The 70728-nt window shown below is 45.6% G+C and overlaps 7 protein-coding genes and 1 pseudogene across 7 annotated transcripts; 5 read left to right on the forward strand and 3 right to left on the reverse strand.

Moving 5' to 3' along the window:
* LOC8083817 lies at positions 1615-9264 on the forward strand. The gene is made up of 15 exons (XM_021447619.1): positions 1615-1911; positions 2573-2978; positions 3079-3256; positions 3918-4057; positions 4127-5366; positions 5445-5545; positions 5660-5804; positions 6366-6434; positions 6515-6560; positions 6644-7014; positions 7159-7238; positions 7341-7476; positions 7665-7824; positions 7962-8044; positions 8657-9264. Exons 1-15 carry the CDS (start codon positions 1791-1793, stop codon positions 8780-8782), a joined length of 3402 nt encoding a protein of 1133 aa, XP_021303294.1. The 5' UTR covers positions 1615-1790; the 3' UTR covers positions 8783-9264.
* On the forward strand, positions 15396-16901 carry LOC8064743. The gene has a single exon (XM_002440285.2). It carries the CDS (start codon positions 15555-15557, stop codon positions 16662-16664), a length of 1110 nt encoding a protein of 369 aa, XP_002440330.1. The 5' UTR covers positions 15396-15554; the 3' UTR covers positions 16665-16901.
* LOC8064744 lies at positions 20191-26846 on the forward strand (annotated as a pseudogene).
* On the forward strand, positions 31682-33650 carry LOC8064748 (WRKY transcription factor 22). The gene is made up of 3 exons (XM_002440290.2): positions 31682-32417; positions 32544-32666; positions 32797-33650. Exons 1-3 carry the CDS (start codon positions 31912-31914, stop codon positions 33260-33262), a joined length of 1095 nt encoding a protein of 364 aa, XP_002440335.2. The 5' UTR covers positions 31682-31911; the 3' UTR covers positions 33263-33650.
* On the reverse strand, positions 37632-38578 carry LOC8064749 (late embryogenesis abundant protein Lea14-A). The gene has a single exon (XM_002441543.2). The coding sequence runs from the start codon at positions 38377-38379 to the stop codon at positions 37882-37884; it is 498 nt and encodes a 165-aa protein (XP_002441588.1). The 5' UTR covers positions 38380-38578; the 3' UTR covers positions 37632-37881.
* Positions 39052-40532, forward strand: LOC8084041. Its single transcript, XM_002440291.2, has one exon. It carries the CDS (start codon positions 39505-39507, stop codon positions 40261-40263), a length of 759 nt encoding a protein of 252 aa, XP_002440336.2. The 5' UTR covers positions 39052-39504; the 3' UTR covers positions 40264-40532.
* On the reverse strand, positions 53999-55417 carry LOC8064751. The gene has a single exon (XM_002441544.2). The coding sequence runs from the start codon at positions 55294-55296 to the stop codon at positions 54481-54483; it is 816 nt and encodes a 271-aa protein (XP_002441589.1). The 5' UTR covers positions 55297-55417; the 3' UTR covers positions 53999-54480.
* Positions 62726-68376, reverse strand: LOC8079294. Its single transcript, XM_002441545.2, has 16 exons — positions 68025-68376; positions 67442-67563; positions 67199-67287; positions 67086-67121; positions 66691-66784; positions 66414-66456; positions 66229-66326; positions 65779-65837; positions 65206-65702; positions 65049-65121; positions 64892-64972; positions 64175-64740; positions 63877-64015; positions 63705-63773; positions 63333-63572; positions 62726-63249 (listed from the first exon to the last, which is right to left on the reverse strand). The coding sequence occupies exons 1-16, from the start codon at positions 68231-68233 to the stop codon at positions 63136-63138; spliced, it is 2529 nt and encodes an 842-aa protein (XP_002441590.1). The 5' UTR covers positions 68234-68376; the 3' UTR covers positions 62726-63135.

Raw genomic sequence — 70728 nt, forward strand, 5'->3', positions numbered from 1 at the left:
TGTGAAAATAACTATCAACATTATTCATTTGAGCCTTTTTCTTTGTCTTCTCACCAAATGCTTTAAGAACCAATGAATCTCAGATATTAGAGACTTGATTTGCTTTGGTTAGACTATAGTATTGAAATCGAAGTAGCTAAAAACCCTACTAAATAAGATGAAATTGGGGTTCATCATTGTAGAAAAAAAATTCCAAGTCAACACTATCCATTTGAGCTTCTTTTTCTCTCGCCTCACCAAATACATTAAAAACCAATGACTCTTATAGACTTGTTTGGTTCTAGCTCATAGAGGCCACAGTATCAAAGATGAATCGAAGTCTTTAAGAGCCTTACTAAACATAATGAATTTTGTGTTCACTGTTGTAGAAAAGAAATCCTCAAAGCCGAAGTCTTTAAAAGCCATACTAAATATAATGAAATTTGGATTCACAGTTGTAGGAAAAAAAACTCACATATCAACACTATTCACTTCAGCCTTCTTTTGCTCCTTTCGCCTCACCAAATACGTAAGAACCAATAAACCTAGATATTAGGGACTTGATTGGCTCTGATTCATAGAGGCTATAGTATCAAGCCGAAGTATTTAAAAATCCTACTAAACAAGTCTTATGGTGTATCTTTTGATTCTCACATCTTGTTCCAACGTATAAAATAGTTGGTCAAGCTTGGTCGTTTGGAGTAAGGGAGTGTTTGAATCTTTAAGCTAAAGTTTAGATCGGGTCAAATCGGATGTTCGAATGTTAGTTAGGATGATTAAACATGAGATAGTTATAAAACTTTGTATAAACCGTGACTAATTCATGAGACGAATCTATCAAGCCTAATTAATCCATAATTAGCATATACTCCCTCCGTATCGGATTTAGAAGTCATTTGGATCAAACATTGGAAATATAAATCATGAATAACTTTTAAATTGTTGAGTTTGCAAATGTGAAAATTATATGAATAGATTTGTCTTAAAAAATACTTTCGTAAAGGTATACCTATATCATTTTTCATAAATATTTTTATAAAAATAAAGTTGTGTTTTGAAGACCGTGTCACTGTCCTAACGGTTTCTAAATACGATACACATGAACTAATTAGTTTAATAGATTTATCTCGTGAATTTAACCATCATTTATGTAATTAGTTTATATTTAACATCTCTAATTAGTATTGAAATAGTGACTAAATTTTATTCCCGAGGATAAAATACCCTCTAAACTACACAGCACGGTAACGGTACGAATGAATCAGAACCAGCTCATTCAGAAAACGGGCGTGAGTCCTTTTCGAGAAAATTTCGAAGCGAATGGCAAGAAAAGCCAAGGCCTTGTTTACTTTCTAAAAAATTTTGCAAAATTTTACAGATTCCCCGTTACATCGAATCTTTAGATGTGTGCATAAAGTATTAAATATAGACGAAAATAAAAACTTATTACATAGTTTGGTCGAAATTGACGAGACGAATCTTTTGAGCCTAGTTAGTGCATGATTGGACAATATTTGTCAAATACAAACGAAAGTGCTACAGTACCTGTTTTGCAAAATTTTTTGGAACTAAACAAGGCCCAAGCAGAAATGCTAAAACAAAACGAGAAATTTTTTTTTTGGAAGAAAACGCTGTGGGTACCGGGAAACAACCCCCCGAAAGCGCCACCTCCTGACCGGCCGCGGCCGTACTCTCCCCGTCCACGAGACAGAATCCAGAACCAGGCCGGCGGCCCCCTCCCACCGCCGCCGCCTCCCCCGGCCCCCGCACCCCCAGACCGCTCCCCGGCGTGGAGGAGGGTGGCGCCGGCGATGGCGACGACGGCCGCGGGCGCGCCGAGGGCGCAGACGCTGCGGGACCTCGCGGAGGAGGGGAAGAAGCGGGCCGTCCTGCTCCTCGTCTTCGCCTTCGGGCTCGCCTTCCTCATGTCCCGTGAGTCCTACGGAATTTTCATGTCTCTGCCAGTTCCCACCTTCGCTGCCCTGCCCACAGTGGGATGGGCGCGTGCGCGTCGGCGATCCCGCCGATGCGTTTCTCGGTCTCTAGTGCCGTGATTAGGGTTTATGCTGGCTGCCCATTGCGTGGTTTCTAAATTGGAGTTCGTGGTTTCGGTAATTAACCCTCCCAGATAGGCGGCTGCTGATTTTTGAAGTCGTTTTACTTGTTCCTGCGGTGTTCTAGTTCGTTGCATTGTCCAGCCGCTGGCGCATTAAACTAACTTGCTCTTGAGTAGGTTGACTTTATTTCACATGATTGGTCACTTATGCTGATACATTCTAATTGTTTGCTCAGTGGTAGTTTGTTGTTGATCTCTTAGATACAGTGCAAGTTGTTTTCTCAATAGTATGGATTTCGTAGCTGAGATACATGTTACTAATATCTCATCCTAGACTGCATGGTAGAGTCTACTGCCAAGGGTATCAAGCACGATGCATGCTGGTTTAAATTGGATGCTCAAATAGGCAGACATTTGAAATGTGCTTCTCTGAAAGTTACAGCAGAGCTATGTTTTGAAACAAATTCGTATTGCACACATACAGAATATTTCCCCTTGATTGCATTTTCGCTGAATAGTCGATTTCCCCCATTGCAGTTACGAGCTCATCAGTATGGTTTAACCTGCCATGTGCCACAGCTCTCATTGTTTTGTTCCGCTACATATCACTTGATTATGACCTTCGTAGAAAGAGCACAACTAGCACAGATCATGCCAGTCATTCACTTGTCAAAACGAAAATTACTGAGGTAAAGAAGGTCCTTCATCAGACTGAAAAGGATGGAAAATTAGATTGGAGGAGCAAGGTTAACTCTCCTCCAGTTGAAGCAGCATTTGAACAGTTCACAAGGCACCTTATCACAGAATGGGTAACAGATCTTTGGTACTCACGTGTAACACCTGACAAGGAAGGTCCCGAGGAACTCATTACTATAGTTAATACTGTCCTCGGGGAGATTTCAGTTCGGGCAAGGAATGTTAACCTTATCAATCTGCTGATCAGGTAGAAAATCTTGTTTTTGTGCAATAAATAAAAACATAAATGATGTAATGTTTTCATAACATTAGACTTCTAACACTAAAGCATTCCCTGTTTTTTCCAGGGATTTGGTCGATCTTGTATGCAATAATTTGGAACTTTATCATTTCTGTCAAGCCAAGATTGGAAAAGAGAAGTTTGTGAACCTTCCTTCAGAGCGTCGTGATGCTGAACTGAAAATGATCCTTCTAGCTGAAAACAAGTTGCATCCAGCTTTATTTTCAGCCAGTGCTGAATACAAGGTGAGACTTAGTTGACGGTGAAATTTTTAGGTCTTCAACCATAAGGCATAAGCTCCATGCACTTCTTACTTCAAATATGACATGGAAATCTGTTCATGTGATAACTTGATTGCTGCTAGGTCAACATATATCTTATTATCTCTATGATAAACTTGTGTGCAAAAGATAATGCTGACCATATCACCCCTTCTTTAGCACCATCCAGTCTAGAATCCTAGATCTTTATGACTTCAATGCAGGCCATACATCTAGAACATAACACAATTTTCACAAGCGTTCAATACATAGAACGTTGTTAGTTAATTGGTTGCTATGTTCTTTCGTAAATGTTCCCCTTCATCATTCATAATACATATATTCTATTATAATGTACAAGAATAGATGGATTTCCATGACTAAGTGCATGCTCAATACTTTAATATATAGATATAAGCACTTCTGATAATTTTTTACATAATTGGATAACTAGATATCGTATTTCACATTGTTCAGTCACATTTTATTTATTAACTTCGATACTTAATTCATGTCTTGATTGCACTTACATAAGATTGTTGGTGAGTTGATCATCATAGGAATATATCTCTTGCTCTATTGGCTGTGTATCTATGTAATCATCGAAGGTCATCTGATGATTCTACTACGTGTTTCCTTTCTCCAGGTATTAAAAAGTCTTGCTGATGGATTGATCTCAATCACAGTGAAGCCTCAGGATCTACAGTGTACTTTCTTCCGGTGTACAGCACGAGAACTTCTTGCTTGTGCAGTTTTGAGACCTGTTGTGAACTTAGCAAATCCAAGGTAGTAACTCACTGGACCTGGTTCAAATAATTCTTTTTACTGTCACCATATTTAAATTTTAAATTTCAGGTTTATAAATGAAAGGATCGAATCCTTGGCTCTTTCGCATACTAATAAGCTGGAGAAAGAAGTTGCAGAATCCTTGGAGGATGCAACAACTGTTAAGCACAGGGAACCCCATATGCCCTCTATTGATGAATTTTCGGCACTAACAGATCACTCAAGTCCAGGTGTTGAACTCGTTCGATTTCATCAGGGTCAGTCCAAAACTGCATCAGATATACAGCCCAGTAACAGTACAAATCCATATAGTCTAAAGTTAGAACCCTCTCATGCTTCTTTGATCAGTAGTTCACATCCACTGGAGTCAACAAGTTTAGCTTCATCTTCCCACATTGCTTCGGATAATAGTTTTTCATTGCATACCAAAAGCAACAACAGAGCAACTGCAGATGGTCACAGTAGAGAGCGTGCACAGCCCTTGGGTATCAACTCTGAGCGAACACATCAAGCTTTAGCACTTGAGCACCTTGAGGATATGTGGACAAAGGGAAAGAATTACAAATCAGAAAATGCAAAACATATCAAAAAGGTGTCTGTTGGATCTGCTTCTCTAGGTTCGACTTCAGTTCAGCAATCAGTTCCTTGCAGCACTTCAATTTGTCAAAATCCTAGTAATTCTGAAAGACAAGTAGCGTCCTCTCAGTTGGAGGACCAGCATTTGGTAAGACACTCAACTGCACCTACATATCCAAATGGCATCCCGAAAAGCCTATCTACAGAAATGGCAGATCATGCCGGCCCAGAAGACTTTGGAGTAGAGAGTGAGAGTTCATATGCCACTGAGGACGATGAATTCAACAATGTGACTGGACTTGATTCTCCTGTTACCAGAGTTTGGGAAAGCAAAAGTAAAGGAAATGCCACCTTATCACATATACATCACCCACTTGAGTCTCCTGGTTTCCATAGAGCAAAGAAGAATAGAAGTCATGTGGGAAAACTGAAAATGTCAAGAACTTCTTCAGGAAGAAAAAGGTCAAGGTCAAATGCTCAGAAGCCTCCCATCTGGCAAGAAGTGGAGAGATCCTCTTTCTCTGTTGGTGATGGTATGGACATACTAAATACATCTGCAAATGATTCAAAGACGGATGAGCTAGACGAGGATCCTGAGGTGGAAAGTATGGCTAGGATGTTTAGTAGTTCAAATGCTTCATCTTTATCATTGCCATCAAGTGACTCTTCATATGCTTCAAATTATCGTGGTGCCAATGTGCTACAAGACTCTTATTTGAAGTTAAGATGCGAGGTAGCGTTTATTCATTTGATTTATTTTGACTATGATAATTACTGGTTGTACACATCCTTATCAGATTTCTATATTCAGGTGGTAGGAGCTAACATTGTCAAAAGTGGGTCTGGCATGTTTGCTGTGTATTCTATTTCCGTGACCGATGCCAATGGTAATAATTGGTCCATCAAGAGGAGGTGGGCATGCTGTGTTTTTTCTTGTTCAGTAGGCCACGATAGATATATTCAGATATGCTTTATTTTTTCCATTCCAAGTGTGTTTACTTGCTCTATGTGGTTGCTGTTGATTAGGTTTCGTCATTTTGAAGAGCTGCATCGGCGTCTAAAAGAGTATGCTCAGTACAATCTTCATTTACCTCCAAAGCATTTCCTCTCATCAGGTTTAGAGGTTCATGTTGTCCGAGAGAGATGCAAGCTGCTTGACATATATCTGAAGGTATTTGTTGTCCCTACTAGTTGAAGGAACAGTTAAGGTCCAATTTCTCTTCACATAATCACATTTCACTAAAATTTAAGTTTTAAGCGCTGATATTTCTAAACAAAAATTCGTTTCTTGGGCCTGCTTCATTTGAGTCATAGTTTACAACAGTTTCATCAGGGGCTAACAAACGTGCAGGCTGCAGATCAATCTTGCAAGAAACAGACATTTTCTTTGTTTTAGCTTATGACTATAAAGGGTGCTGTGCTCCATTGAATTGCTCAAGAAAGACACGAGCCATTATTTATGTATTCAGGGATTGGTGCGTTTATTACTTTATTTCATAACATTCGCATAATTGGCATCTTGATCTTCAGTGGATCATATACTATGTATTTGGTAAACATCAATGAAACTTACTTTCTGTTTTTATGTTGCAGTATGGTAGTCTAACCTTGAAGTATGCCTTTTCTGTTAGATCATGTTTGTTGTACTTCATGATCTGTGATACAGATGTTAGCAGTTTTGTTTAGAAAAATCTTACATGATCGTAACTTAAACCACTTGTTAATTCTACAGAACCTTCTGCAAATTCCTATTGTTTCAAGCTGCATAGAAGTCTGGGATTTTCTGAGTGTGGATTCACAGGTTAGTTTCCTTATTTAACTCTTATCATCTCAATATTTGCAAAACTGATATTTAATAAATTGGGAAATGTCTCTTTGCAGACATATATTTTCACAGACTCTCTCTCAGTTATCCAAACATTGTCAGGTGTGTTGGCCCGAATGACTAATTATTTGTAAAGTCCCTGTTTTTTTTGCACTATTTAACACTAAGTTCCTGTTATGTTGCAGTCAGGTTAGATGAAAGATCAAATGGGAAAAATGTAAAAGCATTGAACTCTTCTGGAGCTTTGAATGGGAATTTAATCTCTGGAGGTCAATCTTTGCATGGACATACAGGCAACACTGTACATAAGGATTCAGACATTGCTGGTGATGGTTTGAGATTTAGGAAAGGGAATGTGAACAAGAACTTAGGAAACAGTGTTAGCCACACAATAGATAGTGTTAGAGACACAACTGCCAATCATTATCAGGACAATTCTGGAAGTGATCCAGAGCAGAATGATCATTCTTTTTCAATAGATTCAGTAAACCCTAGGAAGCTGCGTTCAAGTGAAACCAATGACACATCTCAAATTTCAGAGTCTGATGGATTCTCGGTATGTCCTAATGATGTAGGTTACTAGGTTCTAATTATTTTCTATGAACTTGTTGCTACTACGACCCAGATTTCAATCCGTTAACAGTATTTTTTTAATTAGCCTGCCTGCCTGCCTGATAACTTTGAACATATGACATTGCAGTGGATGGCCCCAAATCTTAGTGTCCCCTTGTTTCATCTTGTTGATGTGGTTTTTCAGCTCCAAGATGGAGGCTGGATAAGGTGAAATAACCCTACACCCATCATTATTGTCTTCTAACATTTTGTATCTGTAGCCCTGATGGTTTGCAAGTCGATTTAACTCTGAATTTCTGATTTTTGTAGGCGTCAAGCATTTTGGGTAGCAAAGCAAATACTGCAATTGGGAATGGGAGACACATTTGATGACTGGCTTGTTGACAAAATCCAGTTACTTAGGAAAGGGAGGATAATTGCTTTCGCTGTTAAGCGTGTTGAACAAGTAAGTCTCAGATTGTATCTTCAGCTAAAAAGAGGAGGAGGGGGGGGGGGGGGGGGGGGTTACAACCAGCGGTTCACAGAGGGAGAAATATTATGTGTGCAGTTAGGCATCTCATTGGATACCTGCTATAAATGGATCTTTTGTGCATAATTGCCCCATAACTTAGTCTGTATTTTCTCTGCATACAGATTCTCTGGCCTGATGGAATTTTCATGACAAAACATCCAAATAGAAAAACGCCTCCACCTCCTCCTGGTGCTCAGAGCAATGGCATGGGAAACTATCTAAGTGATGAACAACGGATAGAAGCTGCTCATCGTGCAAATTTTGTTCGTGAATTAATAATAGGTGAACACACGAATTGTCTCTTTTATTTGTCTTCCATTATGTGCTGCGTTCCTTTTTATCAGATTTTTTGCTTGAATGATTTGTGATCAATGCAATCTTCAGTTTATTTCTTACCATCTTATTATCTTGCTGCACAGATAAAGCCCCATCTCCACTAGTGAGTCTGGTTGGTCGAAAGGATTATGAAAAATGTGCTCAGGATATCTATTTCTTTCTTCAGGTAAGTATTCTTGGAGGAGTGACATCATAGTGTCTGTTAATTTACTTTTTTTTACTGAGTTCCGTGGAGTGTGGGTTCCAATATGGTAGAAGCTGACCTGTATTGGTGGCCCCTTAAGGGTCTCTTGCAGTAGACACTGCAAATTTCATATTTTTCCATAATTATTGCCTGAGCACCAAAGCCACTCTTCCATTTGGTGGTCTCAAATTTTCTGTCATGCAAGAGCCCCGGTGACCAGCTCAACCAGCTATCCTATTATAGATTGAGAAGTTGATTCAGGCTCCATACCTGGAGCTCCTTCACGGTTCAAGCAATTAAATACCCGCATAAAGTTAGTAAAAAATATAGTTCTCCCATGCCTGCATCCTTGTATGCATCCAGTCAGACTTTTTAAAGTAGTTCTGAATTATTGCAAATTTGCTTTAGTGTCCTTAGCAAACTATTGTATGTTTTCCTAAGGACTACAGATGTACAGTTAGTGATCTGAATTATTTCTGTGGAATGTAGTAAGCAGCATGCATTCAAAAAACAGTAGGAAACTGCCTAAGCTAAAACAAGAGCAGCATCGGCTGTCTGATTCTTGGCTAACATTTATATTTGGTTTTTCTACAGTCCCCAGTTTGTTTGAAGCAGCTAGCGTTTGAACTTCTTGAGCTGCTTGTTCTTTCCGCATTTCCGGAGTTGGATGGCTCGGTGAGGAAGTGGCATGAAGATAAACAGAAATTCTGCGCCGAGTAATGTTTTCCTAGTGATGAATTTGTCACGGAGCAACAGTTTTTCAAACACGCATTGTCTTTCCAGAGTCGTGGCCTGATTCTCTGTAAATAAGGTGGTTTTAGAGCACTGCTTGTCGATATCTCAGTTTGTAGTGGGTGGCTTTGTGCAGTGTGAATACAGTTAGATAGCAACGAGTAAAGGTGCGAGAATGGTCCCTTTTTCCCCCTGGGCCATGGCAGGACGGTTTTTTGGTATACGTAATGCTGCCTGAAAGGAAAGAGGTTGGCGGCGCAATATTTTTTGGCTTTAGTGTAGGATGGACAGGTGGATTCTTTCTTAGTTTTTTATATACTTTTTTTTTCTCTTTTTGGTGGTACCCAACTTGTGTAAATCTGCATAGTGATAAATGAAGTTTGGAGGTGATCAATGAATGTGTCTGTTTGTGGTGGATTGTAACAACTTGTCTTGTATCGTGATGATTCATGAACGTAGATTTGGTTCCACCTTGCTCTACGTTTTTTTATGTTGCCCCTGCGAATAGTCTCGGCACTATTTTGTGATGATGATAAAAAAGAAGCGTGGTGTTTTGGAGCATTGCGCATCATTTTTAAGCGGTTATTATATCATCTTCAATAGATCACCGATACAACTCCCGCACAGAGTTGTAGGTGTAGTCTTTGGAGGAGATGTTTTTGTGTATCACCAATACGACGGTAGTAAGCGGTCTCCAATAAGAAACCCATATGCAACCCAAATCCAAAATAAGTTTCTAACACAATACCTATAGCCTCCAACAAAATACCTATATAGAAGACCGAAGACCTATTTTAGGTATGAGGACAGACATAACCCAAATTTGGGTATCCTCTCTCCTCGAGACCCATTTGCAGAGAGTGTTGTCTTTTAGGCACCCAAATTTGGGTATCCTCTCTCCTCGAGACCCATTTGCAGAGAGTGTTGTCTTTTAGGTCTTGTTGTTGGAGAATACTGAAAATATATATGGAACCTTTTACCTGTAGCGCTACCCAAAGGACAAATAGGTCTTGTATTTTGGGTGACTATTGTTGGAGATAGTCTAAGGAGAATGGGAGAGGTAGGAAGTTTAAAATATTCTCTATTTATGAGGGGCCGACACAACTTTGGAGCAACTATTAAAGCATAACCGCACCGGGCTTCGCGGATCACCCGCTGGCTACCGGCCGACGACGACGTGGAGCAGAGCACTGAGCACGGCCAGTGCGGCAGCCGGGAACGCGGCGCGAGCGTCTAGTCCAAGGACGGGACGGATGCCATGGTCCCCGCCGGCGAGCAGAGGTCGTGCTGCCTGCCGTCAGGATTGTTCTCTGAACCTCTCCCGTAAGCCGGTACCCTCCGGCCCGGCCTTGTTGGATGCTTTGGTCGGATTCCCATTCCCTCCTGCCTCTGCCCATCTCTCTGTCTGAACCGTCGGCAGAGTACTCTCCTGCCGCAGCCGTGCCTCGGAGCGTACAGTGTACGTGCGTGCACTGACAAAAAAAACGTAGCGTACTGCATGCGCAACGCCCGTGGATTGTCGGCATGCATGGTTTACGGCAGGGCTAACTTATACTTAGGTAAACTAACCACACTTACCTAATAACCAAACCTACGCATGCAAGCATAACGCTCTTGCAAACACTGAGGTTAAAGTTGTCTTTCATGTTAATGATCTTGCTCATATTCAATCGTAGTGACAGGAATAAAGCTTACAATTTCATTCTTGCCAAGTTTAGAGCTAAATTCATGACTATCAAAGCTAACAAGCTTAATCATGTTGGTCGTTTAGTTTATATTAATTCTGTACTTTGCTTGAAATTGTGACATTCAAATTCATAATGGTGAATCTAGCAGTATTTGGTCGACACCATGGTGTGCTTATGGGATTCCATTCATGATCACATCAATTTTCTAGTCATTGTTCACTACCCCATAATAAGATATCTGATCTTTGGATTCCTCACACCCAGACATGGAATAAAGATCTTATCTCGAAGGTTTTGATGAACAAACTACAAAATTGTATCACTGCTACATCGATGGGTTCCTTCAAATGCTAAAGACAAATTGAGATGGATGTCGGCTACGAAAGGGGTGTGTACAACCAAGGAAGCTTTTTTCTCTTAATAACAATGTGCATGTACAAGTTAACCAGCAAGGCACTAGAGGCATCTCACCTCAGGCTTTGAATATTTTAAGAAGAGCATGGAAACACAAAACTCTTCCTCCTTGCATCAAGACATTTGCCTGGAGACTCATTAGAAGGGCTATTGCTACTGGTGGAAGAGCTAGGAATCTTACCTCTAAAGTTAACAAACACTGCACAATATGCAATTTGATTGAAAACGATTCACACTTGTTCTTTCATTGTAATTTTGCAAGGGCGATCTGGTTCTCAGCGTCGCCACCTCTACTCACTTCAGTGTTCTCACAGGAACTAGATGGAGTCCAAGACACTATGTCAATAACTATCAGCCCAGAGACAACTGATAAGAAGTTCCAGAGAATCACAACAACTCTTTGGTACATCTGGAAAGCGCAGAATGGCATTCACTTCCACAATAAAAAATGGTCTATTTTGCAGTATACTATGCGGTGGTAGCAGACATAAAATTAACATCATCTGAGGATGATGTTGATGTGAATGAGCTTCAGCATGGAAATCATAATACATCAACATCAAAGACTAATCTGTCTTATGCAGGAATGCAAGTTAGGTCAAGAGATTAAATGGTTAATGAATGTCCTCCCTCAGAGCAGGCATATATATTCCAACACCTCCTCTTTTTGAGGTTAACTTCCCAACTCTTCTACAAGGAGCCAGATGCTACACGGACGCAACAATTGCCCCTGATCAAGGTAATTAGCACATGAGGAAAGCCGACCTTGGTGTTTTCATCCTTCAACCCAGGAGAAAACTAACGATTCACAATTTCACATCAAAGCAATTACTATTGCTAACTCAGCATTATGGCTGAGGCAACAACTATTTCTCTTGTAGGAACCAGTTTATTGGCGATACAGATCCAAGACATCTTCCTCACTGACAGTCAACAAATTAAATGGTACACTTCTTCAATGGATCAGTTCACTCAGACCCACCTCATTGGGACATCAAACCACTCACGAGGAAATTTGTGAACACATCTTATACCATGAATTGGAAGGTGGCAAAGATAAACAGAAGACTCAATGCAACAGCTCATTCACTAGTTACTCAAGCATTCAGATCAGCTTGTGTGCTGATAACAATCATGTACACATCAGGTGCTCAAATAACGATCATGTTTCCAGTTGCTCCACTAGGGAGGCACTGCAGTCTGTAACCTATGAACCTTTTATTCCTCTTGCAGCTTCATGCTGCTAATAGAATTTTATGCCTTTCATAAAAAAAAAGCTCTTGCAAACGAACTCAGCCGCCCGGACAGCCGGCTCTGTGCTTCCTTTGGCCTTCGCCTTCGCGGCTGACTGATCCCGTGATCCGAGACAAACAAGGAACAAAGCGCGGTTGCCCCGTGAGATGCCTGCCTGCCTGCCTGCGTCACGCCGTCGTCCTTGCTCCCAGTGATTGACACCTACGTGACGTGTCCAGGTACGTGTTGTGCTTTGAGTCGTCCGCATGCAACCAACTTTTTTTTTAAGAGCTATAGTCTGGTTTTGGAGGAGGATCGCAGAAACTACTGCTTACATGTGTCATTTGAATTTTGAGATTCATTCTAACCGTAACGTAAAAGAGCGTCTCTCTTCGAAACAAGGAAATTTAATCGTATAAGAATTTAGTGTTAATAGCGTTTTATTTATTTATTGCAAAATCGTACTCCTAACTATGACATCTACGTTGAAAAAAGAACCCCGTTGCATGTTAGCAAACATCAAAGAAACCTGTTCTAAGGTTAGCTCTGTTTGGTATAGCTCCGTTTTATTAGTGAAATGTTTTTTTTTCTTCAACTTTACAAGCCATTGTACCTATAGAACTAAAGTTTTTTTTCAACTGTTTGACAGACAACCCTACATGTAGATCTCCTCATTGAAATAGATATGCTCCCAGGGAATCTCATGTGGAGACCTACAAAGTGAGTTGAAGCTAGGAGAGAGGTAGCTATTTTCAGTTTTCATCCCACACTAATCGTTTCTAAGAGCATGTTTTAGAGCTTCCAAAATAATTTTAAACGGCTCATGAAGCTACGTCAAATGGGACCTCACCTAATGGTGTTTTTTTTTTGAGTTACATAAAGCTCGCAGTGCATGTGCGGGCCGAGCAGCGTGTAGGCTCCTGAAAATGACATGTTTTACGGTAACTTTGGATTTAGCTCCGTCCGGATCGACTTTGCGCCCAAATGATACTACAACTAATAGTAACACTAGTGCTTATAGTATAGTATGACATGCATTAGCCCTCCTGTTTCATTGGAGGCTGGAGTTTGGTGTGCCCTGATCATGCATGTGACTATATATATATATATATATATATATATATATATATATATATATATATATAAACTCTGAGACGCGCAGGCCGTACGCGTTGCGTTGTCTCTGCTAGCTGGTCGGAGATTAATTACCCGGCCGGCCTCGTTTTGAAATCAAAAGTCTGGATGGACGACGGGGAGCAGATGTTTATTCAAAAAAAAAAAAAAAAACGGGGAGCAGATGTACTGTGTAGCTGTAGAGCGCGTCTGGTCGATGTGGTCTCGATCTTGTGCTGAATAGGAAACAAACTCAGGTCAGAAGCTGAAAAGATGTGTACTAGTACACATATACTCCGTACAAAGAAGATGCCTGTGCTCTCGTGACAGAATAATGGATATGTACTACGTATGTAGTACCTTTCAAGTTAACCAGCATTATTGTTCACCAACCGGCCGATCAATTTGCTTGGTTTATACTACGTACTACATGTTATACTATGTAGTAGTATGTGTAACGTCGTACATGATGTTGGTGCATGCAAGCTGTAATGTAACAGCAAAATACTCTACGTAAACGTAAGTACTTACAGTACTACGAAGCTAGCTAGCGAACATGCTGGATTGCTTTGCTGGTGCGGGACGTAACAGCATCGATCAGAGACATTTCTTTAACCTCTGACGACCGCCTGTTGGAGCAGCTTGCCTGATGCATAGCATATAGGATAGGAGTATCTCGTTGCAGATTCCCTTGTGTCTTGCCCTCCGTTTCCTTCCACGGAATTACTTATGCTGCTCTTGACTCTTCCCCTACCCAACACTGTCACACTGTGCTTGATCGGTGGAGATTGGACTATCTGCTGGACGAGACGAGCTAGCATCGGAATCATGCATGGGAACCGCCTGCACTGCAGGTCGTCGTCGTCGTCGTCGCCGGCCGCCGCAGCACCGGCACCGGCACCGGCACCACGACGAGGCCAGCTGCAGAGCGCAGTCAGCAGTGCAGTGCCGTGAGAGCACAGCGTCGACGAGGAGCAGTCAGCACGCGCGCAACACGGGGAATATCGTCGTCAGCGAGGCCCAGCCCACCAGGCCCCAGGGCCAGGGGGGCAGCCACTGAGCCAGCATTGCACTGCCACTGCTGACCCAGGTGCCAATATCGTCAGTTCAGGTTTCAGTGATCATCATTTTCCGTTTGACGACATAATGGCCAGCCAGCCACTCATAAAAGATTGCCCAAATTAATCATAATAATCTAGGCAGAAATGGAAACAAGTTCGACGCCTGGATTAGCTACGTGACACTTGAAGTGCGAGCAGCGCCGATCCTATTATTTTGAGGCCCTCTGGTAGGTAGATTCATCGTAACGATCCCTCTAAATTATAAAATTTGACGAATTCATCACTGCGACCTCTCTAATCATATATAGACAAATTGTTCTTCTTGTCTTTTTTTTTCTTTTCTTTTCACAGTCCCTCACAAATATTTTTTGGGTAACATTCTAAAATTCTAACAGCTAGGCCTAAATTACAAGAAAACTATAACTATATGAGTACAAAATACTAGACAAAAATTCAACAAGAAAAAAACTAATACATAGACCATTGGGACATGAACTAATTCAGAATCAGAACCAAAATTCATAAATCACAAAAAATAAAAGAGTAGAAGAAAATAACTAAGATCACATGTCGTAGTCCTCATCGAGCCCTGCCAACTGGTCGCCATTATCGTTTGGATTTTGGAAGACTAACTCAGGCTGAGTGGTTTTGGTATTATCCACTGCAGCCGGTGATCGCATGGTGAACTGATGATTGTATCGTCGATGTCGCTGCGTCTCTCCTCGCGATCTCGCCGTCTCACCGGAAGTCCAGAAGTCGTGACTCGTGATCGCTATATGTGGCAGCGTGTGTACGGACATTGGTGCCTCGGCTCCTTGACTTACAATTTTTTTTGGTGAAAGAGCGTTGCACCGTATATATATGTATTAATATACAAAAACTATAACTAAAGGATATGTGGTATTATATACTTAGATTTGGACCCCCATTGCGCGAGAGCCCTCGGCTGTCGCACCTCCTACCATCCCCCCTTAGGGCCGGCACTGAGTGGGAGTTGCTATATCTTAGCTATCTGAATTTTTAGATTATGGTCTTAATTAACCAACGAATTAGTACAATCAAAAAGATTTTTTTTCTAATAGTGAAACAGTGAATACTGTAAAATTGATGAGTGAACAATAAAAAAAAAATCAGACATGGAAGTGTTTTATTTAAGCCCCTCCGCGCCAGCGCGAGGAGACGCAGACCACAAAGACGCGCACGATCGCCTACTGCACTGTGTCGTGCGTGCCATCGAGTTGCTTCTCCTCCATGGAGAAGAGCCGCCGCCACGACAAGCAGCAGCAGGCCGGCGTGGGCATGGGCGGCCGGCTGAGGCAGCAGCTAGCGCAGATGCTCCTGCACACGTCGTGCGCCGCCACCACCACCACTACCTCGGCCACCGCCTTCGTCGGCCTCGCCAGCACCACCAACGCCACGACGTTCGCCGCCTCGCGCCAACAACTGCCGCCGCCGCCTCCTGCTCGCGGCCGTCCACGGGGCGCCCATGCCCACGAGCCGCGGTCGTCCTGCAGGTCCGTCGTTGTCGGCGACGGAAGCAGCAGCAGCTGCCAGCGTCGGCACCGGCACCACCACCGGCGCCGCGACGCGCGGGCGCTCGTCCACATCTCCATCGACTGCTCCGCGCGCTCGTCGGTTGCCGCCGCCGCCGCGGTCCTGCAGCCTTCAGCGCCGGTGCCGACGACGCTGCGGAGCAAGGGAAAGGCGGGCGGTGGGAGTGGGAGGAGCAGGCTGCCGCGCTCGCCTTCGTACGGCTACGGATGGAGCTGGTCGTCGTCGTCGGCCAGCGACACCGACGGCGAGGCCGCGCCGTTCAGTAGCGAGGCGGAGGGGTTGGAGGAGGAAGCGGGCACGGCGAGGTCGTCCACGCTCTTCTCCTCCCGCAGCCTTAGCTTCTCCTCTGACTCCGTCTCCGACCTGTACGGCACCACCAACAACAATAACGGTGGCGCCGGCGGCACAAGACCGCGGCGCCGCAAGAAAAAACCGCCGCCACCGAGGCGCGCGCGCGCGTCCAGCAGGCAACCCGCCACCGCCGACGCGTTCCGGCCTCCAGCAGGGAAGAAAGGGGAGGAGAGGAAGTCGGGTGATGGCAGCAGTAGGTGCGGGTGCGGCAGCGCCATGGCGGCGTCGTCGGCGGCCGCGGGCAGCACGGCGGTGGTGAAGCGGTCGCGCAACCCGTACGCCGACTTCCGGAGCTCCATGGTGGAGATGGTGGCCGGGCGGCGCATCCGCGGAGCCGACGCGCTGAGTGAGCTCCTGGTGTGGTACCTGTCACTCAACTCGCCGCGCCACCACCCGGCCATCGTCGCCGCCTTCGAGGACGTCTGGGAGGCCGTCCTCGGCAGCGGCGAGCCGTGAGTCCATGACCGACCCCGACCCATCCATCCATCATCCGTCCGTCGACGTAGTACGTTAGCTTGTTTGTTGGGTCGTCTTCTTCCCATCGATCCGTGTAAGATATGTATAGTAGCTTGCTTGTTCAGTTCGTGATTAGTTTCCGTTTCCGTTCGCGTCCGCGAACGTGTTGTGTCGATCTTGTCCATTTCGTCAATGCAAATGCAGCTCGAGCATCATGGATCGATGTTTGGAAATCTATGTTGGCGCGAGAACGAAGGAAACTTGACCAAACACGTATGCAACCAAAGCAAGTTTTCGCCATTGTTGAAGCCTTGCATGGAGCAAGGAGCAGTGGCACGCCGTACGACGTGCTGAATGCCTAACTGAAAGTACTGTTAGCCACTACTGATTGATTGATAGATTCGGCTGATAAGTTTAAGAGAGGCGAGAGCACCTGCTGACACCTGGTGGGTACGGGTGTTTGGCACGAACGGAGTAGGCCCGCCGCCGAGGGGACCTGAGGACGACGATCACGGTGGGTAGGGTAGCCACTAGCCAGTGGATATCCCTGGATGCCTCCATCTCCATCCCATCGAATCAGGAATTCAGACATCATCATGGTTGCAATGACCATAGATTTATACATGAACGAATGTCTCGCTTGACATTCATTCTCTCTTGAAATGATGCAGTACCCGTACGAGCTGCGTCAGGTTCGTTGCATTGGATCGGCCGTAGAGACTGAGATTACTACTCACCTACACTAACCATAGATTCTTAGAATGACCTATAATTTGGGACGGAGGGAGTATACTCTAATAATTGCAGGGTAAATACACATGCACGGAAATGCATTGGATCATCTCTTTCTCTTTTTGTGGTACGTACTAACAGTTAATTTGTGAATCTGAAATCTGGAGGGGCACACGTACTGACGTCCGTGACACCTGTAATTTATAACATGCACGGCCAGGCTAGGTATAGCTGCAGATTCAGATGCAAGTATGCAACAGCCATAGGAGAAGGAGTACATACATACAGCAGGTAATTAAGCTAGCTACTAGGTTGGTAGATAGTAGTGTGCACAAAGAAGGAAATAAGAGGCCTGTAAAAATTTACAGTTGCACGCTTACAGCGAGGACGAGGATCGAGTTGGTTTGGAGCTGCTGGAAGTTTCTTTGTGAAGCACCTCTCTGAACTGATGATGCCCGAGACAGATTATAAAACGGGCCGGCCGGGGTTAGTGATCGAGTTAGGAGTAATTGCTGCGAGCGAGCGCAGCGACGATAGATGGACAAGCATAATAAGACGCTGTCGAGTTTGTCAGCTTGTTGCCGCGAGCACAGTTCCACCAGATTCTCTCCTCTACTCACATCCATCCTCTCAACTAACCGAAAAAAAAAAACAAACTAACGCGCTAGCTGCCAAAGAGGTTGATGATGCTTCTCAATTTGATGAATTAATCGACCAGCATCGTCGTCTCATCACCTTGCCTACCAGTACCAGGTCTGCTACTGCGATACGATGGTCTTAGGTGGCTTTGTGTCTCAAAGTTTAAAATAGCGGGCTATTGAAAATAGCGGCAACTTTTTTTCACCAGCCATGCAACTATAGCGGTGCTATAGCGGCGCTATGACAGATAGTGTTTTCATAAAAAATACATGAAAAACACAAGTAATTGATAAAAAAGACATAGTAAATATAAATTTTGATGAATAAAAATATGTTTTCATAAGTCTAGGTAACATTACTAAATACTAATATGACATTATAATATGGTTCATGAAAACTTTATTGTCCAAAATATCAAATTAGTTGTAACCGATAAATGATAATCTAGTCTAAGATAGAGTTTTGAGAGTCAGATTGAGAAAATTTACCATAGCGGCGCTATAGCACGTAATAGCGGTGAAATTTATCATAGCAAATGCAACTTAGCGGCGCTGTAGCGTGCAATAGCGGTGAAAGTTGTGATAGCGGAAAAAAGCTTAGCGGCAGTCCTACCAACAGTTATAGCGCCGCTATAGTTCGCTATTTTTTCTATGTTGTGTCTAGATAACCTCGTTTAGGGCTCCATTGTTAAGTTTGGGCTTATTTAGCTTAAAATGGTCCTGGCTTCGCTTCTTTGATGAAGATAACTTTATATTTGGCTCCAGCTTTACTTATTGGAGAAATGTTTTCATTCTTTTCTCTCTTTCTCCCTCCTGCCCTATCTCTCTTGCCCGTCTCGACACCTCCATCCTTGCACTGGTCCTCTCTTTTTTTTAAACAAAATGGGTAATCTTTCATTGAATCAACAGATCGTTACATAGAGAAGAAGATTAGGTAAAGTCTAGGGTCTCATGAAACAAGATTGAGTCACAAGACTGAAGACTGACCAACTGATCTAGTTAGAATGCGAGCTACCACATTACAACATCTACTAATATGAATAAAGTCAGAAACAATAGATGAAATTATTGTATCACACTCGATGACTTAATGTCATGGATGACGGAAGCCACCAGAGAGCAATCCCTTTCATTTGATTGGAGAGTTTGAGAGGCCCTCCTTCGCCTTCCCCACCCCTGTGTCGGGCCTCCTCCACTGATTGTTGCTCCTATGTTGTGCCCTAGCTCACCTGTTGGCGGCGCATGATGAAGGAGCAGCTTCGGCACCAACATCGATTCCTCCACAACTCCTCCTCTGGGGTGCAAGAAGGGTGGGCCCATGGGAGTGAGAGGGAGCTAGGTAAAGCTTGATATTCTATCTTCCCTCTCCTGCATGTAGTTCTCGTCACCATGATTTGTGGGGCTTTTTTGGTGAAGCTATTTGAGTTTTAGGTGTTTGGTTGGAGAGGTGGTGGAGTTGGTGGTAAAGCGCGCTCTATCAAACTGTATCTTTGTTAAACTGCCTCTTAAACTCATGTATTATGAATAGGCAAGGAGCAAAGTGTACTACACAGTAGTACTCTAATGTTCTTTTACATTATTATGTGTATGATGTTGCATACTCTTTCTGTCTCAAAATAGTCTCCATCTTGTATATTGATGAGTCAAATAATTTCAACTTTAACAAAAAAAACTCTTTAATATTATGATATCAAATAAGAATCATTAGGTTAATCACGCCATATATTTTCTTAGTAATCATATTTAAAGATACAAATATTGATACTATTTGTTTCTAAACCTAGTGAAAGCTATGATTGATTTTGACTCCTTGAGATATGAGATGGAGACTTACTAGTTTAGAACGGAGTGAGTAGTTTATAATTGAATGAATTAACGTTATACTAAAGACAGATTATATTTTCTATTGAAGTAAAAAAACATGGCTTGATCTTGAATGTGTTTTAGTTGGTCTATTTTCTAAAAAAAAAAGTTCGTACTATTGCAAAATCAAGTAGATGAACATGAAAGCAGTTCAACATATCAACAATAATATTTCAAAAAGAAATTAACAAAAAAAAATCAACCATCCTCCTTCGCGGCCGCCCTCGCCGGCGCCGCCCCACGCTCCTCGTCCCTCATCCTCCCCCAGCCCCACCTCCCCGCTTATCATCGTCATGTCGGGCACCGCCCCGACCCCGACCCCGACCCCGCTCCCGCCGCCGCCGCCGGCGGCCGCTCGCCCCGCGCGGTACGACTTCCTCAATTCCAAACCGCCGCCCAACTATGTCGCGGGACTCGGCCGTGGCGCCACCAGCTTCACCACCCGCTCGGATATCGGGCCAGCCCGCGCCGCACCCGACCTCCCCGACCGCTCCGCCTCCGCTACCGTGGCCCCCGCCATCGGCCGCGGGCGCGGGAAGCCTCCCGGCGAGGATGATGGCAGCGAAGACGACGGCGGTGACGAGGAGAAGGACTACGACGAGAACCAGAAGTTCGACGAGTACGAGGGCAACGACGCCGACCTCTTCTCCTACGCCGCTGCCGACGACGACGACCGCGAGGCCGACGCCGTGTGGGACAGTGGGAGAGCATCGACCAGAGGATGGACTCGGCCGCAAGTCATAGTTGTGGTGAGGGCAATTTAAATATTTGCCCCCCTTACGGATGGCTCCTCTTCAGATGCCCCCCTTATAAGTGCAATTATAAATTTGCCCTAGGTATCTCTTTAGTCATATAAATTTGCCCATTTCAGCTATGTGGCAGTCCAACTCATCATGCCAGCTTGGATTGGCTATGGGAAAAGACCCTTTTGCCCCTCCCTCTGTTTTTTTCTTTCTCTCCGGACAGAGAGCAGGCACCAGAGTAAAATTATTCCTCCCTCTGTATTTTTCTCTCCAGACAGAGAGGAGGCACCAGAGTAAAATTATGGATCGACATGTATACATGGCAGCAATATATATATAATGTAACATGCACCGGAGGCATACCATTATCAAAAGAGCACGGATGTCTAAGTTTGGTCATGGCATCCATACATAGTGATTAAACAAGTTCAAGGCGACACATAGTAGCTAAGACAATGGCCATTTAACAGTTCTAGACAACAAAAGTACACAAGATTCCAATAAAAAAAGACAAAAGACACTTCATGGAACAAAAGTCACAGCCTTGGATAGTCTCATTTTTTCTTGATCTTGGAGGCCATCATCTTTCTTCTAGGAGTCATCTTCTTGGGCACGACCTCCACAACTTGTAGCTCTTCTTCTGGAATAGGTTCAGCTGCACCCAACAACAATTTCCTGGAAAGAAAATATTTTTGAAATTAGAGGATATTAACTACAACAAGCACTGCTGGTTCAGCAAACTTATTTGTAGAGACAATACCTTCTTGTGCTTGGACCGGATGGGGAGCTCTCTGTACACACAGGTTCAGCAAGCTGAATCTCTGTATGCACAGGTTCAACAAGGAGCTCTCTATTGGCTGCCCTTGCTGATGCTTCAGCAGCTTCCATAGCTTCTGAAGCTCTAAGTTGAGCTTCTTCTGCCTGCAGCCTTGCCCTCACTGCAGCTTCTCTTGCTAATGCCAGCCTTGTCTTTGGAGTGGTTTGTTCAAGAGCAGGAATGTCCCCTGTCTTTGTCTTCTTCCTCCCAGGCTTCACACTTGTCTTTTTAGTTCTCTTTCTGCAAGAAAAAAAATAATAAATTGTTAGTACATTACTACATTGCTGCAACACCAATCATAAAATGTGTTCAATTTTACCTTTTCTTAGTTCCTGCAAAGCTACACTTCCAGCTACCTTCCCTGTGCCCGGTTTCACCACATTTTTTACATATGGATTGTCTAGTTGCCTTCCCACTTCTCTCAGCTGCTGGTTTTTTCCTATTTTTTGGTTGCCTGCCTGGCCCTCTCTTTTTCCCAATTGGAGGATGCAGATGAAATCCCTTATGCACTTCAGGCCACTGACTTTTGTCTGTAATATTTGCTACTATTCCATCATATGCAGCTTGGAACCTCTCAACAGAGTAGTAGGGATCCACATAGCTGCCCATGTTTGGTTGCCTTGTTCTGGTGATGACTACTAGTGCATGTGGACAGGGTTTTCCAGTAACTTGCCACTCCCTACAAGTGCATGCCCTCTGAGTTAAATAAACAACATGCCTCCTGACCTCTTCATCCTTATACAGCTCAGTGACTTCAGTTTGCTCAGGATGGCCTTTAGTGACCTTTAGTGACCTTCAGGTGGTGCAGCCCTTTGGAAGCTGCATTAAGTTGGTGAATTATAGCAGGTAGTATGCCAGGTGATAAGGCCCTAGAGATCCTTCTTCTCTTGGCAAACAGTACAACTAACTTCTCCCTTATAGCATCTACCATGCAGTGAGGAGGCAAATCCTTCAAGTCCTTCACCCAAGAATTCCAACTCTCAGCAAGGTTGTTGTTAATGTAATCACATTTGATGTCTGCACTGAATTTACTTCTTGCCCATAACAAACTATGATGGGCATCCAGCCACTTTGTTATTTCTGGGCTTGCTACCACAACCTTGTCAAAAAAGTATTTGAACCTATGTGGAGAGTAGGCTCTTGCTGCAGGCCACATATTTTTGGCATAAACCTCACCAGTGTAGTACTTCTTCATGTTCTCCATCAAATGTCTAAAGCACTCTCTCTGCTCTGCCCATGGAAACACTTCCTTGACTGCAGCTTCAAGGCCCTTGCATGCATCAGTGCAAATAGCCAACCTAGGGAGGGGCCCTATTGCTTTTCTTAGTTGTTCCATGAACCATGTCCAATTTTCTGTGGTCTCAGTGTCCAACAAACCATATGCTAGTGGAAACATCCAATTGTGCCGATCTAATGCTAAAGTTGCAGGCATTTGTCCATTCCACTCTCCATTCAAATGTGTGGAATCTATACTAATGTAAGGCCTACAACCATGTACAAATCCATCTATGCAAGCCTTGAAAGCACAAAAAAATCTAGTGAAATGCACTTTCCCATCAACTCCGATTGTGTCTATCTCTACAACACTGCCAGGTGACCTCAACTCTACCTCGGCTTTGAATCTATACAACCAATCATAAGAATCAGCCCACTTACCAAATAGTTTGTCCGCTGCCCTCTGTCTCCCATACCACACAGTTTGGTATGGGATGTCAATTGTGTACTTGTCATCAAGAAACTCCTTAACTGCAGCAGCCCCCATACTTGGTTTTTTCTTCAATAGAGGTATTGCTCTGTGTGCAACCCATCCTAAAGAAGCCATCTTTGTGTCCTCTCTATTCATTGATGGGCACTTGTGGTCATCACTGTTGATTTGAATCTGCACAACAGACCATACAGTGTTAGAAACATATGGTGTTACAAACATATAGTGTTACAAACCTATAGTGTCAACTACATAGTGTGCATAAACAAAAATGCAATGCCACCATCATTGTTCTCATTTCCAGCCTTTGTAGTAACCTCAACATCAATGTATGCCACCCTTTCATTCCATTTCTCCTCTATCATTTTCTGCCAATGCTCATCCCTTCTAATTTTCCATTCAGAGCCAATAGTATCACTATCCAAAACCCACACTGACAAAGTCTGGCTAGGTCCCCAAATAATTTTTGCAGACATATCCGCATGAAACTGAGCTGTATTGTACCCAACACTCCTATCCACCCACAGCACATGTTCTTCGTCAGACCTTTCAACAAGCCCACCATCCCCAAGCACAGCAGTATACTTACCAACCGTAAGAACTAGTCTAAATGCATTGCCAGGTTCGATCCTAGCATGAATATAAACATAAAAAAATTGCACAGTTAGCCCAACCATCTGTACTGACCTACAGTCGAAGTAGAGAGACTCACCATGGGGGGCAGTCATCAGGTTCCATGGTCACAGATCGGGATCGAGCACCTACTACATCACCCGCCTACGAACTTGCCTACATCAACACAGAAGCGTGTTCAACCATCCATTTACAGTAAAATCAAAATTCAACCCTAACCCTAGCTCTGCAATGTGAAGAAAAAAAGGGGCCGGCGAGGTGGGGAGGGGAGAGGGGTGTACTGCGCGACGAACCTGGGTCATGGAGGTGCACATCGGGGTCGGAGTTCCGGCCACCGTCCACCGTCCACCGGGCCTCTCTCCTTGTCGCCGGCCACCTGGAGCCGAGGGCGGACAGGGAGGGGCGCAGGGAGCCGAGGGCCGGACACGAGGGCGGACGCGGAGGGAGGGCGCGAAGGAGCCGAGGGCCGGCGGGCGCGTGGTGAGGCAGAGAGAGGGCCGGAAGTCGCCGCCGCCGTCGGGCGCGTGGGCGCAGAGAGAGGGCAGGGGCGGACGCGTCGCGGCTCTGGGGAGAACGCGACTCTTCGAAGCCAAACGCGATTCCTGGGGCGTCCTGGATGCGAACGCGTCCTCAAAACAGAGGAGGGGCAAAAGGGTATTTTCCCATAGCCAATCCAAGCTGGCATGATGAGTTGGACTGCCACATAGCTGAAATTGGCAAATTTATATGACTAAAGAGATACCTAGGGCAAATTTATAATTGCACTTATAAGAAGGGCATCTGAGGGTGCAAATATTTAAATTGCCCGGGTGGTGAGGGCCGTGGCACTGTGCTCTCGCTCAAGTTGGATAGGCGTGCCGCGTGCGGCTGGTGGCACAGAGACGCCATGGGCGCAGACTTCTGTTACCGATCTCACAGCTGTGGGTGAGGGCCGTGGCACTGTGCTCTCGCTCAAGTTGGATAGGCTGTCAGGTTCAATTTCTGGGCTCGCCGTAGTTGATCCCAAAGGGTATTTGACAGACCTGAAAAGTATGAAGATTACTAGCTAGCGATGCTAAGATTTCTGACATCAAGAAGGCGCGGCTATTGCTCAAGTAGGTGACACAGACAAATCCCAAGCACCCACCCGGTTGGATTACTGCTGCTAGGCTCGAAGAGATTGCTGGCAAACTTCAGGTTGCTCGGCAGCTCATCCAGCATTCCAGCGTGGCTGTGAGGAGTGTCCCAAGAACGAAGATGTTTGGCTTGAGGCGTGCCGTTTAGCCAGTCCAGATGAGGCGAAGGCTGTAATTGCCCGTGGTGTGATGTCAATTCCAAATTCTGTGAAGCTGTGGTTGCAGGCAGCAAAACTTGAGAGTAGTGATCTGAATAAGAGCAGGGTGTTGAGGAAAGGGTTGGAGCACATTCCCGATTCAGTCCGGCTATGGAAGGCTGTAGTTGAGCTTGCAAATGAGGAGGATGCAAGGCTCTTGCTTCACAGGGCTGTGGAGTGTTGCCCATTGCATGTTGAGCTTTGGCTTGCCCTTGTGAGGCTGGAGACCTATGACCAAGCAAGGAAAATACTTGACAAGGCGAGGGAGAAGCTCCCCAAGGAGCCTGCCATTTGGATTATGGCTGCAAAGCTAGAGGAGGCAAATGGGAACGCACAATCAGTTAACAAGGTGATTGAGAGAGGTATCAGATGTCTACAGAGAGAAGGAATGGATATTGATAGGGAAGCATGGTTAAAAGAAGCAGAACCCGCAGAGCGTGCTGGATCAGTTTTGACTTGCCAGGCTATTGTGAAGAACACCATAGGCATTGGTGTTGAAGATGAGGATCAGAAGCACACATGGGTTGCTGATGCTGAGGAATGCAAGAAGCGTGGTTCAATTGAAATAGCACGTGCCATCTATGCACATGCACTTACTGTGTTCCTTACTAGTATTTGGCTGAAAGCAGCTCAACTTGAGAAGAGCCATGGAACTGGGGAGTCACTTGATGCACTCCTCAAGAAAGCTGTCAACTACAATCCATTAGCTGAAGTATTGAGGCTTATGGCTGCAAAGAAAAAATGGTTGGCTGGGGACATGCCTGCTGCTTGTGCCATTCTTCAGGAAGCTTATGCTGCTATCCCCAATTCAGAAGAGATCTGTCTGGCTGCATTCAAGCTCGAGTTTGAGAACAACGAGCCAGAGAGAGCGAAAATGCTTTTGGCCAAGGCCAGTGAAAGAGGAGGGACAGAGAGGGTTTGGATGAAATCTGCCATTGTTGAGCGGGAATTGGGCAATGTTGGTGAGGAAAAGAGATTGTTGGAGGAAGGATTGACGCTGTTCCCTTTATTCTTCAAATTCTGGTTGATGCTTGGACAGATGGAGGACTGTCTTGGTAATGGAGCTAAGGCCAAGGAGGTTTTGAGAATGGCCTCAAGCACTGCCCTAATTGCATCCCTCTTTGGCTCTCTCAAACTAGCCTAGAGGAGAAGATTAGTGGCTTGAGTAAATCACGTGCTGTCCTCATAATGGCTAGAAAGAAGAACCCCGCTACACCTGAACTCTGGCTTGCGGCAATTCGAGCTGAGTTGAGGAACGGGAACAAAAAGGAAGCTGACGCTCTACTGGCCAAGGCGTTACAAGAGTGTCCACTGTCCAGCAAGTGGTATTCTGTGGGCTGCAGCTATTGAGATGGCGCCACGCCCCCAGCGTAAAGGAAAGAGTACGGATGCTATTAAGCAAAGTGATCATGATCCACATGTCATTGCAACCATGGCCAAACTTTTCTGCTTGACAGGAAGGTTGATAAAGCTAGGAGTTGGTTGAACAGGGCTGTTACTCTTGCTCCTGATGTTGGTGATTCTGGGCATTGTACTACAAATTCGAACTTGAGCATGGAAATGCGGACACACAAAAGGATGTTCTGAAAAGATGTGTTGCTTCAGAACCAAAGCATGGTGAAAAATGGCAAGCAATATCCAAGACTGTTGAAAACTCACACCTTCCTGTTGAGGCTCTTTTGAAGAAAGCTGTCGTGGTGCTTGATGTAGAAGAAAATATCAATCCCGCAGGCGCTTAGACTCAGTCTTTTTGCATGGTACCTAGACTCACTCTTTCTTTATAAGGTCCCAGTTCCTAATATTATGTCTGCTGTGTCAAGTGCCTAATTCCTAACGAACGAAGTTGAAAGACATTGTTCTCCACATTTTTCAGAGGTACCTGCCCTTTTCCCCCTCACTTCCTGATATTCTTTTAATATATGCAGAGTTGCAGACTGAACCCTACCAATTGGCCTCCGGTACTTTTTGCTTGCTGCTAGTCTGTTTTTTCCTTGTTTCATTTATTAAAGCATGTCGTTTTATTGCTTCAGTGTGATTTTTGAGGCTCAGTAGTGTTGAATACATGCCTGTGTACCGGACTACCGGTATAACATAGTGTTCTCACAAAGTATGAGATGGATATGATTTCTTCACGTTGAGAATCTTCTATTCTCATGTAGACATCACAATTTCGGTGGTGGTTCATAGTTGGCATTGAGATGACTAAAATGTCAGGAATTGAATTGTGACTGCAGCATTGTAAGAACAAAGAACAAATATTTAGTTTGTTTTTCCTGTATGAATGGATTGATTCGTTATGCATGAGACAACTATATTTGATATATAAACACATACTGGTTTATGGTGAATCTGACGTTTCGTTTTAGTAGGCTGAACTCTCTCTCTAACAAACTTTTCTATTTTATTTTAAGTCGGGAGCCATTCACAATTTATTTGCAGCGTTCTTCTTTGCAAGAACTGGAATGCTCATGCATATTAAGTTCTCGTGGAATCATGTTGGCATAGTATTACTTGCAGCTGTTATAGTGGTTGTAATAGTAAAGAACATATTGCCATAACCATTGTTGTAAAGGCATTTGGATACAGCATCAGAACAGCTTTTGCTGTAAGTATCTGTATTCTGTCAGTTAGTTATTCTCCATCAGTATATTTGCAACCTTGAAATGTATTTTTAGTTTTTTACACTTCCCATCAGTATTAGTCTAGACATGACAAGAACAAGAGGTGGTTAAAAGTCAAATCTTCTTATATACTGCACATCATCAGGCACGCTGACGCGCTAAACAATGGAATTCAAACTTTCGTTTGCGTGCAGTGGTAAAGATATGATATACCATATGTTTCTGGTCAGAAACTGTACGTAGTACTGTATGCGCTACTCCGTACAGTGCTACTAGAAAAGCAAGGACGAATAATGTACGAAGCACGCAATGCGAAGATGCGCGTTTTTTCCGTGATCAATCGATGAGGTTGTATATATTGGCTGAGCGCTTGGACCAGCAGGCATCCAAAGTTGCCAATAACTGACGACGACGCTAGCTGGGTACGGCTCCAATAGGGAAGCTAGCCCGCGTTCAAGTTGCACCGATGACGAGGACGACGACAACGAGAGACGAAGACGACCGACGACGACGCCGTCGTCGTCCAAAACGATGGATGGATGGATGGAGAGGTAGCATGGCTCGGTCGGCACGCGCGCGCGCATTATTTTGTTGGTGGTCCGCGGGCACCACGGCACCCGTGGCCGCGATGCCAAATCCTGGTTGAAAATATCCGATCCGCTAGATTGTATTGACTATTGATTGACTCGATCCTGGTTGATTACGATTGTTCGCCACGGCGCGCGCCGACGCTAAACTGAGCTATCGTCGACTTAGGCTATGTTTGGTCTGTGGAGTTATTCGGTGCTTCCTAACATTAGCGGAGCCTGAAGTTTTTAGGAGCCCGGACAAAATTTATTGTATAAGAATATTTAGCTAAAAAAATTATAAAAATCTATTTTGATATAAAAAAATTTTCTTTATGAACTTGGCCACGAGCCCGGCCGGCCGTCCGGGGTGGCCGGGCGGTGGCTCCGCCGCTACTTCCTAAGATGATACAGTATATGAGTTTATCCTATGAATTTTTATCATGAATCAATCCATTCCTTATACTTACATATACTAATTATTAACTTATGAGAAATAAAATAGTGATGAATCAACTCATATTATTCTACAAAACTAAATACAAAAAGTGAGAAGTGAGAAGAAGGAACACACCCTTATTCTCGATCGTCGTCTTTGTGTAGTCGTGGGCACGGCTTCGATCGGATGGCTCCAACAGTCGATTTGCTTAAATAAAATTGCTTTCACAACAAAAAAATACTTAATGTCAATTTGCTTTTAGCTCGTGGTCAGTTTGTTGTTATTCAAAATAGTACCATGGTCTGATTATTGTCATAGTATAAAGTAAGAGCCTGTTTGGTTGAGTGCAGTAAAGTTTACCGCCAATCACATCGAATGTTTGGACTCAGGTTGCAGGCGGGCTCATTCACCGCCGTCCGCTAACCCGCGTCGCTTGCCGCAAAGTTTGTTTGTGGGTTTGCGGTCAGCCGCTAAGCTATAAACTTCGCGGGTAAATTTTCCGCGGACATAACAGACTAGGCTGCTAAATCCGCGAGACCTGCTGTACTATAGCGAAGACTACGTGGATACTGTCTCTCTCTCTCTCTCTATGTACAGTATCTACACATATTGTAAGAATTTCGAATCTATAAACTAAACATTTATATCCAGTTAATCGACGAGCACAACTGATATAACTTTGCACTGATTATTTTAATTTTCATATCCCGGCTATCTATATATTGTACGTTCTCAGATATAACAACATCAAGAAATACATGTATAGAAACAAAAACACATATCCTGTAACAAAAGTTATTATTACTAAATAAAGACATAACGTATATATTTAGTCTTCACTCTTGCGGGTTCTTGTGAGGTTGCTCGTTTGCCCAACGGGCTTGGCGGGTTGGCAGTCACTGGACCACGAAAAAATTGCAGCTGGTCCGCAACAGCCACGAAGCCGAGTTTTGTGGGGCTACAAAACTTTAACAACCCCAAACCAAACACTCCCTAAGTGGTTTCGAAATAGTACACTAAGGTGGGACTGAGCGTCCAAGAACAATTCTTCTGGCCTATAGTGTGCCGCTAAGACGTATTGTATTAAATATTTTTTTGCATCTTAATATAAAGATGCACAAACCTTTTAAGCGATCGAGAAAAAAAATTATCTATAACTTTTATTTAGGTCCAAGACAAAATTATCAAGACAATCCAAACTGACCTGTTGCCTTAAAACTATGCTTAGAGTTTTTGCAAGAAATCCTCCAACAAAGGCCAAACTATACTTCCTACGATCCACACTCCCTCCTAGATCAATATCCGAATAACTCACGATTTCGAGATTTTATATATATGGGTGTTAGCTGTTAAATCTTTGATGTCTTAGTGTAATAGCATAAAGCTTTCTATTTCCAGTAGACCATATGTCTCTAGATTAGACTGATATATACACCATGCATTCTAGTTACAAATGCCAAGTTTAGTTTGTAACTAGACGAGACGAGCATAACTTGCATAACTAAAGGTTTTGGAGTTTGGACAACGGAAGCATATGAGCTTTCTCAGTAGGCCACACGTTGATGGATGGAGCCTAGTACACATACACATGAATCAAATTGAGATAACCCCCAGTCCAGTCGACGCTGAGAATGAGATGCATATGGCCATGCATGCACTGCACCCGTCAGTGAAGGCGTGCGTGGACTTCGCGGAGAGGATGCATCATGAATCATGCATGCATGATCCATAATTCCATATCCTGCGTCCGGCTTGGGCGGGCCGGTGCCCACCACGCCACGCGCACTAGCTAGCTAGCTTCCCGCCGCAAAGCGCACGCGCGAGCGCGATGCATGATCTCCCACGGATCCATCGATGGACGACAGCCACTTCTCGTTCTCCCGTTGCCCCGGCCGGCGCTGCTGGAGTGGCGTCTCACACATGCTTGCCCGGCCGGGGCTGTTGCAAAATGATCAAGTTTTCGAATTATAAAAAGAATACAACTAATTGTACAGTTCATATTCAAATCTTACGGCATATGTGTATAAAACATTAATAAAAAGAATATAACTAATTGTATAATAATTCATCTGTAATTTATAAGATAAATCTTAAGTCTAGTTAGTCAATGATTAGACAATAATTACTAAATAAAAACAAAAAGACTATAGTAGTATTATTCAAAACTTTTCATGAACTAAACCAGACCCTGGCCTGCCTGCGTGCGTGCTTATAAAGAGCAAAGATTCCCGGTAATGCGATCTCTACTGTACCTGAGTGTGACATGATGCATGGCGCAAGTGTTGCTTTAGCTTATGGCTCTGGATCTCTCCCTCTCCGACCCATGCATCCACCCAATATGAGTGACGGGTTGACATTTGGGAAAGTCAAATCATATCAACAACAAATGGATGCCTGCCTGCCTGCCAGATCCAAGAGCTATGCTAGCCAATGAATGATGCACGTGGATTAAACTGTGCTTATTGCCATGTCAAATTCCACTTTGCATGTAATGGGTAAATAAACAACTCCAAATAGAGAAAGCATGATTCCAGGTTTATTCTGCAGTCCATCCACCTACTAGCTGTAGCTGCCCTGCCAGGTGTTCTCGCCCATTTGACATTCGCAGCAAAGTCAACCGAAAAAAAAAAAACCCAACACGGAACTGAACGAACAGCGGCTCGAGTGCCAGCCCAGTGCAGCACGCAGGCACGGATATATCGAAGAAGAGATGTGTCGCCTGTTGCGGCGCTGGGCTGGGCGACACGTACGTGAGACGTGACACCAGTACTGTGGATTAGGCCTGCACAGAGCGAGCTAGCGAGGTTGCGTGCGGGATCCTGACGCGATCGCGATCGATCCGGCGGCCGCCATCAGCCACGGCGAGTGCCCTCGGCAATCTATCTATCTATCTATCTATCCAACGCGGGCGGGCGATCTTCGTTCGTGCCCACCACCACCACCACTCCCGCAGCAGCGACGGCGCGAGCGAGAGCACATGCATCCATCGCCGCCGCCCGCGCGGCGCCCGCCGTCGTTGCGTTTGACTTTACACCTCGCTCTCTCGGCTCGTCGCTCCGTCGCCCGCCGCACGGCACGGCACTACACATCCACTGCAGTCTGCACGCGCCATATCTATCTATCTATCTATCGATAATATATATAATAATACATGCTACTGTGATGACATACACACGCCATGCCAAAGTCAACCGTCTCCGTATATATGAACCCTCTCCCGGTCTCCCCCCACCTTGGCACACATACACACGCACGATCCATCGCCATGGACTGCTCCAACGACTGGGACCTGCAGGCGCTCGTGCGGAGCTGCGGCGGCGGCGGAACGGCAGCCGCAGCAGCGTGCAACAGCGGAGCGGCGCCGACGGCGACGAGGGGAGGGTACGACGCACCTTCACGGGAAGCTGCTGATGATGCTAGCGTCGTCGTCGGCGGCGGCGGCCGTGTGGTGGCAACGGCGGCGGCGGGACAGGAATTCCTCGGGCAGCCGGTGGCGGCGTGGCGGCGCAACCTCGACTACTTGGACCTCGTGGACCACGAGCTGCTGCGCATGCCCTTCTCCATCACGCCATCGTCGTCTCGAGAGACAACGTCTGGTGGGGCGCCTGGGCAGCAGATGATCCGGCAGCCCAGGAGGCAGCCCGGCCGCAAGCCGGGGGTTCGCACTCCCAGGGCCAAGAGAAGGTACAATACATACGAATACGACTTGTCGACTTCCATTTCATTTGCGGTTCATTAGCATGATTTGTTTGCATGCATGATCGACGAACTGAATGATATTGATGCATGCACACGCATGCTTTGTATCAGCAAGAAGAGGCAGGTGAAGAAAGTGGTGTGCGAGGTGCCGGCGGCCGGCGGCGGCGTCTCCTCGGACCTCTGGGCATGGCGCAAGTACGGCCAGAAGCCTATCAAGGGCTCACCCTATCCACGGTATATACGTGTATTGTTTGTTTCCACATGTACAGTCCATGCATAAACATCTAGAAATATGATAGCTAGCTAGGTTGCATGATGCATCTGGAATTCTAATCCAACTTTTGTGCATCCATATCATCGTCAGGGGATACTACAAGTGCAGCAGCCTCAAGAGCTGCATGGCCAGGAAGCTGGTGGAGCGCAGCCCGGCCAAACCCGGGGTGCTCGTCGTCACCTACATCGCCGACCACTGCCACGCGGTGCCCACCATGCTCAACGCACTGGCCGGCACCACGCGGAACAGGCCGGCGGCGGAGTCCCCCGACGATGGTGACCACCATCACCACCAAGAACACCATGACCACGAGACGTCGGACGGGGCGCCGGCGGCGTCCGCCGATAACAAGCTCGACGACGACGGGGCCGACGCCGCGTCCACCATGACCGTGGAAGAGAACGACGCGTGGCTGGTGGATCATATGGCGCTGGAGGACGACGTCGTCGACGGCGACTGCCCATTCGATGATTTCTTGTGGCCGTTCGATGACGACTTGGATCAGTTTCTCGACGTCGACGGCGGCGGCGTTCTTGGACGCCGGCTGTCGCTGTAGCTGGGGACATGCCGCCCGGGCAACTGATGGATCATCGTTAAGCTATATATTCATTGTTGACTACTGCAAATGGATTGCATATATCTTCTATGCTCTATCTGTAGATGTAGATAATCTACATCTCCTTCAGCTGGGACCTGGGAGACAGGTTGGCGTGTAGTAAGCGGAATGCATTGCGCCTTGCAGGTGCAGCGCCGCAATTAGACGAAAATGCAGACCGTGTACATTTGACCGAGTTCTGCTGATGTTATGGTGTTTTTGTCAACAATCTCTCTCTCGTCCTTGATGGAAGAATAAATTGATTTATTTATTGTTACACAAGCACGCACGACACGGCCATGATGTTTGAATTGTTTATATATCCAAGTTCGTGGATGTGGCGACATGTATGCTCCCTGTGTCCTGTTGCAAACTAAGAGGACACTTTGCTTTTGCTTCGTAAAGTAATTTTAAAAGTTTGGGCTACTGCTCAATCAGAGCTATGAGACCACCAACTAATACTCCTACTAGGGGTGCAAAGGGGTAATGCACCTCCAGACCTCTTTATAGTTCAAATATTTATACTATTTTTTAATTTTTTTTGGAGAAATAGGTGCACGTAATTATCACTCATTTGCACCCCTAACTCCTACGCATTCTTTTCTTTCTCTCTCTCTCTCTCTCTAGTGTTTTCTAACCTTAAGACTGTCTTTCTTTGCTTTAATAAGTCACTGCATGGGTTTCGGCCCCTACAGATCCTTAAAAATTAAAGAACTAATACTCCGACACAAGCTAGTGATTGTACCTGTTAGAAGTTCAAGGATAATTATTAGGAACTCATGCTCCTACATGAGCTAGTTATTTTCGCCCTCTCCCATTTATCCATTGTCTGTGATATACTATTTATAGTCATTTTTTACATGGCGCCTTCATGTGTTTTTTTTGGAACACCTCCATGTGTTGGGCATGTGGTTAGTTAAAATAATAGCTTAAGCTATGTGTTCAAAATGGCATTTGAAGTTGAATTACGTTTATGGCTTCCTACATTTATGCATAGCAGAGATATGTTCTATATATTCGGCACACATCATACTTTGTATAATAATTTATAAACATATGTATGGGTACTTTTATTTATGAAGACAGATATAAGTAATTTGGATGCATGTTTAGGGTTCACTTTATTAGGCTAATTTTATATACGGAAAATGTGGGTAATTTATCAAATGTCGCAAAAAATACAAAAGGTGGGTAATCTATCAAATGTCTTTGGAGACAAGAGGTGGGTTATCTAGATTCCTTTTTTAAGTAAAGGTTGGGTATCTAGATTCCATATTTAGGAAGTTAGTTTCTATTAATTTTAAAATGCCATAGCTAGGTAGTTTAGGTAAAAATTCATAGGTTATAGTAGACTGTTTTCATAACGAAAGAGGTGGATAATTCTTTAGAAAGCAAAATGTATCCGGTAGTTATTCTTGCCAATGATGATTATAATCTACTTCTCCTTCATCGTTAAGCTATTCTTTTATTTTGTGATATTTCTAGTATATATTTATTGTTTTCTCCAACATTGTCACACAAAGCAACATTTGCTTTGAAGACACCATCACAAAAATTGACAACCTTAAGTGTCCTCATATTTATCACTCAGCGCCGATGAACAACAAGAAGAAGACACAGACATGTACCTTATGGCATATCCCCACTAGGTCTACCTTGCCCAATGCAAAGTGTTAAAAATGCGGGCATTATCGGAAATGAAGGTATGCTCAATGATGACACAATTTAAGCTGCCTAAGGGCAGTCCCAATGGAAGAAACTATATAGTTTCTATGACATAGGATGCCGCACCAGGAAACTGCTCCTTTCCAATCCATGATTTCTACAACTTCATTAACATAAATGATAACTTAAATGCAGTACCAAAAACAGATAGATCAACTGTGGCAACTATTTTTACAACTAACATATGTCGACAACATACAATTGCAAAGAACCATGAAAAATTGTCATCGATTTTCAATAGCTGCCAGCCAGCAAATCAACACGATGGCAAACACATATATAATGTTCCAGATAAATCATCGTACTGAATCAACCCGCAAACACACTTTCCAGAACTGTTGCATGCACTACAAATCACGTGAACTGAAGCCAAGCCGCAGGTCTCCAGATGTCAGGTCTCCTCTGTACTGAAGCCATCACATCACTGCAGAAAGCCATCACGTGAAAGGGAAAAGGGAGTGGAGCACACACAGGATAAACGAAGGTGCGGGTGCGGGAGAAGCCACGCGCTCGCAGGAGAAGCAGCCTGCCGCCGCAGGCGCACTCGATCCCATCAATGCCGATAGAAACCGATGATTTCTCCCCAGTGGTATTTTTAGCGTTTCCGTCGGCCTCGTTGCGAGTGTAGACCTGGTTTCTCAGGGTAGAAACGATTTCTTCAGGTTATACTCTCTCTCTTCATTAATTCTACTGCCACATCAGCAAAACAGTGAGTTGGCAATATAATTAATAGAGATAGAAACTGCTCATTAATTACCATTGGGACTGCCCTAAAGAAAAGTGCTACCATTGGACATGTTCAATCAAATTACTCTTCCGTTTTATGCTCTCTTTGGGTCGTGAATTTTTTTCCTGTTTTTTTGTATTTTTTCCTATGAAAATAAACTGATTCCTGTTGAATTATTGTACCGTTGCTATGAAATTCCTAAAGGTCGTGCCTTTTGTCTATTTGCTAGGCTTTTTGTTGTTGCGTTTTGTGAGGGCTGAGGACGGAAATGGACGAAGGTGTGGTACCCTGGTTGAAAATACTCCAATTGGGCTTCCGCCTCAAACCGAACTAGCAGTGCAGCAGAATGGCGAAAAAGAAAAAAAGCCTAGCAGATCGGAGCAGATGTGTGGACCAATGGCGGCCTCGTCCACATTATGGCCCATTTGGATACTGATGCTTCTGCCACAAGCCCACACAACTCAGGATTCTGCGACTTGCCTCTCAGATCAGATCGGTTTAGAGCGAAAGAATGGATCGAGTCGACCATCACCAAGAATTCGTCCTCAAAATAGCAAAACTACTCTACTGACAGAGATCTGTTTCTAAAAAAAAAACGACAGAGACCTCAGTGAAATTCAGGCCTCTAGCGCTGTATGCCTGTATTGCAAGCTTGCAACTGGTATCCAGTTTTTTTAAAAGAAAAAAAATCCACATGCTTCTCTTAAAATGAAACTCCGCGAAACATGACCATAATATATAAAGGCTACTATACTAGTTATTCTAGTTTTGTTTGTCACTTACTTCGCCTTATTTTTAGGGGCCAAGGTGGTCTTTTCGCTAAGGTCTTGTTTAGTTTTCACCAAAAATTTTCACCCATCATCGAATCTTTATACACATGCGTGGAGTATCAAATATAGACAAAAAATAAACTAATTACATAGTTTAGTTAGAAATCACGAGATGAATCTTTTAAGCCTAGTTAGTCCATGATTAGCCTAAAATACTACAGTAGCCTACATGTGCTAATGATGGATTAATTAGGCTTAATAAATTCGTGTTTCTAAATGAGTCATGTTAATTCGTGTTTCTAAATGAGTCATGTAAGACCTTGTTTAGTTCCCACCGAAATCCAAAAAGTTTTTAAAATTTCTCGTCACATCGAATCTTGCAGCACATGCATGAAGCACTAAATATAGACGAAAATTAAAACTAATTACACAGTTTGCCTGTAAATCGCGAGACGAATCTTTTGACCCTAGTTAGTCTATAATTAGACAATATTTGCTAAAAAAACGAAAGTGCTACAGTAACGAAATCTAAAAAAATTTCACATCTAAACAAGGACTGACATCCAAAAAAAATTTTGTACTCCAACTAAACAAAGCCTAAGGCCTTGTTTACTTCCACACAAAAACCCAAAAAATTTCAAGATTCTCCATCACATCGAATCTTTAAACGCATATATGGAGTATTAAATATAGACGAAAATAAAAATTAATTACACAGTTTGGTCGAAATTTACGAGACGAATCTTTTAAGCCTAGTTAGTCTATGGTTGGATAATAATTACCACAAGCAAACGAAAGTGCTACGGTGTCGCGAAATTTTAAGGTGTGTTCAAACACCGTGTTCCGTAGGTCGGCTCAGAGGAGAGCAGATGTGTGGACGAATGTGGCAGGCACATCACAATCACATCCCAAGTGGTGGTGTGGATGCCCGGTGCTCTGTCAAAGTCACAGCTCTCAAGCCCACACCTCCAAAACTTTCCTTCTCTACCCCCTCACTCAGATCGACTTCAGTTCTCTTTCTTTGAAATGAATCAAATGCTTACCTAATAAAGAACCGATGCACAATAACCATCACGAGAAAAAAAACAGTTCCACTGACAGACCCAAATGAAATTCAGACCTCTCGCTGTTTTATTTGCAATCAAACCATCTTCCTTTTGCATTCATTCATTGGGAAACAAACTGGAAAGCAATGGAATGGAACAGAGGACCTGCGTTTATTTGCAACAAGATATGGTGCGTTCGTCGTAGGGATCATTCAGATCACGCACAACACAGAGTACAGTACAGATCGCTGTCACTCATCCGTCTCAGGCTCTCAGCTCAGGCGACGACAGAACAGAAAGCAAGCTATCAGATCAGAACAAGTCCTTGAGAGTGGGTAGCTTGAACTCGCCGGAGGTGGAGAGCGGGATGGTGAAGTTGCCAACGATGGGGAGGTCGACGGTGAGCCCGACCTGGAGCTCGTAGTCGAGGTCCCAGTCCCTACCAACGTCGCGGACGATGGAGACGATGAAGTCGTAGGGCACCTTGGCGGGGATCTCCAGCGAGGTGGTGCCGCTGGCGGCGATCCACCCGGGGTCCGGCATGGTCCCCGACGCCACCTCCCTGCCGGCGCACCGGAGCGTGTAGGTCACCTCGCAGATGGGGAGGCGGTGGTCGTAGGGGTTGGACACGTTCACGCTGCTGTGCAGCGTGATGCACTCCCTGCTCAGACCTTTGAACGTCACCGCGTCCAGCGTCGCCTCCGGCTTCGGGATGTGCGCGATCTTGTCGGCGACGAACTCCTTCGCCTTGTCCATCAGACTCTGCTTCTCGTGCTTCCCCTCACCCGCCGCCGCGTGCTCGCTCGCCATGGCTGCGCCTCTTCTTGGATGATGATGCTGCTGCTGCTGCTGCTGATTGATGGATGGATGGATCTTGGGAGGGATGGGGAAAGTGTGGTGGCCGCGTATATATGAAAGCGGAAGGGGAGAGGAGGACACGGCGATCCCGCGGCGTGTGCGTGGGCACCACGTGCGTGGCCGCGTGGAATCGGAGCATCGTCCGAGTAGGACCGGAGGAAGCGGAAGAGAAGATTCGGCGCGGGAAGCCCACGCGGCGGGATGCCTCGGAACGGACGGTGCTGAATCGTGCGCCAGGCATCTCTATCTGCAGGAAGCGTTGCCGTGCCGATCGCATCTCCATGTCGGCGGTGCCTGCCACCGCGCCGACGACCCGGCATATCTCAAAAATTATACACATTTTACTCTTCAGCAAGTCAACTGATTTTAATTCTAATCAAATATACAAGACACTATGTTTCTTAAGTGTAGTCAAAACTAATTAAGTTTATCGTCTGTAAAAAAAAAAAACTAACCTCGGTCGTGAAATTGGTATATTTTGGTGAGTGTACTCTTTTTACTTTTGACGCGTTGCTCTCCTATGTGTTTGAGAGAGAGATAAAAAATTAGACTTATGGAGCAATGAGATGCAACTGAAAATGGCAATGTATATCCCGGGCCCATTTCGCGTCTGATGCGCCAGTATCCGCCGTGCCATGATAAAAACCCACTGGCGGCCCATATCACGAGCATGTCGTCATACAGCCACACCGGGCCATATACCAATGAAAGAAAAGCCCACGAAGGCCTGGTTCAGAATGGGCCCATGATACAAGTTGCACGTGTGGGCTTCGTGTAAACCCAAACGAATGGACTGCCCTCGAGCAATCATCGTCATCGTCATCGTCATCGTCGAGCAGAGAAGCCGTCGCCGCATCCAGGCAACCAAGCTCGCTGACCCAATTTAATCCCCACCGATGAAAACAGTGCTCGGAGCGCGACGTCCAACTCCCCAACCACCGAGCATGGATGACAGCTACCTGCCCGCCTTAACCCTCCCAGCCTCCCAACGCCGGCCGACGTCGACTCGATCTCGCTCAGCCTCTGCAACACCACAACCAATGCCGGCTGCTCCCGCCACGCGCACCACAACCACCCATGGCCGACGCCGCCAACCCGCCGACCAAGCCCACCAAAGCCGCCTCCGCCGCACCTTTCGTCGTCTTTGACGCCGCCGCCAGCGCCAAGGCCAGCAAACCCAAAGCCGCAGCCGCCGACGCCGTCGTCAGCGCCGATGCCCCGACGCACGGCCGTGGCTGCCGCTGGGCGCGGTGGGCGTGCTGCGGCGTGGCTGTCGCCGGCGCGCTGACGGCCGCGGCGGTGCTGGCGCTGTCGCTCACCGTGCTCAGGGTGCGGGACCCGACGCTGTCCATGGAGTCCGTGGCCGTCACGCGCTTCAGCGTGCGCTTCGACGCCGCGCACCCGGCGCGGCCGCTGCGGATCAACGTCACGCTGTCCGGCGACATCGTGATCCACAACCCCAACTACGAGTCGATGCGGTTCGGCGCCAGCGCCACGGAGATCTTCGTGGAAGGAGCAGCGGAGCCGGGCCCCGTTGGCGTCGGGCGCGCGCCGCCCGGAGAGGTCCCCGCGCGCGGCGCCAGCCGGGTGGGCGCCGAAGTCGACGTGCTCGTCGACAGGGTCGCGCCCGCCGTGGTGGCCCAGGTGCTGTTCGGCGGCGGCGAGGTGCGCCTCGACACCCGCACCGCCGTCGACGGCAGGGTCAGCCTGCTCGGCGGACTCTACGGCCGCCGCACCGTAAGGGTCGCCATGCGCTGCCGCGTCGCGCTCCGCGTCTCGGCCGCGGCCGTCGCCGTCGCCGGCAGCCCCGCGTGCGTCGCCGACTTCGGACGCTGACGTCGTCTACTCGTCGTTTGGCTTTGTGGTCTAGTCTGTGGGTGAGCCGGCCGGTGTAGTTTTTGCCCTTTCTCTTTACCGCCGGCGGTGACCGGCGGAGTTAGTTACGATGGCGGCTAAGATATAACCGCCGAGTACTCCCTCCCTGTCAGTAAATTCCGGCTTGCTTCGTTTACCATAATACTCCAAATCTACTGTGTTCGTCTTGTACAGTTGTTTATATTATTCTAATCTAACTTTTGTTGACAGCTTCTTTTGGCGGGGCCATACATACAAGTGAAGAGTTGTCTGTTAATCAATGTTCAATTTTTGTTTGTCTGATAAGTTATGGCAGAAAGTACTGCTGGCTAATTTATTTCGAGAGAAAAACACTGCTGAATGGCTGCCAAATTCGGTTGATAAGCCCAAACGAACGTACAAACACGTGCCACTAAAAAGTAAGATTTTTCACGCCTTGTTCATTTGACTGATAAGTACTGTTGATTGATTTATTGTGAGAGAAAAAAAACTGCTGAATGGTTGACAGATTCGGCTGATAAACTCAAACGAACAAGATATGGATAACTAAGCAAATATGTGGTGGAATGGTAATATTTTTATTGCTTCTTTCAGCAAACATGAAACTATCAATAACTATTTTTATTGTTATTATGTCAAATTCCTATGGCAGGGTTTCCCCACAAGACCAATATCGAACACTTGTTTGAAACTTGGTCAAAGCGGGGAGGACGAAAACAATGTTTTGTTGTTGGTAGGGTTTGTATGTGCGTGCTGCACTATTTGGCTCACAATAAATAACTACTCCCTCTATTCTAAATTATAAATCATTTTTAAGAATCTTACAAAATCAAAGCATCTTAAATTTAACCAAAATTATAGAAAAGATTACAAAGATTTATAACATCAAATAAGTATACTATGAAAATATAATTAATGAAGAATCCAATGGTACTTAGTTGTTATCATAAATGTTATAATAATTCTTAGATTGGTCTAAAGACGGATTTATCTATGATCTAAAAAAATTGTTGACAACGATATATGAAACCCTTGGTATTAAACAAATATGTGCGATGTATAAAACACCTTGGTATGAATATATGTCTTTGGTTACAGATATAACGAAAATAATTATTTTGACTAGAGATGATCTGGCCAAGAGAAGGAAGGTTGAAGATAGTAGCTGCTTATTTTTCTCTGAGGTTGAGAGCCACAGGACCTCTATCTTCTAGTCTAAAAACTTCTGTTGTCTCAACAGGCCCATCTACACCCAACACTTATTCTGTTGTCTCAACAGGCCCATTTGGCCCAAAAACTAGGAAAAAGCTGTTTGGTGGATTTGAATAACATGTGAAGGCACGTGTCTTATTTGGTGATTTGAGTGCACGTGCTAGCTATGTTGACCTCACATGTTATTTTTAGGGATCATTAGAAGCTGCCCCCTCACATGAGTACAAAAACACAGTTCAAGAAATGTAAAATGAGACAATAAGAAAATAAAAGGACCATAAGATTGTTCAATTAGAGGAAACATCTTCTTCTTTGCTCTATGCGTGAGCATCACAAAGTTCTTCCTAAATAGCAGTTTTCTCTCACATGTTGCACTCTGTAAACATTCAGGTGTACGTTGAGAATTTGCACATTTTTGCAACTTGAAACAACACCATTTCAAGCAGTTGTTTTAGTACTAGTCTTTTCTCACGTCGTGACTTTTTATTTTTTTGAGGAAAAAGTCGTGACGTTTTGGAACGATAGACAGGCAATTTCATTCAGGTGTACGTTGAGAATTGGCACATTTTTGCAACTTGAAACAACACCATTTCAAGCAGTTGTTTTAGTACTAGTCTTTTCTCTTGTAGTTTCAAATAAACCAGTTTCCAGAATTTAAAGAGTCCCGGGTGCTGCTCCCGACGAACTGAGTCATGTAACACAACAGCAGGTACAGTGCCATGCATTAGTTTGGGCCTAAAAAACCAGCTTGGCTGGCTGAAAAAAGACTGCTGCTGATGGTGATACTGATATATTGCAAGAGAAAAAAAAAACAATGTTTCATGGCTAAAAAGTGTGCCTTGTTGTTGTTATCGGCTCTCGCTGATGGTCATGCAAACGCTTCCACTAGTGAAGCCGACGCCTACAACGCCTGTTTCACATGGCTTGGCTGCCTCCGCATTGCGTTGTCTGACGAAACTGATACTTGGCTGCTGCAGCGCCGAGCAAGGTTCAGAGTCCCTGGCATAATAAGCAGCAGGCCCCCCGATCCCTTTGGCCTTTGCAGTTGCAGCAGACAAGCGTATCCACGTAATCTGATCCGGATGCCCAAATAATTGGGTGAAATGAAATCGATCCCGCGCGCCATCCCGGCATGGTTCATGTACATACGCACCAGAGTACGTACATGTACATACAGGACGTTACATGACGAAATGGTGGAGATCGTAGGAGTCAGATCGTTACATGTACATACACACGTGTTCGCTTGAGCTTATCAGCCGAATCTATCAGCCATTCAACAGTATATCTCACAACAAATCAACGAACAATACTTTTTGTCATATTTTATCAGCCAAACACACAAGCGTATGCGCGCAACAGTGCGTTCAAGTTGAGCAGTTGACCCTGACATTTGATTTTGGAACGTACGACTGGCAATCTTTCAGTATCTTGAACAAACCTGTCTCCAGAATCCAAAGAGTCCTGGGTGCTGCTTCCGACGAATGGAGCAATGTACGTAACGCAGCAGGATCAGTTTGGCCCTAAAAAGGAGTCGCCGGAAGCTAGCAGCAACGAACACACCATTGCGTTGCGTGCGTTTTCTGACGAAACTGAATAGAGACGGTACTTCGGAACAAGGGTTCAGAGTTCCTGGCCTTTGCAGAAGACAAACGTATCCACAGGACCTGATCCGGATGGCCAGATAATTGGCTGAAAATGGAACCGATCGTCCCAGCATGATTCATGCACGCACACGACAGTACATACGTGACGGAATGATGGAGATCGTAGGGGTCACTGCTGAGAATAGCGTAAAAAGAAAAAAAAAAGGTGCGAGAGTGCATGCAGCAGTGTGCAAGTGTGTAAGCTGAGCAGACGAGCAGTTGACCCTGACCACGTCCTCCTAATACCCAGCACACAAAGGTAGAACCACTGTAGCACGTTCCCAGATGAATGAAAAAGAAGCATGGGCAATGCAGTGCATGCTGCCTTTTGTCATGGATAAATAAAGGATGGACTCATGCAAAAAAAAAACCAACACCTCGGCTGACGGCTGCTTTTGGGAAAGCAAAAGCCTTGGAAAAAGAACGAGTTTTTTTGCCTAGGGCAAAGGCACACGAAACCGGAAGAAATATTACATACTGGTCATGCAATCCGATGGCTACGCTAATGCATGCATGCATGGATGCTGACTTTCGAATGAGGAGAGGCATGCATGGTCGATGACGATGCAGTGAAAATGGCATCCCATGATCCGGAGCGAGTAATTTACGTTGCATGTCACAGATTGTGAAATTTTTGCAATTTGGCCTTTTTTTGAAATATTTTTTGCAAAAAGACCTCTGGCGAAACAATTTTTAAAAATAGACCGTTTTTCGGCGTTATGTGACCGTACGCCGAGGATTCGCGTCTCGGCGTTGTGTCAGTTGACGCCTAGGTTATGCCACGTCATCACCAACCTTGGTCGTATAAAACCCGGGGATGGGACCTCAGCGTCATCTCAATTAACGCCGAGCCGCGGATGTCGGCGTTAGCTCTTGGCACGCCGAGGTCGGGGGCGCGGGGTGGACGGCCCATTTTGGCCTCGCGGCCCAAACAGCTCGGCGTGCGGCCATTTAGCGCCGAGCCACTGACCTCGGCGTTGAGTCGTCTGACGCCGAGGTCTGGGCCATACAGAGCCGCGTGCGGCCTTCTTCCTCCTCCCTCCATTCAGTCTTTCCTCTTCCCACCTCTCTCTCTCCTTACCCCGCCGCACCCTCAAACCCTAGCCATTAGGGAGTGGCTAGGGGCCCAAATCAGTCCCTTCAAGTTGGTCCCGAGGTAATACTCCTTCCCCTCTTCCATTCTATCCGTGTAGATTTTGCTGCATTGGTTGTTTTTGTTGGAAATCCTAGGATGAAGGTGGTGGTTGTTCATTTGGTCATTGTGTTAGGGTTTGTATGAGTTTGATTGAAATGTACATGCTTTGGTGTTGTGGAGAACGTTAATTAGTATGTTGTTATGTTCAAACCTTAATAGGTATTGCTTTTATCATTGTGTTAGGGTTTCTTAGTTATTGTTATTTGTTTTTAATGAAGTAGATATTTATATGATGATATATATATATATATGATAATATTTCGATGTGTGATGGTTGTAGATGGATAAATTAGTGAGGTTGCATCATGGAGGCCGTGTTGTTAGGACAAGAGATGATAGTGTCAAATTTGAGAAAATGAGTGAGCAATTGTTGATTTTTGGTGAATCGCCCACATTGGCCCAATTGTTAGAGGAAGTGAAATTAAAGTTAGGTTGGAATGATGTGGATTTTGTTCAGATTCAAGGCGTGATAGATGTTGGGTCGGCAAATGGTCCACGTATCAAGCGTTTGTTGCCAATATCAAGTGACTTAGAATGGACTCATTACAAGGCGGTTGTTTTGGCCTCTGAAGTCCGTTCTTTGGATTTAGTTGTTAGCAAGGAGTCATCTGTAAGAGTAGAATACCGACCGTCCCCCGCTCGCGTAGATGTCGGTCCTTCTTTGGAAGAAGAAATAATTGTCACACAACCATGGTATGGTGATAGCCAAGTGGTAGTATCACAGGAGCATGATGAATATGGTGGTGCTGAAGGGCTAGGTTTTCCCGAGCATGGTGTTGGATGGGCTGAGGACGATAGATATGCTGAAGGCAATACAATGGAGCATAGAGATGTCCAGGGCAACACTGACAATGAGGACAATGATGACTCATATGTAATAGGTGACTCAGAAAAGGGTTTACATGACGCTAGTGGTGATGATTCCATTGATGATGACCTTAGTGACGAGGATGATCTTAGTGGTGAAGAAGAATTTGGCGATGCTCGGGCCACCAATCGATTAGATATCGAAGTAGATGGAGATGATGAGATATTTGAGGATGTGGCGGATGTTGACTCCGATGACGATCGCCCCGTTCGTCGTCTCACTGAAAGGGAAATAGAGATTTTGAGGAGGGTCTTGCCTGATAGAGAGCCTTCAATTGGTGATTTCGAGGACCTTAGCCATGGTCATAGGGCTTTTGCTGATGGTGGGCTAAACGAGAGCAGCATCCCTGATGTTAGTGTTTGTCCCATCATACGCAAGGGTTTATTGTTTGCCACAATGGATGAGTTGAAATCATGGTTACAAGAGTACTCAATTCTCCACCACCGTCCATTTCGGGTGATCAATTCATATAAGGAGAAGAGGTACACCGTGGCTTGTGAGGAACAATTGTGTCAATGGAGAGTATGTGCTAGGAAAACAAGGGCAGGCAAATGGAAGATTACCTCAGTTAATCAACCACATACTTGTGCTAGTGCTGACGCAAAAGACACTCATTTGCAGCTCAACTCTAGGTTCATTGCAAGGCAATTGTGCCCTATTGTGAAGCATATGCCAACCATAACGGTGTCCGCGTTGGTTGAGACAATCTTCCAACTATACAACTACTACGTGAAGTATGGAAAAGCATGGAGAGCAAAGCAGCGTGCATTGGAAATAATATTTGGTAATTGGGAAGAAGCGTATGAGCGCCTACCGGTAATGTTGAACGCAATGAAAGCGGCAAATCCCAGGACGCACTTTGAGTACGTGCCTAAGGTCGGTGAATCAAGGAACGGCCGGGAGGTGTTTGGTAGGGCTTTCTGGGTTTTCGGTCAGAGCATTGAAGCATTCAAGCATTGTAGGCCCGTTGTATCAATTGATGGCACATTTTTTAGAGGGAAGTTCGAGGGCACAATGCTTATATGTATTGGGACAGATGTCGAAGACCAGCTTGTGCCGTTAGCCTTTGCCATTGTTCGGAAGGAGGACACCGATAGTTGGTGCTGGTTCCTTAGACTCGTTAGACAAGTTGTAATCGGCCCTGGACGTGATGTTTGTGTGATATCCGACAGACATGCTGGGATTCTGAATGCTGTAGAGGAGGTGATCCCTGGTTATGGGCAAATACATCATCGTTGGTGTACAAGACACCTTGCTCAGAATCTTATACGACGTGACCACACAAAAGACAACTTCAAGTTATTCGAGGAGGTTTGTAGGCAGCAAGAGGTTAAGCTATTCAATGAGAAGCTAGAAGCTCTTAAGTTAGCTACAAATGATGATGGTAGACAGTTTTTGAGTGACTTGATGCCTTCAAAGGAGAAATGGACCTTAGCATACGACACATGTGGTTCGAGATGGGGTTTCATGACAAGTAACATGGCAGAGATGTTTAATAGTCTTCTTAGAGGTTGTCGTGGGCTGCCTGTTACCGCTATTGCCTCATTCACTTTCTACAAGCTCAACTCTTGGTTCGTTGCGCGGAAGAAACATGCTAGATCCCTATGGTTGCAAGGGAAAACTTGGCCACTTCTAGCCACCGAGCAACTAGCTTTCTCTAAGAGAAAATCAAAGCGACAGAAGGGTTCATGTTTTGATCCAATAAGACATGGCTATGAGATTCTTGAGGGAGGAGGAACCAACATTGGTGGAGAGGATCGAGGCGCTCGAAAACATAAGGTCATAATCAATGAAAATAGATGCACCTGTGGGAAACCAAGAATATACCACAGGCCTTGCTCTCATATGATCACAGCTTGTCGTCTTAGGCGTGTCGACGCTGAGATTCCTCCCCGTATGGCCGTGGAGTTCTCATTGACAAATCTAAGAAGTACATGACACCCTCAATTTGAGCCATTTCTAGACGAGAGCCAATGGCCCACTTATGATGGACCCAAGTACGTGGCTGATTTAGGGTTACTATGGAAGAGTAGAGGCCCGAGGAGACGGAAGCGGTTTAAGATGGACATGGACCGAGCTACCAAAGGTCGGTCCACTAGTAGCAAGGTTGGCACTCATTTTGTAGAAGACACCCAAAAATCTCGTTGCTCTAAGTGCCACAAGCCGGGTCATAATAGAAGGAAATGTCCACAATTGATTTGTATTTTATTGATAACTGCCTATTGTCAAAGGATTTATACTCATAGTATTTGTGAGCAGGGTACCGAAATCCTGAGGACAGTCGCTGAACAAGGAAGGGCATTGATGATCCCTCAGGGTGCTCCAGATGAAGCTACCGAATTACGAGCAGCCCTACAGGTAATCCATCACAAGCTCTTCAAAATTGTTGGCCCCTATATATTTGTTAACCAATTATAATATGTTTTCCATGCAGCGTGCAATGCATCGCCTGCGCAAGGTAGCCGCCCGCCTTGGTTGTCGACATCCCACCGGCGTAGTGGAGCCACAACAGCTTGGTGGAGCAGGCGGCTGTGAAGGAGCTGGCCCGTCTAGCACGCATGGAGCTCGGACTTCTACACAAGTTGAAGAGGAACAAGGACAAGGCGAGGGGTACGGGGGTGATGATCAAGAAGAGATTGGCATGTCACAGCTGGCTGATGCTCCCCCAGGAACGCAGGGTGCCTCTACCTCTAGACGTCCACAAAGGGCGACCCGAGCTATCGAGAGGTACACTCCCGGTTCCCATGCGCTGCCAAGGGATAGGCGTGGTGGTCGGCGTCCACGTTAGGGTAAAAACCGAAACCTTTCATCCTATATGTTCCTAAGTTGTCCCATATTTGTGTGTTCCTAAGGTGCCCCCTATATCTTATTCACAGGTCACAATATGGATGAGCGCCTTCTTTTGTCTTCAACGACTTTGTGGATGGCAATACAATGTTAAAAGAACTATGTGCAAACTCTATGTGTCAACGCCATTTAACAATGTCAAATGAACTATGTGGAAACTCATGTATGGACTATGTGTGAACGACTATGCTATGTATGAGCTACTTTAATATGTACTCAAGTATGGACTATGAAAGAACTAATGCTATAGCTGATGTATGGACTCTGTTTGGATTATTATGTATTTACGTATGTGCCTATTTGATTGTCGATTTGTATTATTTTTCCGAGAATGTAGTTGTATTACTATATAGTTATGTATTTGTATTACTATATGATTATGGATTTGTATTAACAATTTGTATTATTTTGGCAATGGCTCAAATCTTAGGCGTAAATAAATAAAATTCTGAGCCAAATACCTCGGCGTTTTTTCAATTGACGCCGAGGTAGGTGCCAAACCTGCACCTCTCTGAGTTGGAGGTGCTCGCCACGCCGAGGTAGCCAACCTCGGCGTGCTATAGCTTGACGCCGAGCTAGCACCAAAAATTGAGCCTCCCTGCGTTGGTGGGGCTCGCCACGCCGAGGTAGCCAACCTCGGCGTGCTAGGTCTTGACGCCGAGCTTGGCAACAGTTAGCTTTGTGAGTTAGCTTCGTGAGTTGCTTGGCAATTTATTGGACAACCACGAGAGTTTTAGTACCAACAAATTAAACATACAAGCGAATACTCGTGGGAGAAACAATCCATGGCGTCGCACATAAGTTCTCATCATACATAGACACATAGACATGTACCACTAGTTCGTACACGCATATAAGGAATCCATTACATGCTCAAATACTATGGACCTCTAACCAGAAACGTAGCCAGGTAGCAAATCGTCGTCGTCGGACTCGCAATCCTCCACCACCACTCCTTTTTCCTTTTCCGCCTTTTGCCTGTAGTAAGCAGCCTCAATTTCATCCATGGCTTGTGTTAACCATTGCTCGTCCTCCTCCTCCTCTACCACCACCTTCTTTTGGCTATAGTAAGCAGCCTCCGCCTCATCCACGGCTTGTGTATACCATTCCTCCTCCTCGTCCTCCTCCACCTGCAAAACAAAGTCCGTAGCGCGCCTGGTTTCGCCTGCGTTGTGCACATGTACATTATGCTCTTGTTGAGCCATCTTAGAAGCATCATGCTCAAGCACTAGTTCGGCGAGAGCGTCCAGTCTTGAGTTGTCTTCCTCATCCATGTTGTTGTCGGCCTCTTTCTCCTTCATCTTGTCCATAGCTATCTTCTCCAAATACCTTGAACGAGCCACATCAGCAGCCCAATCTCCGGTGCATCCAATCTCTTTAACAATGAAATTGCAATTGTTAGAAAATCAAAAGACATCAAATAGACATTAAAATTATTATTACTTACTAGCGCACAATCTTTTCTCTAAACCCTTTATTTTGTCATACTCTTGAAGTACAGCTCTCCAAGAGTTCTCCTCTTCTTTTTGCCTGATACCTTTGAGCCTCCATTTCTCCCACATTACTTTTGCGGGGCTGTTGTGACGGCCCTCTCTTGCTTCACGACGTGCGTCCTCTTTATAGTACTTCACATAGTTGTCCAACAGCTGGTTCCCGCAACGAAGCTTAATGCCTAGTGCTTTCTTTTGCTCGCAGGTTTGGTAGAAGTCTCTTTTCCCATGCCAATACTCCCAGTCACATTTCCTAGTACTCTAATGTTGAATAAAAAATGATAATTAGTAAGAACACATATTGTTGTTCTAACGCTATTGAAAAAACAACAAGAGCTCACCTCATCGTAGTCTACCATATGACCACAAAAATAGCCAACTCCTAGTTCGGAAGGAACTAGGCCGTAGCTAGCCTCAACACCACACTTGCACTTAACCGGAGGCGCTGGGGTAATAATCCTGTCCTTCTTTTTCTTCTTTTCCTCCGGCCAATGAGACTTCGGACCATATAGCCACTCTCTAAAACAACACTTTTCCATAGAATAATCCTACCACAATTGAAAATCAATGGACTTCGAGCATACTATATAAATTACTTGTAACAAATCAAAAGTGGTATACTAGGAAAAGTGACTTACTGGATGCTTGTTGGGACACACAAACTCAAGACCGCGCGTCTGCTCTACCATAGCTCTGTCACCACAAAAGCACTTAGGAGGGTCATCAAGGCGTCTTGCCGTAGCTACTTCCTTCTCCTCACAAGTCATCGGTGGGGGGTCTGGTGGTGGCGGCACCCAACGTTTGAAGCGATCACGTGGAAACTTCCCGTGGCAAATACCCGCAAAAAGCAAGAACCGTGGGTCAAACTTGTCGGGGTCGTCGATCCACTGGAAGAAGAAGCACTTCTCATGGTCCTAGAAAAACAAACAAATAAATCATGCAAAGCGTTGGTGCAACCATAACCTACATTTTGAAAATTCAAACACAATTTCATAAACTTACATTGAATTGGCCACATGTGTAGAAACACCGTGCAGCGGTGTCAGGATGCCTAGATTGCATCACTTCTGCCGGCTTTTGACAATCACAATTTGGAACTGGAAGGTCCGGAGGTACCGGGGCATCCACACAAGAGGCGTCCGCATATAGCTCCCTCGGTCGACCGCGTTTTTTCCAATACTCTACTCGATACAGGTTCATCATCTACATAAACAAGTGTTACTATAACTAATGCCACAGTTACTAGCACCAAGACATACAACACTAAGTGAGGACATGAATCGTACTTACTAAAAAGTTAACAAAGTGGCCCAATGCACTAAAGAGTAGCAAACCCTAAACCATAGTCCACAACATACAACACTAAATGAGGACATGAATCGTACGTACTATACCATACTAAACATGCATTTGAGTCAAATACTCATTGGATAAAAGGCATTTCACAAATGACATGAAGCAAACCATTAATGACATATTCCATAAAAGATCCACCACTAAAACAAGATCCCAATGGATAAAAGGGATGAGGGGAAGGAGTAGTACCTTAGGAAACCGTTATGAGCCTCGATCCGACACCTCTATATCCGGTTTTAGAATTTAGGGTTCGTGGGAAGAGAGAGGAAGAGAGAAAAGGGGATGAGCACAAAGAAAGAATGAAGAGAGGAAGAAGAAGGGCCCTTGGCTCGGGCTGGTAATTAGAGCTCGGCGTCGAGTCGTCTGACGCCGAATATGAGGCTCGGCGATAAAGGGTAAAACGCCGAGGTTTGTGGGACGCCAAGCTAACTGGGCCTCGCCGTGTACAACAGCAGACCTCGGCGCTACGTGACTTAACGCCGAGGTCTGCGGCTCGGCGTTAGGTAATTTAGCGCCGACGTTCTGCCACGTGTTTTCGACGACTAGGGTCGTCGATGACGTGGCACTATCTAGGCGTTATAGGACACGACGCTGAGACGCGGAACCTCGGCGTACTGTTACATGACGCCGAAAAACGGTCTATTTTTGAAAATTGTTTCGCCAGGGGTCTAATTGCAAAAAAATTTTCGAAAAAGGGCCAAATTACAAAAATTTCAGGTCACAGATTCATGCACTGGAACAACGACTCAGCTCAGGACAATCTCTCGGCTCCGGGGAGATTAGATCCTCTAATCACCTCGTGCTCGCCAGCTCTGTCGACGTGCATGCATATTGCAGCAGAGCATCAGGGAGCGTTCTCTTCTCTGGTGTCCATGCTTGCTTGCATGCATTGCATCTCGACCTTCAAGCCCCCAAACTAATTAAAACCCCCCAATGCAACTCCGATGATCCCCAAGGATCCTTAGTTCCTTACGTTTATTCTATCTAATTAAGTATCTTAAGCTAAAAAAACATGCGTGTAAACACGGCGAGGCGTACCCAAGGAGGCTGCTCGATCGTGCTTCTGCAAGCATGCTATTTGAGGACACGGCAGCTGCCGTGTCCTCCGGCCGCTGCCAAGAATCAACGGTGCAAGTTCACTTCAGTCCACTCGCTCTGCCGCCTGGACGATTCAGCAGCGAGGCATCTGCCTCGAAACGCTTGGATTTGCGGTCTTGCTGCCGCTGCCAGCAGCCTGCTACCATCTACGGGATTGCCGAAAACAGAATTTCAGTGAGGAGCTGTCCCCGGTGATCACACCTACTGGCGTAGGAGTACCACGGATTATCAATCCATAAACACCCATAGATGTCTCAGTAAGAACAATTTGTCTGCAGCAGCATAACTTCACATCGCGGAATAATCCAGGTGTTCGTTTACTGGGCACATGCAGTCAAATACGGCTGCTAATCTACCGGCGGCGGCCAACCCTCCTGATAATTAACTGAAGTACCACTGCTCTGCTTTTCAGAGTAGGAGACTGAATGCCTCCCCGGGCAGCACCCTGCAGTTTCAGCCATGATTGCACTCGCGAGCTCCTGCCAGGGGAACGCAGTTTTGTCATCGGTAAGAGGGGAGAAAGACTCTCAAAGACCAAACCCAACTGAAGCGCATTCTACTCGCCCATCATGCAGACGCAATGATCGCTCCCAGCTTACCATGGCCAAATGACCAGTGGCCACTATATACTGCTAGTAGAAGCAGAGATCTACTGTACTCCATTGCAATTGCAATTGCAATCGCACTCGAAGTACAGTCACTGCGCTGTAATCGCATCGGTCCTGGTGAAATCTTTTACAGTATGTTTGACAGCGCTGCTGCGTGCTGCGTGCTGGCGGCGAGGCGGGCGCCGGAGGCCGGCCGGAGCAGGCAGGAACGCGCCTTTCGCTTAGCTTTCCGCTTTCCGGCAGGGTTAGTAGATTAGGCCGGGCATGCAAGGGCAACAGGAACAGGGCAAGGCTAGGAAAGATGGGCAAAGCATGCAGCAAGACTGCGAGCAAAGCAAAGCGTCGCCGAGGAGAGTGCCAAAGGTTTCTGACTGCCCGGAGGAGGAGCATGCAAAAGCTTTCGTGCATCTCTTTCTTTCCCTGCGCCGTCAAAGCTTTGGGCACTGCACGCACCCTGCAAAAGCACCAGCGACGGAGAGAGACACGGCAGGCGGCCCCGTTGGGCGTTGGCGCGACCGAAGAGGAGCAGCAAGTCACGGAGCAGTGGAAGACCGATGGCTGCCGCTGCATCTGGGCCACCTCCCCCTCACTAAACTTTATCCACTAGTAGAACTTAATCACCCTAACAAATAGATCTAATAATAATTTAATAATTACTAAAGCAGTGTCATATAATGTACTACATAGAAACTGTATTTTCAATAGATGGTTATCGATCTACAAAGCTATTGCCTCCCTCCATTTTTTGAGCCTCGGCGCTTTAGCTTATCTATCGTATCTATCAATCAATCATTTAGCAATATTTTTTTCATAATAAATTAGTAAACAGACGACTTTTCAGCACAGTGAGCGACCAGAGCCTTTACCTTAATTTTGAAATTAATGAACATAGAAATATCTTTAGTCAGAAGCACTATATATACCCTAATACTAGTAACTAGTCGTAGGTGATCCAGCCGTGACAGTGTGTGAGACGATTGGTGATGATGATAAACAAGGGGAAAGGTAAAACGGCATGGGCCGGGGTGGGCGTGGTTCCCGAGGCCCATCAGAATCACGCACAGATCCTTGTCTTCTCCCGTCCTCCCTCCTCGTCCCAGTCCCACCCGCGGCGCCGGCCGTACGTAGCGGTACTACGCGCGCGGCGCCTTTTGCTCTCGCCGCCATCATGATCATGGCGCCCGCGCCAACGACGCCGGCCCCCCGAGCTTTCCTTCCTCCTCGCCTTTTTCCGGTCGTCGGTGTTTTCACCTACGGCTCAAAGCCGAGCTTTGCAGAAAAGAAAAGAAAAGAAAAAAAACCATGAGAGATGAGAGCCTCGTTAACTAATACTAACAGAGTAAAACTCCTGATCGATTCCATGGATGAATGGACATGACATTTCTCTCCTCGATGCATTGGTCAAAACTTCATCAATCAAAGTCCAAAATGTACGTAGTTACAAGTCGTTGTTACAGGTCACTTGTAGCAGTACAGATATACAAACAAAGCTTAGAAAACGAGCACACACGCTAACAAAAGGCCGGGCAAAGAGATGGACGCCGCGGCGGCTACTAGAGTCCATGCTTCTACCTAGAGGGGTAAAGAAAGCCTAAAAAGAGCTCTTTTCCCACGCTTCCAACAAAAGCAAGAACCAACCAAACTTAAACTAAGCTAAAATCAAAGGACGCGAAAACACACACGCTCACTCACACACCATAAACAAGCAGATTATGATCATACGGAAGATCTCTAGCTAGCTAGCATCAACAAAGCAATTCACTTCTCCTTGTCCTCTTCGCCGAATTGTATTCTACTATTAATTCCGGCGATAGCCTTCTTTTGCATTGCATCAAGCCTCCATTGCTGCCTGTCCTCAGGAGCTCTGAACTGACGAAGGCTACGGCGCTTGGCGGTTCCCGGGATCGCTCCGCGACCGCGGCAGCCCGCACTGGAGCGACTCCTTGCAGTGCGCGATGGCGCTGGCGATGCCGTCCTGCTTCTCGGCCAGCGAGTCGTCGCGGCGCGGCGGCGCGGCCGCCGTTGTCGTCGTCGTCGTCGTCACGGCGGCGGACGCGGACCGGCTCTTGCGCAGGCGGCGGAAACCGCCCTCGGCGCCGCCGCGGCGGGGGCGCACGCTGTGCCGCAGCCGCGTGGAGATCTTGGTGAAGTACCGCCGGATGACGTCGCGGGACGGCGCCCGCCGCGGCTCGGGATCCTCGTCGGCGGCCCACGCGGGGGACTCCATGAACAGCCGCAGCGACCGCGCGCTGCCGCCGGAGCTGCGGGCGAAGCTGCTGCGGCGGCCGCCGTAGAGCGCGGCGTTCCTGGTGCTGTCGCCCGCGAAGCTGAGCGTCCGCAGGCCGCGGGAGCCGGGCTTGAGGTCGAGCAGCGGCAGCGGAAGCGGCGGCGCGGGAAAGTGGAAGGAGGGCGAGGCGGAGCGGCTGCGGTGGAGGGAGATGACGAAATCGAGGTCCGTGAGGGACGCGTCGTCCGAGTCGTCGGAGGAGCCCGACGAGGCGCTTCCCGCGGAGCTGGAGGAGGCCCGGACGGACAAGTCGAGTTCGAAGAAGGAGCCCTCGTCGTCGTCATCGTAATCTTCCTCCTCGTCGTCCACCGCCTTGCTGTCTTCGGTGCGCTCCGGCGCGGCGGTAGTAGGGGCCGTTATGGTGGTCGCCACGCCGCGGCGCGGCGCCAGGAGTCGGAGGACCTGCATGGGTCGTCGGGCGTCGGGGGCGTGGCGAGAGAGGCTGACGGGAGTCGGGGACTGGGAGTGGGAGGGAGGAGGCCGCCGAGCGCTGCGTGGCGTGACCGGGACGGGGAACGGGGGACGTGGGGGCTGCTTTTAAACTGGTTCGAAAGCAGAAGCAGGGGAGCCGGGAGCGCGAAACGAGACGGGGACGGGACGGACGAACCGGGGCCCCGCGGCTCCCGCCACGCCACGGGTGCGGGGGTCGGGGATCCGTCAATGGTGGCCGCCGTGAGGCCGTTGGATTTGGGAAAAATCCATACAAGATCCCTGTTATTCCATATCGTTTCTGGTTTTAAGCATGTTTGATTTGATTGATGAAGCTCTCTGACCAACTCAAGTTTCTCCGTGAACAGTGGTACTCCGTAAGAAAGAAGCTGTGTTTTCAACATGTTCGGTTGACAGCTGTAATTACCCACTTTGAATGTTTAAACACATATATAAAATATTAAATATAGATTATTTATGAAACTAAAAACACAACTTGAGAATAATTTGTAAGACAAATTTTTTGGACCTAATTAGTCCATGATTGTACACTAATTATCAAATAAAAAACAAAAATGTTGTAATACATGCTAAACTTTAACACCCATAACCAAACACCCCCTAATTGATTGCTCATGTTCAGGCTACATGTCATTTTGGCATCGTTTGGTTACAAGAAAATTATGAGTATCTATTCTAAGGGCAGTCCCAATGCAAGAAATTATATATAATTTCTATAAAAATTAATTTTTATAGACACTACATATAAAAACTAGGGTCCTAATGGATGGTTTTTATATAATAAATTTTTATCCAGTCATATACATTTTCTCTCTATTCTCAACCAATCACATTCTTCTATGTCTTAGTTCTTGTGTCGACATAGTTTTTAACTTAGACTCGTTTTCTACGATTTTTGCTCCCTCTCTTTAATAACTACCTTATCACATCAGAAAAAAATTTAGATGATATTATTAATGTCTATAGAAAATATGATGGTTTCTGTATTAAGAGTGCCCTAAGTTGTCCCTTTAATTATATTAGAGCATCCCCAATTGCATAATTGGTTTGGAAAATGAGGGAGTTTGTCAAATCTTAAAAAAATATGGCAAAGGTGAAAAGAGGTAATCTCCAATGGTTTGGTATTAATCACTTGGCAAAAAAGAAAATTGTAGACCCACATAATTTTTTTGCCGAGCTTTTCTCCTCCCCGCGCGTTGGGTGAATGTTTGCGACAAATTTATTTCCGCCGAGGCGCTGAGGTCGCGGCGTTTGTGCATAGCCGCTCGAAGTTTGGCGGCTGGAGTCTTTGCCGGCAAAAACGATCCGAAGGGCATCGATGGAGTACTTGGCGTTGATGGAAGATCGATAGGCAAAAACACAAACAATTGGGAGGGCATCGATGGAGTACCTGGCGTTAATGGAAGATCGATGGGCAGTTCGCAAGAAAGTCTAACGGCGGGATGTCGCCAAACTTGCGCGACCTCAACCCGTAGCCGCGCGCGGACGTCGCGCCAGCTTCCCAATGCCAAGTGTGAACAAGCTTGACATATATGTCAATCCTTCCTCTCTTTTTGCCAAGTTAACAAAATTGCAAAGTCCAAATGCCAAACCATTTTATAGATGTTTTTAAGACTTTTTTGCAAATACATGAAAGCAAAATCTATTTGCAAAATGGTTGAGGATGCTCTTAATTGGTCATTGGGAGGTTGTTGAAATATAGCAACTTTCATAATTTCCACACATATAAAAGACAACTTAGACAATTCAAGTAGGCTCAAAGACGGCTTTGTGCAAGTTGCATTGCATTTCACCTCCTGACAAGATGAATTAGAAAGGAAAACGTTTAAATGACTACCTCCAAGTATTGCTTATGTCCAGATAACCATCCCACGCTAATTTGGCTCGATTTACTTCCTTTAACTATTTTAGTTGGTCTAGTTTATCCCTTCACAAAGATTTGTCTTTTTCACTTCTCTACTTACAGTTGAATTTTCATTTCAAAATCTGCGAGATTACAGTGGGCACCATAAATCACAGTTGAATTTATGCTCTCGATCGTGTTCGCCAGCAGGGTCCACGGGGTGGCCTAACACCGACGTACTCCTGCCTTCTTGGCAAAGTAGAAGCGGGGGCGCGTTCGCTTAAGCTTATTTTGTTAAATCTACCAGCTATTCAATCATGCCTTATCAACAAAACCAACAGAAGAAGCTTAAAAAAGATGCTTAAAAAGAAACGAAAAAAGGGTAGAAAAGCGAGCGGGCATGGGCGGCACGGCGCCCAGCTTTACCAGCTGAGTGCAGGTGCAGCAGCGGTGCTGTGCTGTGCCTGTGCTCCAGGAGAGGGAGGTCGTTCCAGCCTTCCAGGGCATTGTGCACTGCTGCTGCTGCTCGCGGCTCTGTTTAGATGAGATGAAAATTTTTTGGATGTCACATCGGATATGTCGAAAGGATGTCGGGAGGGATTTTTAAAAACTAATAAAAAAATAAATTACATAGGTCGTCAGAAAACTGCAAGACAAATCTATTAAGTATAATTAATCTGTCATTAGCACATGTGGGTTACTGTAGTACTTAAGACTAATCATAGAGTAACTAGGCTTAAAAGATTCGTCTCGCGATTTTCAACCAAAATGTGTAATTAGTTTATTTTTTTATGTACATTTAATGTTTCATGTATGCGTCTAAAGATTCGATGGGATGAATGAAAAAATTTTGGGTGAGAAACTAAACAGGAGTGCAAGCCTGATTGATTGCCTCAAGAACGATGGAGTACGGCGGGTTCAGTCTTCAGCGCAAGCAATGCGGCGCAGACGTGCAGACGCAGCGGATACAGACACAATGGCAATGCATTCAGAGTCCAAACTCGATGGATCCGACTCCATATGCTGCTGTCGTCCTTTTTTCTTTTTACAGCTTTTCTTTTCCACGTCTATACAGTACACTCAGGGTGCCCTGATGACACTGAGCAGTAGTGTGTCGTTCGCTCGTCTCCTCCGGTCCTACAGTTTCCAGGTCCAAACTATCCACACTACTGTACTCCACACTAGTCCTAGGCCTTGTTTAGTTCCGAAAAGATTTCGGATTTCGGTATTGTAGCATTTTCGTTTGTTTGTGATAAATATTATCTAATTATGGACTAACTAGGATCAAAAGATTCGTCTCACGATTTACAGCTAAACTGTATAATTAGTTTTTACTTTCGTCTATATTTAATGCCGTAAAATTCGATGTGACGGGGAATCTTGAAAACTTTTTGCTTTTTGAGGTGAACTAAACAAGGCCCTACTGTACCTACTAGGAGGCAGGAGCACACCGGAGTCAACAGTTGAGTGCTGCAATTGCTTGGCCTGGCCCCCTCTGGACTCTGGCAGTGCCAATCAGTCAAAGAAAGACGAGATCGGTTGTTGCTGGGAGGACTCGGGAGGAGTTTGATCCAATCCTCCTAGCTATAGCTACAGGCCTACAGCACACACTACTCCTCCAGTATCAGGCCTTGTTTATTTCCGAAAAAATTTCGGATTTCGCTAATGTAGCATTTTCGTTTTTATTTGATAAAATTGTCCAATCATGAATTAACTAGGATCAAAAGATTCGTCTTATGATTTACAGACAAACTGTGTAATTAGATTTTATTTTCGTCTACATTTAATGCTTCATGCATATGCCGTAAAATTCGATGTGACGGAGAATCTTGAAAACTTTTTGGATTTCGGGGTGAACTATATGAGGCCCAGTACCAGTGCCAATTGTCCAGTTCTTTGCTTCGGTGTCAGGAACGAACGACGAACCATGGCCATATCATGTCGTGTTTCTTGTTTCATGGAGCCATGGAAGGGGAACGTCGACGAGCAAAGCACATCGACTCCATCGTCTCGCCGAGACCACACGCACAAGCGTGTCAGCAGCATGCATCCACATCCACTCCAAGATGTGAATGAAAGAAGAATACGTAACAAAAGCTGCTGGCCGGGACAGGCAAAGGAAGGGAGTTTCAGAGACATGATCAAACCTGACGGTACGCATATTTGACTGCCGGCTCTTCTCCCTCTTTCATTCTCCCATGCATTTTGGTTCATTCAGACACATGATCGATCACCGCGATCGATCGTACTGCGGCTCGTTTCACCTTTTCAGACGTGCGCGCGCGCTCGCCGTCACTGGTCGACCACACCAACTGGCAAATGTTTTTGGTGCGCATATTTGATCAACCTTGAGTATTACACTGATGCGTTCTGAGACATGTAAAAGACCCTCTTTTTTTCCCCCGTCCTCCCTGTCCTCAGAACGCAAAACAAATGATGCGAAGCGTCCTCTGTCCTCTGTCCTGCAGTGTCCCCACTCCCCGGCCAGGCCCCAGCAGGCAGCAGCCATGACCATGAGCCACCAGCACTCGAGTTCAGTCGAGGCATTCCGATAATGACCTCGCCCCAACTCAGTCCTAGATCGAGAAGAGACAGCATCCCAAGCCACAGGTACAGTACAGGCAGCACGCGCTTTAGCTTTATTCATCGCCAGCAGCACGCAGCAGGATTAGCCGTCGCCCGTCGGATCGATCGCCCACCCCCCCACCCGCCGGCGCCGAGTAATAATCATCTTCTGATCTGAAAGAGGAAAAGAACGATCAGATCAACCAACAAACCTGCCTAATCGCACGGGCGGATTGCTTGCTTTCGTGGAAGTTTGCTAGGCGGTGCAAACGGAACTGAAAGATTAGACTTATTAGCAACCTCACGTCCGAATCAATGCAATACAAGGACTGAAAACATCTCCCTAGCTAATGATGGTGTCTCTTGTAAAGGCAGAGGAAGAGGAAGCGAAAGTGCGTGTGTGATCCATCAAACAAGCAGGCAGAGATGGTTTGGAGTGGAGTTAGGCAGGAAGGCAGCAAAGCTCTCGTGAGTTCAGACAAACTTTAGTCGTTCCTGCCTGACGACCGACGTTGCTGTTATGTAGTCAGGTCATTGTTCTATATGATATATGATGCCTGATGGTTGATGCAACTATGCAAGATTTATATACAAGAAACGTGCGTGCGTGCATGCCTACCGACCGACCGACCGAAGCTACAAAGACGTCGCGTTTATTAGTTTAATTACTACTCCTACATTACATAAGCCGGCAGCAACATGTGTAAACGAAGCTGAAAATGAAACGCGCGCGCGGGTGAGATACAAATTTAAGAGGGCATGCATGTAGCTAGCTAGCTAGCTTCTTGGACAGTAGGAGTAGGTAGAGGTGAATCATGAATGGACGACGACGAGACGAGACGAGGTGACCGGTGCCTGAAACGCCGACGACCTTTTTTCTCTTTTGCGTCTCTTCCTCGATCGGTTTCCCCGGAGGCACTGACGCCTGACGGTGATGATGGAGTGGAACGGATCGGAACCGCCGCGCCGTAGGAAACAGCAGCTTCCTTCCTTTTCGTGAGGCGTCTAGTCGCGGTCACGGGGTCACCGGCCGCTGCCTCCTCCTCCGACCTCCGTCCGGTCACTCGTCCGTCAGTCATCGCCGGCGAGAAAAAGAGAGAAGCGATATCATTGCGCGGCCGCTCGTCCTAGCTCTTGCGCCTCGGGAACGTCCCTGCTGGTTCGTTATCGGCCGGTCGGAGAAGACCCCGAAAGGACGGGACGCCACGGCGCGCGTGCCTGTGCCGCCGTCCTCTACTCCTCCTCCTCTGCCATTTGCAGGTGGACACTGGCCAAGTGGTGTTGGCAATGGCAACCAAAACCCCAGGGACGTGTACGAGTAAACACGACGACGACGATAGTTGATAGTACCCTGCTCATCAGACAGCAAGGCCCATCTGTGTTTCACTTCTTGGGCTTGGTACCTGGACTTGGTCGCCAGTTAGGTTGGGGCCCAGCCCAAAGAGTCAAACACTTTGGGCCCAATTGGCCAGCCCATGGATCGCGCAATGGCCGGTAGTTCCAGTTCCTCCTCCGCTCCAGCTCCTCTATTTATACCACGCAACTCCGAAACCCTAATCCCCAACTCGCCGCCGCCGCCGCCGTCTGCTTCTTGTCATGTTTGGTTTCAGATCTGCCGTTTTCCCGTGTTTTTCCTCCTTTCTTCTTACATGGTAGGGTGCGATGACGAGGTACACACGCCTGATCAATCGTCTCTGATGGCGATCTGATGTTTACTTTTTACCTTTGGTTCGTATTCGCTGAGCATCCGTTCTTCTTCCACCGTCGGACGATTTGTTTATTTTTTTGTCCTGCTGCTCGCTTTGCTTTGGATTATTTTCCAACGAGGGACCTGGGGATGCGCCGCTCTCCTCCGTGCGGCACCATCCAGTTTAACCCCTCGGAGACGACCCGCAGACGAGTCCCAGCCATCGCTCTCTGCAGAATCCTCTGCGAGACCGGGGCTCGTCTGCAACATTCGCCGTCGTCAGACAAAAAAATTCGAAGTTTTTGTCGCGAAGATCCCAGCAGAGAGGCGCGTCGTGTATCGGCCTCCCTAACACTCATAATCTTCGCAGAGTGACGCCTAAGATCCGTGGATTCGTGGATGTGTGATTGAGGTTTTTGGTTCCATTACATCTGTACCCACGGCGACATGTTCAGTCCAGTAGTTTCAACGAACGAACGAGGGACCTATGGATGGACAGCTCTTTTCCGTGCTGTACCGTCCAAGTTTGCCCTCGGATAGGAAAACCAGCAACTTGGTCACGAAATCTTGCAAACCCTCTTCGTGTTTGTGAGAATGCGGTACCAATTTGCGACATTTTTGACCAAAGAAATGAGTTCTGAAATGGTGTTACATTTCAATTTTTAGGGATTTGGATTTGGGATTCGATTGTTTTCTTCGTGGGTCACAAAGTTATCGGTATTAGCACTGAAACATGCGGCTGCGTTCGCTGGGAATGTGATTGCAGTCACAAGAAGTCGTGATCAAAGTTTCCATTTTGAACACAGATAAAACATGTATTTGAGTGTAGATCAAAATTTGGATTTTGAACGGAATGGCTACCTATTCAGCAATTGCCAATTTACTATCCTTGAAAATCTAGTTCAATACCTATACAAATGGCAAAATAGCAACCGAGTTTTGAATTTGGAAGCATATAATTCACATTGATCCGGTAAAAATGAATTTAGTACACTATAAATTAGTGTACTGTAGACTTCAGACAGCAATGGATTATCCGAGTAATGACAAGCAATGCAATATTTTATAAATTCGTATGTGAGAACGTAAAAAGAGCCAACGTTTGTGTGGGCCATGGATAAAATCCGGATTTAAAATTGGCGTCATTGCCAGAAAGTGGAGCTGCAAGAAACCAGTGATAACTCTTTGAACGAACTGAAAACTAATATTAGCAGAATAACCACCCGTTCACCATATGCTACTAAAATGTAAGTCAAATATGATCCTCACTGCTATAAATTTCACCAGTCAACGAGAAGCTAAAATGACCCACGAATAGATATACTCACTATATAAATTACAGCTGTCTACGGGAAGCTAAAATGACCCTCGAATGGAAGAGCTATTCAATCAATCCAAATATACATATATATAGACAATAGACTAAAACGAAGGAGATGGCAGTCTAGCGCACATGTACAAAAGCTTGTAAAAGAATAGTTCATGATCCTACAAATTGATCATCAATCTCCTCTCATGGATCTCAAAGACTACTACTACTACTACTATGCCCCACATCTTGGAATCATGCTCTGTTTCTCAAGTAATGATCCACCGAATGCTGAAATCATGCTCAGTCGGTTCCTCTGTTCCAAGTAATGATCCACCGAATGCTGAAATCATGCCCTGTTCCTCTTCCTCCACCACCAGCCAAATGCTTAACCTACAAGAAGTACGTCAGCTGCTGTTTTTTCCTGGAGCCCCCTTCGCCGTACAGGTCGTTCCATTGCTTGAGCTCGTTCATCACAGCACCCTCGGAGGCGAAGCTCGCTGCAACCTGCATGACGAGAGGGCAATGGATTAGTGATTTACGTCCATTCAGTTCATGTGTCATGCAAATCAGGGCGTCGGAACACTCACCTGGTTCTTTGCCTGCCTGAGGTCTTCCATCGTCAGTGGCCTAAGATCTATGGCCGCTTCCTTCTCGCCTTCAGCCTTCGCCTCCGAGCTATCCGACTTGCTGTCTGAACTCTCGTCTTCGCTGCTTTCTGAACCCTCCTTGCTCTTCGGAGCGTCTTTGCTTTCTGAGCTCTCCTTCTTAGCCTCTGGAGCTTCCGAATTCTCCACCGCCTTATCTTTTGACTCTTTTTCCCTTCGCTCCTGAGGCACCATCAGTTCATTCGACACGTATTACAGGATCAGTACAAGGTGATCACTCGCTCATAATCGGTTACTGGTATCTAGCTGAAACCCATGGCATATTCAGTTACAGCAACAAGACAGAGCTCTTACCAGTTCTTTCTCTCTCTCTTTCTTCAATAGCTCCCTAACAGGGCGGTAAGCAGCAGTGACACAGAGATTCTGGAACAGAGGGAACCAACAGCTCAGTTATTTAATCCGATAGTAAGACGTGGGATACTAGCTTCATATGAATATAAACTTCGTTTCAAAGCAGTGCACAAACCTTGAGATCACTGCCACTGTATCCCTCCGTCATGGTCGCAAGTTCCTTGAAATCAATATTTTCCTCAATTTTCTCTTTTGACAGTAGTGTCCTCAAGATCAGCTCTCTGCTCTCTTGAGTTGGAAGCCCAACCATGATTCTGTTCAGTAAACAAACAAGAGCAAACTATTAGCATCTCAAGCGCTAAACTTGTATTGCATAAAAAAAATCCATCAGAAAAGGTAGCATAGCATGTGAACGCTGAACTTGTGTTGCATCAACAATCCCTCAGAAAAGGTAGCATAGCATGTGAACAGACCTGCGCTCAAATCTCCTGATGATGGCTTCATCAAGGTCAAACGGCCTATTTGTCGCGGCAAGAACAAGAATTCTTTCACCTGTTTTTGACAAGAGACCATCCCAGTGACTCATGAACTCGTTCTTGATCTTCCGCATGGCCTCATGTTCACCGTAGCGAGCGCGCTGCCCCAACATGCTGTCTACCTCATCCACAAAAATGATAGTGGGAGCTACCTTGGCAGCCAAACTGAACAATGCCCGGACATTTTTCTCATCCTCCCCAAACCATTTGGATGTGATGGTGGACATCGATACATTGATGAAGCTGGCCCCGGCGTCATTTGCTATAGCCTTTGCAAGCATGGTCTTCCCGGTTCCAGGTGGCCCAAACAGCAAAATCCCTCTGCAGGGCTTCAGAAGTCCTCCTTTGAAAAGATCAGGCCGTCGAAGAGGAAGCATAACCAACTCCTGAAGAGACTCTTTGATATCAGCCAGGGCTCCAATGTCATCAAATGTCACTCCTATCTCACTTGCCAGAATAACCTCTGGTCTGATACGCTTTTCAAACTCATTGTCTGGAACTTCCTGCTCAAAAGAGGAAAATCCATCAAGCTTAAAAACATAAATGGTGTTAATGTTCAGAGAAAAAATCATGATGCTTACATTGACAAACACTAAACACAATAAACTAGTAGGAGTGTAGAACACAGGGCAGAGACAACTGATGAGTACTTACTGGTTTTTGTGGTGGCAATGGACCTTCGCCAACCGGAACTGTGTCAGTTTTCTTAGATCCAGGAGCTCCTTTCAAACCATCCTGTATCATAATATCACTGAAGTTATCATAATTAATACAATGACACACTATTTTAGCAGTTGCCCTATTTGCATACCTTTGTTCCTTCCAATTTCAGGGTGTCTTTCCCACCATGGCCACCTTGGAAAATGCTTAAACCATGGGACAAACTGTAAAAGAAATTTATATTATGGTCTCCAAGGTAAAACCTTGTTATGAATTAGAAAATTAGAAAATCAGAATCAGTGACCAACCTTTTAGAAGATAGCATGAGCTTTCCATTTCTGTATTCAGGGTCCTTGTTGTGAATCAAGTGGTAGGAGACAGCTGAGACAATGATTTCCTCTATGTAATTACTGAGAACCATAGTATCTGCTTCACTGATTGAGCTCAAATCATCACAGTCTAGATCATTTGCTGATAGTACCTCTATGATATGGTTTCTATTATCTTGCATCTGGATTTTTCTTGTGTCTTCCTCAATTTGGCTTTTCCAACAATTTAGATGGGTCTCCTCCTCAGGAGCTTTGATATCAACATGGTAAGGAAACAGGGTACTAATTCTCTCATCCGCATCCCTGTTATCAGCATCAGGACTGAGTAGTCGAGAACCAAGTATCAACACTTGACCGGATAGTTTGGCCAACATTTTCTGGAACATTGAGTAAGTTCTTTGCGATTTCCAGAGGAAATGGTCCACATCCCTTATGTAAAGAATAATCGGACCGTTTTCAGACACAGAAACCATAACCTACAAAAGTGGTGGCCAGATAAGTACATCATAACTAAATAGAGCGAATCAAGTTACAGTAAAGAAGTATATTCACCTTGTAGAGTGACTGTATCAGAACTTTCTCCTCGAAACACCAGCTACCGGTTCGCCTCACTGAAATTTGCATAAAGAAAGGTGAAGAACTATAAGACACTTCTGTGCCATATGGTCCTATAGTACTACTCTAGGAAGTAGTGCTACTGTACTAGCACCCTATTTCATTCATACATGTAAAGATTAGCAATCATCATGTGAAACGTAGATGCAATTTCATCCAAGAAAACAGAGTGAACATAACACATGCCATTTATATGTCAGAACTCAGAACTAATATCGACACATGTACATAATTTTACCAGAAAATGTGGACGCCGAGCAGTCTGAAACTGGTGGAGACTAGTAAGTGTGATCTAGGTAGGAGCTGTCTACACTAAACTCTGCACATATATGACATCAAAATAACTAAACAGAAAAGGAGAAGATAAATGAACAGAAAAAAGCTCACCTGAATTTCCTGCACATTGTGAGGCATGATCGCCCATGTCGGATGATACAGAGGCATTTTTCCTAAGCGAAGGTGTACTGCTAGAACCATCAGAGCCTCTGAAGAAAACAAAGCAGGGATGAGAACATGGTATGAGCTATTGCTGTTCATCGCAGGCTTGGTAAACAGCACAGGAAGTACATTACCTCGCCCTTAAATCTGTGTTGCTTGTCTGACGACGCTGTGATTCTGCCAAAAAACAAAAACAGAACAAATCAAAATTTGGGCAATAACATCGCTGCGTGATAAGAATGAAGTCATTTGAAATACTGGACACATGGTAGGCCTAAAGGGTGATAAGATCAAAGTGCGCATGCTTGTAGTTTTACTTTAGAGTTGTGTACTTGATAGATATTTAATTATCTCATTAAAAAATGTGAGAAACAACAAATGAACCAAAGGGAATCTGTAAAGCTTAACTACCTCTAGGCTCATCCTTCTTAGGATATGCCATAAAGGATCCAATGAGATCAGACATCCTCCCGAATGTGGTCTCAGTTACAGACTGATTACGTGCCTGCAGAAGCAAGTCAAACAACAAACCCATGGTTATCGGTTCCCTAAAATAACTAATGACTATACCAGCATCGCTGGATCTCTTGTTTAAAAAAACTGAACTGTGGCAAGTGCTTTTATTCAGCAAAACAAACAGTGTTGTCATAATGTGTAGGCTTTATTCAGTTCGATTAAAAACCAGTAGACAAAGACGACCATAAGGAACAGTATCGTTAGACGTTAGATTAGAAAACAAAAGGAGAATCCGAGGAGATCAATCCGCATTATTCTCTCCACCAAAAAGCTCTGTCATAGTGACTCACCGTGGCTTTAGTGGAGCCCCCGTATTTGCTTTGGATCTGCAGAGACACAGGATTCAGAACACAGCATGGCAAAGCAACCACAAGCCAAGAATCACGATGGCAACAATTCTCACCCGAAGCGAGAAGTCGGTGGCGTCCACAATTAGCAAGCGCGCCTTGAAGTAGTGGGACAGAGCTTTCGCGAGCGACTGCAGGTAAGGCTCTGCAGAGACAGCAGCCCAACAAGGTCACCATCCGTCAGCGAAACAGGGCAAGGGGGACACGACACCGCATCACCCTCTGCCCACAAGCAAGCAAGCAGCGAACAGGGGTTGTTCTTGTCATGCGGCAGCAGGGACGACGGAGACGAAACGAACCTGTGGGGCCGGAGAGCAGGATGGCGCGGCTGGCGGCGGAGAGGTTCCGGATGTGCTTGGACAGCTCTGCGTTCTTGAGGTGGACGAAAGCCGCGCTGATGAGCACCTCCCTCGTCTGATCGCTGCAGAGAATTGAATCACACTACCACCTCAGTCGCTGTCCGTGCCATCGTAGTAGTAATAATAATAATAAATAAACAAAACAAACTAACTAAAAAGCCATGTGCTGCGGTTTGTGTGGATCAAGTAGCTCCTCTTGCTTTTTCCAGAACACGGCTCCGATCGTGCCTTCCATGCCATCGCTTGTGGATAAAGAAAAGCTAATAACGATATGTACTACCAGTAGTACGAACCGCTAGAACAGAGGAAGTGCTAGTACTAGTACTCGAGTGAGTGAAGTGGGGAAGCCATCAGATATTGATCAGATTCATGGAGAAGGCAAGGTGAGCAGCAGCGGCGCAGATCGATGCGTCTCGAGCGATGTGCTGTGCCAAATCGGATCGCACTAGGGCAGTAGCCAATCGGATCTTCCACGAATCCCACCCACCAACCGAATCGAACTCGATTATTACCTACTACTTACCTGAGGTAGTAAGGGAACTCGTCGAAGGTGACGTCGCACTCGCGGCCGTCGAGTACCAGCCGCCGCAGCTCGGCCTCCAGCTCTGCGCCGCCGGCGCCGAAACCGTCGCCGTTGGGCGCCGGCTGTACCGCCCACTTGGCCGACGCGAGCCCCAGCCCCACGCCGACGCCGACGCCCAGCGCCGACACCAGCAGGCTCCTCTGCTCCATGGCCGTCGTCGAAACAACTTGAAACCCGGCCCGATCGGTCGGTCGATCGATCACCCGTCGCACGCTGGCTGTCGTCGGAGAGCGAAGAGGTGGAGTGCCAAGTGGGGTGTGCGCGTGCGTGAGTGGGGGAAATGAGCCATGGCGGACGGGGGTGGGTGGCTTTATATAGGGAGGCGGCGGGCGGCGGGCAGGGCGGCAGGCGGAGGACGAGAGAGAGAAAAAAAAAAAGAAAAAAGCTTGGCTTGGCGGCGAGGGTAGCATGGGGTTTTGCGGTCTCATGGAAAGTAACTTTTTGCAGGTTGCTGAGTTGGTGCTGTTTCAGCCCGCGCTGGATACTTTGTTTTCTACCGCTTTTTATTTTTATAAATTTCCAAGTTTATTCATTTATTTAGTAGTTTTTCTATCCTAAATTATAAGGTATCCAAGCATTCAAATTCTTGACTAGGAACAAACTCTTTAAAAGACATCCTACCGCTTTTTATAAATTTCCAAGTTTATTCATTTATTTAGTAGTTTTTCTATCCTAAATTATAAGGTATCCAAGCATTCAAATTCTTGATTAGGAACAAACTCTTTAAAAGACAAAGTGGTCTTTTGCCAAACTTTTTATTTTGTCTAAAATTGTTTGGATCCTTTATCTTACAAGAAAGATGGAGGGAGTAGAGTATGATTTTGGAGCAGGGCTCATCTATACTTGATTTAGGAGAGTCACTTATTCGAACAAACAAATACCTTCATAGTGCTCATATGGCATGGATGTGACCCTATCCTAGATGGATCACACCTTGTCTACATTGATTCGGCACGACTCTCGCTCACTTTGGGAATAGGTGAAGATAAAACTGACTTTTACCGCATTGTGGGTTGTCCAGAGGAACACGGTTCTTCACTCCTGTAGTAACGGCATGATGATGGTGTCAGGTGAAACCGGACCTGAGAGAGCACTGTTTGGCAGGTTCCTCGCTAGATTGGGCTTTGCAGTTGCAATGATATTTGTAACGGGTGCTGGTAAAGCCAAAACAGCCGGCTTTAGCGGTTCCCAGCTCATTATGCATGGGTTGTTTAGATGTAAATGGCTTGTTGCTATAGTAATTATGTGATGGTGTCAGGTGAAACTGAAGCTGATGAGGGGACTTTGGCACACATAACCCTTGTTGGCTTCAACTTTAATTTGTTGTTGTTGTTGTGGTATTGTAACGCTAACTGATGAAGCCAAAATGGTTTCCAACTCATTGTGGATTGTTTTGCGTAGGTGAATGGCTCACTTAAACTCTCGCGTGTGAGATCACTGTTAGGCAACAACAAATATTATTTAACAATAAATTGTGTATGTAGTGATACTGATTTGATGTCATAAATTGAATTTCAAGCGAAAGAACTTGTGCATAGTATATGAAAATAAAAATTTACAAAAAAGAAAAAATAGCTCATATGCACTTTGATTTTTGAGTTTCCTCTTATCTATATGTCTACCCCTGGTTGGTTTTCCTGCAGAATTCAACTTGTTGCGTACATCCTTAACCAAACTCAACCCTTTTTCATAAATTTGGAACCACCAATGAAGTACATTTTTTAATAACTCTTTATCCAAGTTAGATACTTGGATAAAGCCATGGATGAAAAGACATGACTGAAAGTACGCTGATTTATTGAGAGAGAAAAACACTGCTGAATAACTGATAGATTTGGCAGATAAGCTCGAACGATCAGGCTCTTAGAGTTCTAGGATCAAGTATAATCCCAACACCTTGTGTGCCAGAAGATAATTCACCAACAGAATCGGTGCGCCTTAAACAAAAATGCCACACCAAATTTCGGTATTTGCAAAGAAGGAAATGACATGTGTTGCTGCTTTGTTTAGTTGGTGAAAAATTTTGGGTTTGGCTATTGTAGCACTTTCATTTATATTTGATAATCATTGTCCAATCATACACTAACTATATAGACTCAAAATATTCGTCTCGCAAATTACAACTAAACTGTGTATTTAATTATTTTTTTATCTCTATTTAATGTTTCACACACATGTCTACAGATTTAATATGACGGAGAATCTTAATTTTTTTGGGGGATTTTAGGGTGAATGGAAACAAATAATAATTTGGCCACTGAATTTAATTTTGCACAGAAGAACGGTTTGTTTGCCTGCGGGGACCAGGGCATGCATGTGATAGCTCTTTAAATATTCAGCATTCATTCAGGATGAAATGCAATAAAAAAGAAAGAAAGAGGATGTGGGGACGACGACGACCAAAGTCAAGGTCGGGCGTGAAGGGCACGGCGTAGTCGGCGTATGGTACGTCCTGTTTGGTGGGGACAGACTGACGTGCCCGTGTCGCACCTGGACGTGGATCCGACTCGGCACCCGCCCACCAAAGTCGCCTTCATCAATACCCATCGACGACGCGCAAATATGTTCATATGTTCGCACGTTACAGCAGAACACGTATAGTTCGTCAAATGACCATGCATCTCAAACATTTATGATCTAGCTT

This window comes from Sorghum bicolor, chromosome 9 (genome assembly GCF_000003195.3).
Source record: "Sorghum bicolor cultivar BTx623 chromosome 9, Sorghum_bicolor_NCBIv3, whole genome shotgun sequence".
Lineage (NCBI taxonomy): Eukaryota > Viridiplantae > Streptophyta > Magnoliopsida > Poales > Poaceae > Sorghum > Sorghum bicolor.

Coding starts and splice junctions, on each gene's coding strand:
- LOC8083817 (XM_021447619.1), top strand. CDS start 1,791: ATGGCGACGACGGCCGCGGGCGCGCCGAGGGCGCAGACGCTGCGGGAC. Junction 3,257..3,917: donor CAGCCAGTGCTGAATACAAG/GTGAGACTTAGT, acceptor TCCTTTCTCCAG/GTATTAAAAAGTCTTGCTGA. Junction 6,435..6,514: donor TTCTGAGTGTGGATTCACAG/GTTAGTTTCCTT, acceptor GTCTCTTTGCAG/ACATATATTTTCACAGACTC.
- LOC8064743 (XM_002440285.2), top strand. CDS start 15,555: ATGGAGAAGAGCCGCCGCCACGACAAGCAGCAGCAGGCCGGCGTGGGC.
- LOC8064749 (XM_002441543.2), bottom strand. CDS start 38,379: ATGGCGAGCGAGCACGCGGCGGCGGGTGAGGGGAAGCACGAGAAGCAG.
- LOC8064751 (XM_002441544.2), bottom strand. CDS start 55,296: ATGCAGGTCCTCCGACTCCTGGCGCCGCGCCGCGGCGTGGCGACCACC.
- LOC8079294 (XM_002441545.2), bottom strand. CDS start 68,233: ATGGAGCAGAGGAGCCTGCTGGTGTCGGCGCTGGGCGTCGGCGTCGGC. Junction 65,122..65,205: donor CTCATGCTATCTTCTAAAAG/GTTGGTCACTGA, acceptor TTTCTTTTACAG/TTTGTCCCATGGTTTAAGCA. Junction 64,973..65,048: donor TGAAATTGGAAGGAACAAAG/GTATGCAAATAG, acceptor ATTATGATACAG/GATGGTTTGAAAGGAGCTCC.
- LOC8084041 (XM_002440291.2), top strand. CDS start 39,505: ATGGCCGACGCCGCCAACCCGCCGACCAAGCCCACCAAAGCCGCCTCC.
- LOC8064748 (XM_002440290.2), top strand. CDS start 31,912: ATGCCAAAGTCAACCGTCTCCGTATATATGAACCCTCTCCCGGTCTCC. Junction 32,418..32,543: donor ACTCCCAGGGCCAAGAGAAG/GTACAATACATA, acceptor GCTTTGTATCAG/CAAGAAGAGGCAGGTGAAGA. Junction 32,667..32,796: donor AAGGGCTCACCCTATCCACG/GTATATACGTGT, acceptor TATCATCGTCAG/GGGATACTACAAGTGCAGCA.